Source organism: Nicotiana tabacum, chromosome 19, assembly GCF_000715075.1.
Source record: "Nicotiana tabacum cultivar K326 chromosome 19, ASM71507v2, whole genome shotgun sequence".
Taxonomy (NCBI): Eukaryota; Viridiplantae; Streptophyta; class Magnoliopsida; order Solanales; family Solanaceae; genus Nicotiana; species Nicotiana tabacum.
The window spans coordinates 134,947,790-135,019,878 of NC_134098.1; the positions used below are offsets into that span (position 1 = coordinate 134,947,790).

General features: G+C 37.0%; 2 protein-coding genes across 4 annotated transcripts; both read right to left on the reverse strand.

Moving 5' to 3' along the window:
* Positions 1 to 876: 876 nt before the first annotated feature.
* On the reverse strand, positions 877 to 8,302 carry LOC107798652 (potassium channel AKT2/3-like). Of its 2 annotated transcripts, NM_001325653.1 has the most exon segments (12): positions 1,043 to 1,063; positions 1,066 to 1,194; positions 1,321 to 1,884; positions 1,989 to 2,064; positions 2,197 to 2,385; positions 2,476 to 2,793; positions 2,864 to 3,103; positions 3,294 to 3,611; positions 3,986 to 4,043; positions 4,163 to 4,321; positions 6,494 to 6,712; positions 7,880 to 8,085. In NM_001325653.1, coding segments are annotated over 12 exon segments (2,490 nt in total). In that variant the 3' UTR covers positions 1,043 to 1,049.
* Positions 8,303 to 29,552: 21,250 nt separating this feature from the next.
* Positions 29,553 to 51,669, reverse strand: LOC107805400 (UDP-glucose:glycoprotein glucosyltransferase). Of its 2 annotated transcripts, none has more exons than XM_016629442.2 (37): positions 51,310 to 51,669; positions 50,023 to 50,472; positions 49,750 to 49,900; positions 49,405 to 49,576; positions 48,646 to 48,719; positions 48,335 to 48,431; positions 48,106 to 48,218; positions 47,878 to 47,993; positions 46,276 to 46,333; positions 45,456 to 45,608; positions 45,266 to 45,364; positions 44,974 to 45,138; positions 43,460 to 43,528; positions 42,296 to 42,378; positions 41,974 to 42,136; positions 41,244 to 41,378; positions 41,044 to 41,149; positions 40,863 to 40,957; positions 40,625 to 40,737; positions 40,300 to 40,510; positions 39,261 to 39,329; positions 38,909 to 39,054; positions 37,962 to 38,063; positions 34,897 to 35,044; positions 33,993 to 34,049; positions 33,776 to 33,906; positions 33,598 to 33,686; positions 33,121 to 33,473; positions 32,910 to 33,005; positions 32,743 to 32,801; positions 32,207 to 32,309; positions 31,949 to 32,107; positions 31,683 to 31,823; positions 31,529 to 31,572; positions 31,331 to 31,445; positions 30,463 to 30,615; positions 29,553 to 30,351 (listed from the first exon to the last, which is right to left on the reverse strand). In XM_016629442.2, exons 1-37 carry the CDS (start codon positions 51,468 to 51,470, stop codon positions 30,175 to 30,177), a joined length of 4,926 nt encoding a protein of 1,641 aa, XP_016484928.2. In that variant the 5' UTR covers positions 51,471 to 51,669; the 3' UTR covers positions 29,553 to 30,174. The 2 variants fall into 2 exon arrangements, with proteins under 2 accessions (XP_016484928.2, XP_016484922.2); XM_016629436.2 differs by having other exon boundaries at positions 32,743 to 32,807.
* Positions 51,670 to 72,089: the final 20,420 nt, after the last annotated feature.

A 72,089-nucleotide genomic window follows, 5' to 3' on the forward strand; every position in this document is an offset into this window, starting at 1 on the left:
ACAACTTAATTAGTTGTTTGTTATTAACCTTACTTTACGTCTGGTGTTTGTAAAGAGTCCCTTAATCTGTAAATGTCAATATAAGAATAAGAATAAGTATGGAATTTAGAAAATCTCCATCATTAGTGAACCCTTAATTTTTCTTAGAAGACAATTCTGTTTTGTGTTAGAACTAAATTAGCTCAAATAGAGATTAGAGGATACATGTTGGTTCCGAAGGTCTTAATCCTGTAAAAAAGAAAGTAAACAAATAAGATCAATTTTGCCAATTTAAGTAATTCTAGAGTATGGTTGGCTTACAATATTTTATATGCATATTGATGAAATTTATCAGTTGTGTTGTAGGAGTATTCATTAATGGTACTTTATCCGTACACGTTAGTAGGTTTGTTTAAAGGAGAATTTCAGAATCTTCACAGTCAATTAGTTTATGTTAATTATAGTTTATTCTATCTTAATTCAGTTCAGTAGTTTATTTTTCAGTGTTCTGCTCCTTGAGAAGTGTTTCAAATGTGATGACATCTTTCAGAAAACTTTGTTGAGATCACTATTGAGTCATAACTCATAACCAATTTGCAAGAAGGGGCCCCAAGAACTTTAAGATTTATAAGTTGCTATCATTAGTTTTATTAATTTAACTTTGTCTAGATTAAGACATAGTTCTCTTGTTAACTGATACATAGCACTGGCAAGGATAGGAAGTGCGTTGACACAAAATCTAAAAGATTTTCAGAATCCAGTGATTGACATTTGAATAGAAGGAAGTAGTAGTACTAAGTTTCCTTATCATCCTTAACTTTTAGTATGTGGATTGTGGGGTTATATCAGGTCAAGGTTGGCACTCAGATCCATCAAATCCACTAAGGTATTTTTCAGTTTGTCACCAACCAAAGTATTTCATTTCATGGCCCAACACACATAATATCAACCTTTTGATCCCATCTGTACATTGGATCTTTTAATAACTTAGTGGCTCAACATGCCAGACAAATGGGGAAGCAGTTGAATATTTCTGAACAAGACACCTTTAAGTGTCACAATAGGTATTGCTACAAGCAATTTGGATCTTCAACTATATACGATCTTCAACTATATACAGCTTATCATTATCTCTTATCACTTCAATAGAGTCAATTTCTGATCCTTCTTGATCTGTCACCAATGCTTTTGTTGCATCAAATCCAAATTTCTGACCTGTACATCACATAGATCACCACAAATAATCTGTTTAGCATTTTATCACATGTATGATGATGTACTTAGGTTTAAATGATCGAAAAACTGCATAGTAGTAAGTAGTATAGTTCATTGCAGAAGTACCTGCAATGATCTTGAGCTCTGCAAGTGAATTTGGAAGAATAATTAATTTCCCAGGTTCACTGCAATGAGTTCTTTTTCTGATCACAGGATGGCCTTTGTATATGCTAACTCTAAAAGATGATTGATCCCTAGTACTTCCCGAGTTGTACTTCTGCTCTTGTTCGCGCCACTTTTGAGCAACTTCATCCATTGTGTCGGAGACTATAACCCTGTGCCCTACTTCTCGTTTTTGCAGCATCTCGCTTAGGTTCATCGAAGAAAGCTTGTGCTTAAATTTATCATTAATCTCGGCTCCATTCATTAGAAGTAGCTTTACCATGTCTTCATGATTTTCTTCCAATGCAACATGGATAGCAGTTGATCCGTGGCGATCTTTTGAGTCAACTATTAATCCATGTTTTAGGAGTTCTTTCATCACTGTTAAGTCATTTCTCTTAGCTGCTGTGCATAAGAGTTCACCAGCAACATAGGGATCGGAGACAGAAGCCCAATGGTATAATATCCGAAATGTTGGATGTTGTTTTTCTGCTATAGCTTCCCACAACGCGGTGTTACCATTTACATCTGCATTTTATGGTATTTTCAAGACATTACTTAGCCAACAACTAGCCTTGTCAAACATTCTAGCTTGTTGAAGTTTACAATAGTATATATCGAGGATGACTTACCTCGGAGGTGTATGTTACATCCATGTCTAAGAAGAACCATTACACACTCTTCGTGCCCTTTCGATGCTGCTATGTGCTAATGCATCAGAAAGAGAAATACAAAGTCATAAACTGTGAAGGAGAAACTAATGTTATTGGCAGCAAAAAACAGGTAAACTGAACACAAAATCTTCTTTTTCGAGTACATGTAGGCCATGAGGGAACATACCAGTGGAGTTCTTCCTTGGGCGTCTCCGATATCAGGATCTAATCTTGCCTTGAGAAGTTCCTCAAGAAAAGTAGCATTACCTGTACTAGCAACAGTTAGCAAATTAACAGACATGTTTGGATCACCATTTTCTGCCCCAACTTCATGAAATAAATCTCCAAGCTTTAAATCCCTGAGCTTCTTGTGATGCTGCAATTACCATACCATAGGTACAATATTAGGATTCAGCTCTAAATCGGCCGTTGGGAAGATCACAGGGTATTTAGTATTTACACTAACCTGAAGGAAGTTCTTGATCATTATGATATTATCTTCTTGTCTAGTTTTCATTGCTTCAATCAAAGAAGTTGTTCTTATCTTCAAGAGTTGTGAAAGTGTCTTGGTTCGATACGTGTAGCTCTGAGGCCTACAACAAAATGCCCCAACTTCTCCTAACATATCTCCAGATTTGAATGTCCAAACAACCTGCTCATTTTCCATCTCACACTCAATCATTTCCACCTCCCCTGACACTATGATGTATACCTCATCTGGCGATTCGTTTTGCATTATTACATCCTCTCTTGGGGGTATGTACTCAGCCTTCATATCTGCAACCTGCATATTCAACAGTTAGGCCACAAAAAAAGTATATAACAATTTTTCAAAAACAAAAGTTATATCTTACCAAAAGTAACAGAATTTCCCTTGAGACACCCTTGAAAAGATAAACCTTCTCCACTGTTGGCAAAAACAAATGGTGCCTAATGCTTTTGCAGATTGTCTTGGGAAGTTGTTCAATCAATTGCTGCTGGTTTAGGCTCTCTGCCCTGAATCTTAAACACATATAAGCCAATATTTGCTCTTTCAATCTTGGAGGCAACCTATTTCGACACACGAAATTTGATGCAGCTTCGATGCTATTTCTCTGCAACATACCATAAGAAATCACTCACATCTCATTTATTTAGTGATGATTCTGATAGAGGCAGATCCAGAATTTGAAAAACATTGGATACACGGTCTAATATATGCATAAATATAAAGTACTGGATCCACCTCTAATGATGAAACATATGTATATACACTGACAATGCAAAGAAAAACTGAGAGCTTACGAATTCCATGGTACGACGAGTTCCTTCAACGACTAAATTGGTCATATTACCAATAATATAAGCAGTGAGGCCAAGATTGAAGAGCATGTAGAAAATGATGAAAACCATTTCCAAAGTGTTGACAGCATGGAGATCACCATAGCCAACTGTTGTCATGGTAGTAATAGACCAATATAAAGCTGCAATGTACCTAATAAGAAGACTTGTCTCCTTGTAATTTGGATTCATAGCTCCTAACCAAGTATCTCCTTGGTGTGGATATCTGTCAGCTAGCAAATAGTAGAGGCAACCAGCACAGTGCACTGTCAATAGTGTAACCTGTTACATGCAAGTGACAATTGCGAAATTCAGGTCACTTAAAAGATAACTAAAGACAATGTCAGTAATAAGTGTGATTAGAGATCTTAAGGCAGTAACTTGCTATAACATGTTTAACATACTGATAGCAAAAAAAAATAAAAAAAAGGCAGCCCGGTGCACAAAGCATCTCGCATTCACGCATGGCCCGGGAAGGACCACACCCCAAGGAGTGTGGTGTAGATAGTCTACCCTAATGCAAGCATCAGTGGCTGTTTCCACAGCTCGAGTCCCTGACTTATAGGTCACACACAAATAACCATACTAATAGTGTTAAAAAAAGAATTTACATTGTCACTTTATATAAGTTAAATCCTTTTTCTTTTAGTACTTACAAATAGAAGCCTGGCACATCTGACCCAAAAATAGCTGAATCTCATGTCCTTTTCAAGTCTGTCAGCAATAAATAAAAGAGAGTTTAATTGTTTTAAAATAGTTATATGAGTCTTAATATGTCAAGTGCCATCTAAATAATACATTATAATAACAATGAGAAATGAAAGAAAACAGACCTGGTAAAAAACTGTTTAACCCTGCGAAGACGCCAAAACCTGAGCATTCCTAGAACTGAGTAAGAAATACCAATTTGGTGTTTGCCAGTGAAAATCAAGGCAAGAAGGTCGAATGGTATGGTTGAGGCAACATCCATCATAAACCATGTAGATATATATCTGTATTATTATCATCATTATCAATCATATAATTGACAATCCACTTGCTTGTAAAAGAAAAACTCTAACTACATGCTATAATGCAAAACTTATAGCAATACTACTTTACACTTCTTTTTTTAACATAGGAGGACCATGAAAAGAGAAAATGAAAAGGGATAGTATTAAAATTCGAACCACACGTAGTCACTCCGTAAAATGGTAAATATTTACCTGTACGAATATATAACATCAATCCAATTATCCAATAAATAGATAACGTATATCGGGACAAGTGCACAGATAGTCATTCTGAGGGATGCTATTTAGAGATTAGTCAATACTTATTTTGTCCTGAAATTTTAAATTAAAAATCTTAACTTCAAGACAATTCGGAATATTTTTGTCCTGAAAATTTGAACTAGAAAACTAAAATGCAGGACGCACTGGCTAATTCCTAAATACAGCTCTATAAAGTGCTACCGGGTGTCATTTCTACACGTATGTCTTACAAAAATGGTTATCACTAAACCGTAGATTTTAATATCACCAACAATATATGCTCTATTGTTTTATCATTATTCTTAGATAAGGCAATTCAAGTAAAAGGAAGAATACTTCCTTCATAATTGAGTGATTAAACGAATTGTTCGATTACATTTGAGTAAAACTAAAAGTAGTGCGAAGTTAAAGTTTTTATTTTTTTTGTAAAACAATAAACTGCGTGTTTTTTCCCTTCTTTTACATTTTTTCTTTAAATTATTATGTCACTTTATGGCAAAATAACTTATGAATTTAAAATGGGGAACTTTAATATCAAGATCTTTCGACTCTTCAACTCTGTTCTTCAATCTAAACTGAATATATATATATATAAAGTGAAATTTAAAAATCGTAAAATGCTCTAAAGCGTTATTAGTGGACTATTTGTAAGGTCAAACTTTGGCCAAAAAGTAGAGGCTTTGGCAATTGGCATATGCCATATGGCTCATATTGGTGCTTGCTATATTGCTGGAAGATTATTTTTGAAATTATTTCATACCACCTTTCTTCTTGTATAGCCACAAGATTATTCTAAATTTTCAAAGTGGAAACAAAAGTGGGTTGTGAATTGTTTATTGTTAACTCTTTTTGTATATTTAGTCTGTGTTGGGGTGGGCGTGTGGTGGGGGAGGATCTAACTAAATTAAAATATCGAGTCAAATTGTTAGAGAACAAAGGAATATATATATATATATATATATATATATATATATATATATATATATAGATTTTTATTTTTTTTGATGATTGAACAACCAAATGTTGGCAAATGAAGAAAAAAGGTAAGGGGACCAAATCTGCTTGCCATCTCAAGTTTCATTTGTGTGATAAGGAATAATATCTATCTTTGTAGAATTAAAAATTCACGTTGCTTTATACGTTTTTTTTTACCTTAAAAAAAAGAAAGAAAAAGAAGACGGGTCAATTAATTATTTAAATTGTGCAAGACAAAATAACCTTTCTTTCTGTTCTTGAATATATTCGAATAATCTAGTTTTCTGATTCTATAGAGTTAACCCAAAGGAGAAAATAAAACCTGAGGATAAGAGGATTCTCTGTGTGCATCATTTGAGTACACGACAATGATAGATATGTGTGATCATAATATATAGCAACGAATCTGTATATGATTGGTCATTTTAATCCCACGAAGTTAAAAATGCATTCTAGAGGTATACTTGGACCCACAAAGCCTTTAGATTTGCTTAATGCGGTTAATATAAAAAAAGCAATTATTTTCCTAATGATTGAGTTATCCTTAATTAAGTGCTTTTTCTTTGTGGGTGATACTCGGTAGCTAGCTAGGTTAAGACTTTTGTTATGTAGCCAACCGACGTTTTGCCGTTTGACAAACAAAATGGCATGAAAAATGCTTAACAAACAACTTTATAAAAAAGTTGTTATCAGTATAACTTAATCCCATGTTACGTTAATACTGTATTCTTCAGGTTACTATATCAAATTTGCTAAAAGAAGTTGTCTGATATCGCATGTCAACTTTATCTGATGGCATAAAAAGTCTATGCACTGTCACCTTAAGAAATTTAAACTTTTATTCTGCTATCACATGTTACATTATGTTGTTGATAGTATAAAAAAATATTTATATTTTGTAAGTATATATCACTTAAATCGTGTAAGAATACATACCTTGTAGCAATTCTTCTCCTGTCACGTACGAGAAGCTGAGTAGTAGTATCAATATAGGCAACAAAGAATGTCAAGATGATATCAACAGCAAAGAAGAGATCAACAACGTTGTCTGCGAAGTAGAGCGCTCTGTTTGGGTTGGAGTGCATGAATGCTATCTCAAATGGACATACCCATGCAGAATACGCCACCATTACTACCATTAGCGTCTCCCAACACCTGCATATATACAAAAACAATATAAATTTTAATAGTATAATCATTGTCCTTACGGAATTTATATCTCCACTATATTGTTGGATGCACGGTAAAATTAATTTACCTTAGGATCACGGTCATTTTAATCAATGTAACTAATGATGTCTGACATGATATTTAACATCAATAGCCTGTTTGACCATGTTTTTAGAAAAAAAAAGTATTTTTGAGGAGAAGCATAAGCAGATTTTGAAAAGCAGAAAAATGAAACTTCTCTCCCACTTTTCTAAGAAGTACTTTTGAGAAAAATACACTTAGAAGCAGTTTTCAAAAGCTTGGCCAGACATTATTTACTGCTCAAAAGTATTTTTCAAATTAATTAGCCAAACACAAACCGATTCTCACCAAAAGTACTTTTTTGAAAAGCACTTTTAAAAAAAACGTTTCTCAAAATAAGCAGATTTTAGAAGTTTTGCCAAACAGGCTATAAGTACCTTTGAATCTTGTAACGAGATTCTTGAAATAATTAGTAGCACCTAAATTTAAAAAGTCGCCAAGTTGATTCAAGTAATAAATCTCAATGAAAAGATTCTCAATTGATTCATTCTTCACCATAGTAGTGTTGCATAAAAAGCGACTTGCCCAATCTTAATTAATAAAGCGGCTTGGGAATAGAGGCTTTTCCAGAGGGGGAAATAAGAAGTTTTTATTAGGATTAAATTAAGTTATTGCTCTAGAAAAGTTAAATTTTAATATAGTTGGTACGTGCTATTTTTGCAAGAAGTGAGACTAGACGTTTAATACATCTATACAACTTCAATTCCCTTCTCTTTTCTTTCTTCTTAGCTTGCCACTCCCTTTTTTAAAAAAATATATCGGTCTACAATGGGTAGAAATGAGTTTTGTCCACTTGGTAGGGAGGGGCGAAGTTATGTGTGGTCAAAGATGGTCAACTGAATACCCTTCCCGAAAAATTATACTATATATAGGATAAAATAATATTTGTCATTGATAAAAAAAAAATAGACTTTGAACGCCCTTACATAGCCCACTAGCAAAGGGTCTTCAAAATTTGAATACCCTTTTTAAATTTTCTAGCTGCACCATTGTTGGTAGGTGATCTGAAAGAGTAAATATTTTATTCACTATACTCGATGTATAGAAGTTAAACTCGTTACTTGTACTAACCTGTATCTTGAATCCATAGGGGTGATGATCTTGCCTTTCTGCTGAGTTTGATTCTGGTTGTAATCATTGGAACCAAGAGGAGGTAGAATGAGCTTTGACAGGTTTCGAAAACTGAGTTCATCTGAATTCGTACCTGAACTATTGTTACTCCCATGGTTATTATCTTGCACATGTTGGTCTTTAATTTGGCTATCTTCAATTATCATGTTTTTTGTGGAGCTATTGTATACACCTTAAGATGAATGACTCATTATATTTGCATAATTGCAAAGAGATATATGAGCAAAAGAAAGCTAAAAACGTACTTGTGGGGTTGATAAAGTTAGATGAATAATTGCAAAGGAAGAGTAGGAAGAGAAGTACTATTTTGGTTGGTGTAAATGGTGTAGGTGATCATTTAAACTGATAAAATTGAGGTGTGTTGAGGAAAAAATGGAATGTGGACCTGTTGTTTGTGGTCCTATAATATTCATGTCAGAAGTGACCTTTGAAAGATGATTTTTGAAAAAAATAATTTTTTGAGTTAAGTTTGAAAAAAAGTATTTGAAATTTGAAATTATGTTTGGACATGTATTTTACTTATAAAAATGTTGTAGTTTTGTGAGTGGGGAAAAAAGTTCTTCTAAAAAATTTTGAAAAAAATGTTTTTCCAAAAACTTACAAAATTTCATGGACAAACACGTTATTAAAAAAAATCGAAAAAAAAAAAAAATTATCTATGAACAAATTGGTCCTAAATTGCCTTAGTGTGAAATTGGACCCTTTGAAAGATGATGATACAGAAAATTGCCTTAGTGAGAAATTAATTAACTGCACCTGCTAGGTAGTGTTATTTGATTGATTTTTACTTATGATAATTTTACCAATATAATCAGATGGTTGGAGAGATGTGATATTATGTCCTATACGTAAATTAGTGCAATGAGGGCCCTGTCCTCTTCAACACGCACCCCACACACATATTGTACTGAAATGTTTTTAACATTATTTTATGTACGCAAATGCATTTCATGTTGACATGTAAGGACTTTGTCTTTGTACAAGACAAATATTGGTATATGTTTTAGGATGAGATGAATTTATAGGTATAATAATGCTTATACTCAATCCTATGTCCATGATTCCTTAAGGTGGCACTTATGAATACCATCCAATTTAAATTGAGTTTAATTTTTATATTTGTACTAATAATCAGGTCACTAAGTATTAATCATTAACATGAAACAATAATAACTGATCTGTTATTTATAACAAGTTAAATTATAACTTGACGGTAATAGCCATTAATTAGATCAATTAAATGACATTTCACTGCGAGCTTAACATTTTCTTTTGCTTTAACCAGGTATATTGATTGGATTTAATAGATCTCTTCGTTGGCTACTATAAAACAATGAAGTTTCCGGAAATGGTAGTCTTAATATGTTAATAAGATGATTTAAACAGATGCTCTAGACTTAATTTTAAAAATAGCTCCCTCATGTGAGGAAATAGACCCTTTTTTTCTTATTTTGTGGTAGGGGGATGGTCGGCCATAGAGTAGGCGTTTTATTAACTATTTGGCGAAAAAGATTAGATTTATAATTTTGGCTTTATATTTACTTCTAAAACGCACATAGTGGTCTTCCAATTTCGATATGTTGTTATCAACAATATATTGCATGGTATCTTTAGTATGCAAATTGGCTTTTATACGATTGTCTTCCACGTTCTAGACAAACAAGAAATTTGCTGTTTATTTAACTTTGTTGTTGTTGCTCCAGAGGCTTATGTCCGATTGTCAAGTGACTTACATATAACCACAACCAAACATTCAGTTTAACGATATTAATGAGTCTACTACACACGAATCACGATGTATGAATTTGAGTAAGACTCTTTTTTCTAGACTTCTTTTTGGAAAAATGATTAGATGTACTTGTTTATCCGAAAAATGGATAGAGTTGAATTTATACATAGTTCCGAGGATATGTGGCATAACTTAACACAAAATGCAAGGATAAATAAAAAGTGTAAATATAGACGGGGGAGAATGCTATAATAGATAAGGTTATCAGGAACAATGAATCTTAGGATTCAATAAATAGAATCAATCTAAGAAATCTGAAAGAACGGTTCTTTTCTGTAGAAGAATATAACCATTTTATCACAATGTAAGCCTTGGAAAAACTTGTCTTCCAGAAATAGTAACCAAGCCCTTTTATAGTGGAGGGATTTAGCTCTAAGCATAATAAAATAAACATTCAGTGGGAGACCCATGATAAGTCAGTTTTTCCATAATTTCTACCAAGATTCTCTCTAGTGGGATTGCAACGGCTTTTGTCTGTGAGCTCGATCTTGCTTAGAACCCTCGATTTTGGTTTGAGCTTGATTTCGGCTCGAACTCATGATCTTGGTTCGAGTCCGATCCTGGCTCGAGCCCTCGAATTGATTCGAGGTCAATGTTGGTTGGTCTCTGGATTGTCAACATGGTAGATTTTTATTCGAGCTTGGTAATGATATCGAATTTGACCCGGATCACCCTCCCCAGGGTCGAGGATAGTTTGCTCCACCTTCGGGATCTCACTTTGATAAATCATCGTTTGAACTCGATAGGACGTGCTAAGGCCGAAACCTATTTCGACCGTATACAGATAGTCCCCTCGTTTCTCAGAAAGAATGTGGCGAGAAACGATATGATTTTTTAACAGCTCGATCGGATTGTATCTTGTCGTTTCCATCGGGTTCGACCATGATGCATCTGGTAGTTGTCCCGTCGGTTTAGTCTTTCAAGGCATTTAACGCATGTCAGGCGGTGGTCGGCCACTGTTGATATTGAACCGCCATCGCTTGGACCTATAAATAACCCTTTCTTTTATCTTTTACCATTTTTACATCTTCTATCTTCCAAATTTCCCAAGTTCTTCTTCGTACTCTCCATCTTACCAGTAAATCTATGATTTCTTTCCGCAAAAAATCCCTCTTCAATTCTACCAGATATTTGTCCCTTTCTTCTACTCCCCACCTTTGAATTCTAAAATGGCGAAAACATCGCAAACCATTCCTCAGAAAGAGAAAGCTTCATCTTCACAATGTGCCGCCGATGAGACACCGGCAGAACCACGGCCTGAGGAGTGTGTTCCCGGGGCGTGTGTCCTTACTTCATATTTTAAGGTCGATAAAGGTTCATCGGTCCCTGGCCGGTGTGAGCATGTATCGAGGTACATGTGTTCGATAACCGAAAAGTACCTCGAACAGCTAAAGAAAGATTACAATTGGGGTGAGAAAGAAATAATAATTCCTACGCCCGATGAAGATATCACTTCTTACGTGAAAAGGTTTTTGAAGGTGTATACTTACCCTTTCACTTTGGGTCCCTTTGATTCTGTTATTATTGACTTCTATCGACAATACCAAGTAACCCTAGGCCAGGTCCATCCTTCTTTGTGGCGGATCGTTATCCTAATCCGATATTTTGTGAGCAAGATCGAGGGGATGTCGTTCACCCTCGATCATCTTTTCCGATTGTACCGTCCTTGACTTTTTCGAGGGGGGTTAATAAAACTCTAGCGTCGGGCTACCAAGGCTCTGTTCTCGAGTATTGACGAGGACAGGGACCGGGGTTGGATGGGCAGGTTGGTTCGAGTAAGGACTTAGGACCTGATCCCAACTGAAAATATGCCCTTTCCCGAGGAGTGGAATATGAAACGTAAGTGTGATCTTGCTGTTACTTCTATTTTCTTCTTTCATTTATTCTCTCATCGACACTCCCCCTTCTTCTTGATGTAGCGGTTCCCTGGATGCCCGGAGCAATCCCCGATCTTAAGAACTGGTATGAGCCCTTGTTTCGACCTCCACATACGTCAAGCGCTCATGGCGTGATTTGTTAAAGGGTCGGTAAGAGGCCAAAAATCACGGTAAGCCCATTTCTCGGACTCTTTGATGATCCGAACGAGGTGGTTTTTAAAATATTTTATTAAGGCTTCCCATATGCAGGTTTGGGTAAAGATGTGGTTTTGAGGCCCTTGCCCAATGATGAGGGAATTTCGGCCTCTGTCCCCAAGCCGGTGAAGGAAAATAAAAGGAAGAGAGCCTCGGTTCCCGAATATCCAAAACCGAAGAAGTGGACGGCTCGTAAGCCAAACAAGAATGTCATTCATTTGACCGTGGAATCTGTTCTGCGTCTAAGGGATAAAGATGATGAAGAAGAAGAAGAGAACGATGAGTACGCTCTCGCGGTCCGAACGAAGAGAACCATTGATTCCTCATCGCCGGGTAAAGTCCCCGAACTATCGGATATCGAAGACGCATCTCACCGGAGTCAACCGGAAGGGGATATGATCGAAGAGCCCCTCGAACCCCTTCGAACCGAGGGGAACGCTCCAGACGAGCCATTTGGGGCAGCAGCAGTCGAGGATTCGCCTACCTTTCCCGTTTTTTCCACAGGGGTGATTCGGGAAGCTCAAGCTCTGGGAGCCCTTGATCTAGACAGGCCTCACGATGAAGAAGATCCCTTTCATGACCTATTTACCGACATTGAGGACGTTGCCGGTGCTAGTGATGAATCGGATCTTTTTCACGGAGTGCGGCAGGCTTTGAATCAGGTGAGCTTTTAAAACTATTTTGTTAGTACTATCTTCATGTTCGTTTTTCGTTAACTTCGCTTCTTGTTTCTTTGTAGGCAGTGGCAGTTCATCGAGAACAATGTTCTCGGTCCCAGAATGAGCTGCATCGATACGCGGCCGACCTACAACGGGCTACTGACAAGAGGAACTCCCTTGGACTTTCCTTAGGGCAGAGAGATGAGGAAATAAAAGACCTTCGTGCTGAGCTGGCTAAGGCTTATCGAGATCAGACCGATTTGTCTGAGCAGGTAATGATGCTTTTGAAAGCCTATGGGCTTGATACCGGAACGATAGCTAACATTTCGGTCTCACAGCTCCAGCAAAAAATCGAGAAGATCAGGAAGCTTCGTGAGGAGGTCGACGTGATAAGAACGGAGTCTTTGCGGTGGAAAGAAGGTATGGACCGCTTTGCTACCGAAAAAGAGGCTGCTCGAGCCCAGTTATTATCGTCTGATACCCAACTTCAGAAGATGAAGGAAAAATGCATGGTTCAAGCAAGGAGAATTGAGGAGCTTGAGGCTCGGTTGGCCTCTGTACTTGCCAAGGCCGAATCCGATGCCGAAAAGGCAAAGGCCAATGCGGATGCGCTCGTGGCCATCTATCGGGCCGATGCTGAAGCTGCCCAAGTCCAGGCAAGAGAGGCAGCCGAGTCCACCGATATTCGAGCGCATTGGGTCGCCGAACTTTCTAAGTGCCGGTCCAGATAGGAAACTCTCGAGGAGATCCATGCCCGTGGCTTTGATCTTGCTAAAGAGATAAAAAGGGCCAAAGAACTCGAAGTCGATGTTGAAGCTCTAGTTTCAAATGGCGATGACGATGATGATGAGAGCAAGAGTGGATCCGAAAATGGGGGGAGCCTGATAAAGAAGAGACCGCTCCTGGTCGAGAAGTTTAGTTCTTAGTTTTTACGTTTTAATCTCCGAGGCAGATAAATTTGTATATAGACATATCTCCCTTTTTGCCGACTTGCTTCTGTTTTTGTTTCCCATCTGGCGAGGACTATATTCACACCTTATGAATGTTTTCACAATGATTTAAACAATTTAATCAAGTTTGGACTTCGTAGCTTCTGTTATCGAGCGAGCGCTTACTCAAAACTTGGGGCAATGTAGACCTTTAGGCTTATTAGTTGTCAAGGATTTGATCTTGAAGAAATATAGCTCGTAGGCACAATGGTCGAGTGAGTGTTAGCTCGAACTCGAAGTAATGTAGCCCGTAGGCTTAATGGTCGAGTGAGTATTTGCTCGAACTCAAAATAAAAATAGCCCGTAGGCTTAGTCGAGTGAATGATCCGAACTCGAAGTAATGTAGCCCATAGGCTTTAATGGTCGAGTGAGTATTTGTTCGAACTCGAAATAAAAATAGCCCGTAGGCTTAATCGAGTGAATGATTCGAACTTGAAGTAATGTAGCCCGTAGGCTTAATGGTCGAGTGAGTGTTTGCTCGAACTCAAAAAAAAATAGCCCGTAGGCTTAATCGAGTGAATGATTCGAACTCGAAGTAATGTAGCTCGTAGGCTTAATGGTCGAGTAAGTGTTTGCTCGAACTCGAAATAAAAATAGCCCGTAGGCTTAATCGAGTGAATGATTCGAACTCGAAGTAATGTACTCCGTAGGCTTAGTCGAGTGAATGATCCGAACTCGAAGTAATGTAGCCCGTAGGCTTTAATGGTCGAGTGAGTGTTTGCTCGAACTCGAAATAAAAATAGCCCGTAGGCTTAATCGAGTGAATGATTCGAACTCGAAGTAATGTAGCCCGTAGGCTTAATGGTCGAGTGAGTGTTTGCTCGAACTCGAAATAAAAATAGCCCGTAGGCTTAATCGAGTGAATGATTCGAACTCGAAGTAATGTAGCCCGTAGGCTTAATGGTCGAGTGAGTGTTTGCTCGAACTCGAAATAAAAATAGCCCGTAGGCTTAGTCGAGTGAATGATTCGAACTCGAAGTAATGTAGCCCGTAGGCTTAATGGTCGAGTGAGTGTTTGCTCGAACTCGAAATAAAAATAGCCTGTAGGCTTAGTCGTCGAGTTTATCTTAATTATGATTGCATAATAAATCTCAAGTGAGTGTTTGCTCGAACTCGAAATAAAAATAGCCCGTAGGCTTAGTCGAGTGAATGATTCGAACTCGAAGTAATGTAGCCCATAGGCTTAATGGTCGAGTGAGTGTTTGCTCGAACTCGAAATAAAAATAGCCCGTAAGCTTAGTCGAGTGAATGATTCGAACTCGAAGTAATGCAGCCCGTAGGTTTAATGGTCGAGTGAGTGTTTAGTCGAACTCGAAATAAACATAGCCCATAGGATTAATCGAGTGAATGATTCGAACTCGAAGTAATGTAGCCCTTAGGCTTAATGGTCGAGTGAGTGTTTGCTCGAACTCGAAATAAAAATAGCCCGTATCCACCCAATAATACCCTGATCTGATTATTTTTCGAACTAATGTATCGGCTCCAGAGTGATTCCCGCAAGTACACTCATGCACTTCCCGTAGGATATAATCGGTATCTCCCGGACCCAAGCACATTGCCAAGGGTCCATTGAACGTTCTTCAGTACAGTGTTTCGTCCGGAGCCAATGTGAATCGAGCAGCTTTAGTCCATAGGGTTCTGGAATCCTTAGGGTCCGACGGGAGTTTTCCGCTCTCCAAGTATTCAATATACTTGTTTCTCCAATCCCAGGTTAAGTTTGTAGAATTTATTTCGGCGTGACCTTCTTCGATTACCGATCTCGAAAGTTGAACAATATTCCCCGAATCATCTACCTCGACCGACGACCCCAAATTCGCAAGCACATCGGCCTCATTATTCCGTTCCCGTGGTACATGCCGTAAAGTCCATTGTTTGAAATGGTGCAAAGTGACAAGCAGTTTATCTAAATACCTTTGCATCCTACCTTCTCGAACTTCGAAGGTTTTGTTTACTTGACTTACCACCAGCAAGGAGTCGCAATTGGCTTCAATGACTTCTGCTCCCAAGTTTCTAGCTAGCTCGAGACCTGCAATCATGGCTTCATACTCGGCCTCGTTGTTAGTCAACCTGACAGTTTTAATAGATTGCCTAATAGTGCTACCCATGGGTGGTTTCAAAACTATGCCTAGCCCGGACCCTTTTACGTTCGAAGCCCCGTCCGTAAAAAGGATCCATACCCCCGATGATGTATCTGATTTCAACAATTCTTTTTCGACTTTGGGTACGAGTGTTGGCGTGAAATCGGTCACAAAGTCTGCTAAAATTTGAGACTTGATGGCCGTGCGGGGTTGATATTCGATATCGTACCCGCTGAGTTCGATGGCCCATTTGGCCAGTCAGCCTGATAACTCGGGTTTGTGAAAAATATTACGAAGCGGGTAAGTGGTTAACACACATATGGGATGACATTGAAAGTACGGCCTTAACTTTCTTGAGGCGCTTATCAATGCAAGCGATAATTTTTCTAAGAGCGGATATCTAGTTTCCGCTTCTCCTAAGGTTCGACTCGTATAATAAACGGGGAATTGCGTACCTTGCTCTTCCCGAACTAGGACACCGCTTACGGCGACTCCTGATACCGCCAAGTACAAAAAAGGTTTTTCGTCTGTTTTTGGAGTGTGAAGTACTGGTGGGCTTGATAGATATCGCTTTAGTTCCTCTAATGCTTGTTGGCACTCCGGAGTCCAAGCAAAATCGTTCTTCTTTTTTAGTAGAGAGAAAAATTTGTGAATTTGGTCAGATGATCTTGAGATGAAACGGCTTAAGGCTGCAATCCGACCTGTTAGCCTTTGTACGGCCTTCACGCTGTCCACAACGATGATGTCTTCGATGGCCTTGATTTTATCGGGGTTAATCTCTATTTCCCGATGTGATACCATAAAGCCGAGGAACTTGTCTGAACCGACCCCGAAAGCACATTTCTCGAGGTTGAGCTTCATGTTGTATTTCCTTAAAATCTCGAACGTTTCCTACAAATGGGTCAAATGGTCCTCTGCGCGTAGGGATTTAACTAACATGTCATCAATATAAACTTTCATTGATTTTCCTATTTGTTCTTCGAACATTTTATTTACTAGGCATTGGTAAGTAGCCCCTGCGTTTTTTAGCCCGAAGGGCATCACATTATAACAATACGTTCCATATTTGTTGACAAACGAAGTCTTTTCCTGGTCCTCCGGGTTCATCTGGATTTGATTATACCCGGAATAGGCATCGAGAAAAGTGAGGGTCTCGTGGCCGGCTGTAGCATCAATCATGCGATCGATGTTAGATAGCGGAAAGGAATCTTTGGGGAATGCTTTGTTCAAATCCTTATAGTCCACACACATTCTAAGTTTGTTCCCTTTTTTAGGGACTACAACTACGTTGGCTAGCCATTCAGGATATTTCACCTCCCGAATGGACCCTATTTTGAGAAGCTTGGTTACCTCTTCCTTTATGAATGTGTGCTTTCTCTCTGACTGGGGTCTTCTCTTTTGCTTCACCGGTCTGAAACTGGGGTCCAAACTTAGCCGATGCGTCGTTATGTTCGGCGGGATCCCTGTTATATCTAAATGGGACCATGCAAAACAATCGATGTTATCGATAAGAAATTGAATGAGTTTCTTCCTGAGTTCGGGGCTCAATCACGTTCCCAAGTATACCTTTTGCTCGGGCCAGTGCTCGATCAATATGACTTGCTCTAGCCCCTCGATTGTTGATTTGGTGGCGTCAGAGTCATCGGGCATCACGAAAGATCGAGGGACCCTTTGGTCATCATCCTCTTCAATTTTCTGGTTATCTGGCTGGGTCGAAGCCGATGTCTGTGATTGTTATTTGGTGTCTCGTTCTCCTTCCGGGATCGATCCTTTTATCGGCGAAAGTGAGGACATTGGTTTAGCTTTGTCGACGACGAACATTTCCTTTGCGGCTGGCTGTTCTCCGTACACCGTTTTGACACCTCCCGATGTCGGGAATTTGAGGGCATGGTGTAGGGTCGAAGGCACAGCTCTCATGTTGTGGATCCATGGCCTTCCGAAAAGGGCGTTATATCTCATATCTCCTTCGATCACGTGAAACTTTGTTTCCTGGATGGTCCCGGCCATGTTTATTGGTAGGATTATCTCACCCTTGGTGGTTTCACATGCCATGTTGAACCCGTTCAGGACTAGAGTTGCGGGTACGATCTGATCCTGTAGGGCGAGCTGCTCTACTACCTTTAATCAGTTGATGTTGGCCGAGCTACCTGGATCGATTAACACACGCTTAATTTTAGTTTTATTCATGAGTACGGATATTACCAGTGCGTCGTTATGAGGTTGGATGACCCCCTCTTCATCTTCATCGTCAAAGGACAAAGTCCCCATGGGTGCGTAATCTTGAGTCCGAGATCGTTTTTCCCTCACCGTCGATGTTTTAGTGCGTTTAAGTACTCGTCCCTGAGGGGTATCGATGCCTCCGATGATCATGTGGATGACGTGTTGCGGTTCTTCTTGCTCGTTTTGCTTGCTGAAATCCCTTCTTTTAAAATGGTTCTTCGCCCTATCACTTAGAAATTCCCAAAGGTGCCCTTTGTTAAACAAGCGAGTTATTTCCTCCCTTAGTTGCTTACAATCTTCCGTTCTGTGGCCATGGGTACCATGATATTCACACGTTTGATTGGGATTTCTTCGGGCAGGATCGGTCTGCATGGGTCGAGGCCATTTAGTGTCTTTGATGCATCCGATGGCTGACACGAGAGCGGATGCACTAACGCTGAAGTTATATTCCGATAATCGAGGTGCTTCTATAGGATCGACATATTTATCGAAGCCACTCTTACTCATAAGCCCCCGAGAACTTTGTCCTCGATCAATCCTTCGATTGTTACGAACTGCATTACGTGCTGAACCGTTGTTCACCCGATCCGCGATGTATGGTCGATATCGGTCTTTGTTCGACCTTCGTTCTCTGTCGATCTCCTTTTGGTTTTTAGTAACTGTTCTGTTCTGATGAACGGCTCCGTACGAAGCTCCCAACTGATCATCCTCGACCCTAATTTTTGATTGATATCGGTTGTGTATGTCTGCCCAAGTTATCGCTGGATACTCGATCAAATTTTGTTTCAGCCGATGTGATGCTGTCGAACTTAGCTCGTTCAACCCTTGGGGGAAAGCTTGTACGGCCCAATCATCCGCGACCGGAGGTAATTCCATGCGTTCCATTTGAAATCGGGATACGAATTCCCTCAGCATTTCATCCTGCCTTTGCTTTACTTTGAAGAGGTCTGATTTCCTTGTTGCAACCTTTATGGCACCAGCATGTGCTTTTACGAACGAATCTACTAACATGGCAAAAGAATCAATGGAATTCGGCGGTAAGTTATGGTACCAGATCATCACTCCCTTCGAGAGGGTCTCCCCGAATTTTTTCAACAACACGGATTCGATCTCATCGTCCTCCAAATCGTTTCCTTTTATAGCACATGTGTAAGGGGTGACATGTTCGTTAGGATTGGTCGTACCGTTATATTTGGGATTATGAATTTTTTCGAATCAAGCCCCTTTATCATTGGCGGAGCCCCCGAGATTTGATCGACCCTGGCATTGTACGTTTCCACCCTCTTGTCGTTGGCTTCGACTCATTTTGTGAGTTCCTCGAGCAATTTAGTAATTTCGGGAGTAGTCCCCGATTCTTGCTCATTAGATTTCACTATGGCGGGCTCTGTTCTGGGGGTGACTTCTCGAAGTGGATTGGAATCCGTCCTGCTTTGTGCGCGAGTTTGGCTCTGTAGCTGAGCTATCGCTACTTGTTGGGCTTGTAGTATCTCGAAGATCATACGTAAGCTGGCCCCGATTTCTCCCGCATTTTGGGTGTCTCGGGCTACGGATCGAGTACCGCCTTGAATACTTCTTTCCGGTTCAGAACACTGATTCGCCTCCAAAGCTATTTGTGAATTGGCATCCAATGGTATTCCGGCTCGAATTTCGGGTACTTCGATTCGAGCCTCGGGTGCCAAGCTATCGTTAATTGGCCTTCCGGCCCCGGGTGCCAAGTTGTTGGTTTCATCTTGAAGGCCGGCTTCGTAATCGATCGGTGAAGCCATTTGACTAGTGGTTATTCGTAGCTGATCCGAAATTCAAGATGTTTTCGGAAATAAGTGCAAAGCACAATGGCGTGTTATTTCAGATTTGTATCAAATGACCACTGTTATCCTCGGCCCCACGGTGGGCGTCAAACTGTTTACCCAAAAAATAGATAGAGTTGAATTTATACGTAGTTCCGAGGATATGTGGCATAACTTAACACAAAATGCAAGGATAAATAAAAACTGTAAATATAGACTGGGGAGAATGCTATAATAGATAAGGTTATCAAGAACAATGAATCTCAGGATTCAATAAATATAATCAATCTAAGAAATCTGAAAGAACGGTTCTTTTCTGTAGAAGAATGTAGCCCTTTTTATTACAATGTAAGCCTTGGAAAAACTTGTCTTCCAGAAATAGTAGCCAATCCCTTTTATAGTTGAGGGATTTGGCTCTAAGCATAATAAAATAAACATTCAGTGGGAGACCCATGATAAGTCAGCTTTTTCATAATTTCTGCCAAGATTCTCTCTAGTGGGATTGCAACGGCTTTTGTCTGTGAGCTCGATCTTGCTTAAAACCCTCGATTTTGGTTTGAGCTTGATTTCGGCTCGAACTCATGATCTTGGTTCGAGCCCGATCCTGGCTCGAGCCCGATCCTGGCTCGAGCCCTCGAATTGATTCAAGGTCAATGTCGGTTGGTCTTTGGATTATCAGCATGGTAGATTTTTATTCGAGCTTGGTAATGATATCGAACTTGACACGGATCGGCCTCCCCAGGTTCGAGGATAGTTTGCTCCACCTTCGGGATCTCACTTTGATAAATCATCGTTTGAACTCGATCGGACGTGCTAAGGCCGAAACCTATTTCGACCGTATACAATTCTATAAACCATACAATCCAAATCCAGAATGGAATACAATAGCAGACCATATTCTCCAATCAAGGCACGACATTCTCATTAGCTCCAATTTGTATTCACCAGACAACGTAACATTTTATTTCCAGAACTCTTATGATTAGTTCTTTTTACTAAGAGGACGATGTTACGTTGAGAATAAGCATTTGGCTAATATATGTCAAACCTAATATTCTATTAGCCAAAAAAAACAATAAATAGAGATAAATTTCTCAAGCATCCCTAAAAGAAAAAGAGTGGCCCATCTTATCCACACCTGGCAAACAGATATTGATCTAGGGCGAGAGTTTTTGCAGGTTTAAATGAACTTATTATTTTGGGTCAAATTATTGGCGGAGTCAGAATTTTGGTTAAGGGGTATCAAAATATATAAAAGTAAACATATCAAAAAATTAAGGGGAGTCAATACATACATATAATTTATTTTTTTACATACCTACACAGTATATTTTTTCCACAAAAGTGTGTCATTTGACACCCCTTCTTATAAGGTGGCTCCGCCACTGGGTCAAACTATGCATACATATAAAAAAGTTAAATATTGGATACTACGATCATACTCATTTTAAAAAATTTAGATGCGCCTTTTTCTTCTCGCTTGAAATTTTTTTTTAAAAGGAGTTAAATTAAGGTTATGGATAATTTGAAGAATATTAAGTGCAAAGTATAGGAAGAAGTGGAAATTGTGATCCCTGCACAAAAAGATTCTAATCAAGTCCATAGATGTTAAATCTACATCTCTGACGCTTTACTTTTATCTCTTTGGACATACAAATCAAAGGCCATATGTATAACGAGAAAGTGTTGCATTAGATGCAATCTCAAAATCCTAAGGCCCCATTAACCGTCATTTTAGAAATTGTTGCATTAATTATGGTCTATTCTGATGAACAGTCTCAATCCACAACTCCTATTTACCTCTCCCCTCTTCCTCCCCCCAGCTCCCTCTCTCTCCGCACTTTCACCTAACTCACTAATGTGAATGATCGAAATGTATCAAATAACAATAAAAAAAATGATTCCAACAGTTAGACTTTTGTTTGTGTTATGAATACATTGAATTTGTGAATGTCCAACAACTCATTCATGAACCATTTTAGATATACATGAATATGTTTATTACATTCATTTAATATCTTGTAACTCTTAAGTAAATTGTACACTATATATATGGTATTTCTAATTTTACAAAACATATTAATAAGATAGACTTGAATACAACTTGATAGAAGAAAAGTTTTATTTATATTTCTTGGCTTATATTACTATAATTTTATAATACGTTATCAGCACGAGTCTCTAACCAGTTGAAGTTATCTGCTTCGTCCGGGTTTTATCTTCTTCCTAAAGAGTAAGCTTTAATTTTACATTGTCATGCCGGTATGTCTAGTTCTAAGTTTACTTTTATGAAATAGAACAGTATGCTATCAATTCTTTGCCATGATATTAAAAGAACCTTGTGATATTATGCTTTTGAACGAGTTCCATTTAATATGGTAGATAATTATATAGAGTAAGGAATATTTTCTGTCTATGTTAGAGCTATTATTTGGTTAGAAATATGAACTTTGAAAACTATCAATTAGATATTGACGTGTCTTTTGCTGGAAATTAGAAATAGTGATATCATTAAGATTTATGCCTAACTACACTATTGAGAGATATAATAAGTGTCGGAACATGATATACTTACTTTAATTTTATAACTCTCTGATTATTGTCTATTGAGTAAACGTATTTGGCTTCTCATGTATACATAGGGTAATGATTGTGCGATAATTTACAGTCAGGCATGATATAGTAACATTGCATTGCATGTAATTACTTTTTATTTTTACAAGCTTGTATACACGATATTAGTACACGATTATGTACTGCACTGAATTGATAATAATTCTTGTCATTCTAATTCACTTATTTCTGTGATAGTTTTCACTATGTCGAATTTGTCAAAGCTTGAATTTATGGCACTTGACATCTTTGGGAATAACTATTTGCCATGGGTACTTGATGCTGAATTTCACCTTGACGCTAAAGGTCTTGGTGACACTATTAAAGAAGGAAATGAAGCATCAAGTCAGGATAGGGCGAAAGCCGTAATTTTCCTTCGCCATCATATCGATGAAGGGTTAAAAAGTGAAGATTTAACCTTGAAAGATCCATTTCAATTATGGACTAGTTTGAAGGAACGATATGACCACCTAAAGGCCACAGTATTGCCAAGAGCTCGTCGTGGGTGGATGCACTTACGGCTACAAGATTATAAGACCATAAGTGAATATAATTCTATTGTATATAGAATAATATCCCAACTAAAATTATGTGGGGAACCTATGAATGATGAGGACATGCTGGAAAAGACTCTTTCCACTTTTCATGCCTCAATATGGTTTTACAGCAGCAATACCGTGAAAAGGGCTTTAAGAAATATTCTGAGTTAATTTCATGCCTTTTGGTGGTTGAACAACATAATGCCCTTTTAATGAAAAATTATGAAGTCCGCCCCACTGGATCAGCTCCATTTCCAGAAGCGAATCTGGGAACGATAGATCCAAAGTCTAAAAAAAAATAAAATAATTATCGTGGCCGTATAAATATACGTGGGCGTGGCAATGGGCGAAATAATAATCGCCATGGTGGTGGTCGTTATAAACAAGAGAACAATAAGGGTTCTCAGAATAATCCTTCAAAAGGCAAAGGTAATGTTTGCTACTGATGTAGTATGAAAAATTATTGGGCACGAATTTGTCAGACACCTGAATATTTTGTCAAACTTTATCAAGAATCTATAAAAGGGAAACAAAATAAAGTTGAGACTCACTTGACTTTTCAAAATGATGTTGAGGCGGGCCCTATGAATAATCATGATAAAGTTGAAGCAAACCTTGCCTATAAAGATGATATTTTTGAAGGTCTTGCAGATATTACTCATTTAGAAGCTGGAGACTTCTTTGAGCATCATAACTGAAGACTTATTATTGGGAAAACTTATAAGAATAAATGTATTTATTTTTATGAAGTTCATATTTTGAATAAAACTTTTTATGTTGTCAGTATTTAATTTCATAAATGTAGTTTCTTTTATTCTTAACTTTTTCAATATTACTTATGATGTATTTTTTATTCTTCTTGAAGAATATGAAAACTTCCCAGTCTTCAATTGTCCGTATGAATAATAAATAAGAAATATGTCTTCTGGATAGTGCTACGATGCACACCATATTAAAAGATAAGAGATATTTCTCTTATTTAATTATGAAAGAAGCCAATATCATAACAATATCTGGTAGTACAAAATTAATTGAGGGCTCTGGAAGAGCGACTGTATTGCTACCATGAGGAACTATATTAGTTGTTAATGATGCATTATATTCTAGTAGGTCTCAAAGAAACTTATTGAGTTTCAAAGATATTCGCCAAAATGGCTATCATATTGAGACCACCAATGAAGAAAAAGTTGAATATCTTTATATTACTACAATAAAAGCGGAAAAGAAGTATATGCTTGAAAAGTTTCCCGCATTTTCCTCCGAATTATACTACACTAATATTAGTGTAGTTGAATCACATGCTATAGTAAACAAGGAGTTTACTAATGATTTTATTATTTGGCATGACCGGTTAGGCCATCCCGGTTATAATATGATGTGAAAAATAATTGAGAATTCACATGGTCATTCATTGAAGAACCAGAAGATTCATCAAACTAAAGAATTCTCTTGTGCTGTATATTCTCAAGGAAAATTGATTATTAAACCATCTGTAATTAAAGTTTGAGTTGAATCTTCTGCATTTTTGGAACGTATACAGGATAATATATGTGGGCACATACACCCTCCATGTGGACCATTTAGATATTATATAGTTTTGATAGATGCATCTACAAGATGGTCACATGTGTGCTTGTTATCAACCCGCAATTTGGCCTTTGTGAGGTTACTAGCTTAATTGATAAGATTAAGAATACAGTTTCCAGATTATGAAATTAAGACACTTCGTCTTGATAATGCTGGTGAATTTACGTCACATGCCTTTAATGATTATTGCATATCAACTGGATAACAATTGAGCATTCAGTTGCTCATGTTCATACTCAAAATGGTCTAGCGGAATCATTGATCAAACGCCTCCAATTAATTGCTAGACCAATGCTTATGAGAACAAAACTTCCCATTTCGGCATGGGGCCATGTTATTTTGCATGCAGCAGCTCTTGTGCGGATCAGACCCACAAGTTATTATAAAGTTTTCCCAATACAATTGGCTTTTGGTCAGGAGCCAAATATTTTTCATCTTAGAATATTTGGATGTGCAGTATATGTTCCAATTACTCCACCACAACGCACAAAGATAGGACCCCAAAGAAGATTGGGGATATATGTTGAGTATGAATCTCCTTCTATTATAAAATATTTGGAACCTATAACTGGAGATTTATTTACGGCAAGATTTGTTTATTATTATTTTGATGAATCAGTATAACCAATATTAGGAAGAGAAAATAAGCAGCTGCAAAAGGAGATAGATCGGAATGCATTATCACTATCTCATTTAGATCCTCGAACAAATCAATGTGAACACGAGGTTCAAAAGATAATTTATTTGTAAAATATTACAAATCAACTACTTTATGCATTCACTAACCTACCAAGGGTGACTAAGTCACATATCCCAGCTGCTAATGCTCCTATTCGAATTGATGTCCCGGTTGGACAACCTATAAATGCAAATGAGTCTAAGCCACGCTTAAAATGTGGTAGACCAATTGGTTCCAAAGATAAAAATCCTCGAAAGTAAAAAGGAACAAATGATCTAGGAGATCATAATATGGAGGTAATTGCTCAAAAAGAGCCTTGTGACATAACAAATGATAAGACATCAGAGGAGGTCCATGTACCTGAAAATAATAAGAATGAAGAGATCTCAATAAGTTATGTCTCTACGGCAAAAAGGTGGAACCGAAATAATATTATTGTCGACAATATTTTTGCTTATAATGTTGCTGTTGAAATAATGCAACAAGATGAGAATCTTGAACCAAGATTTGTCGATGAATGTAAACAGAGAAATGATTGGCAAAAATAGAAAGACGCTATCGAGGCAGAATTAGCATCACTTGAAAAATATGAAGTATTCGGATGTATAGTTCGAACACCTGAAGGAATAAAGCCAGTGGGATACAAATGGGTTTTTTTGCGAAAACGAAATGATAAAAATGAAGTCGTTAAATATAAAGCACGACTTATGGTACAAGGATTTTCGCAAAGACATGGCATTGATTATATGGAGACATATTCTCCTGTGGTGGATGCAATCACTTTCAGATATCTTATAAATTTGGCAGTCCATGAAAAACTTGATATGCGTCTAATGGATGTTATCACAACCTATTTGTATGGCACATTAGACAACAAAATTTATATAAAAATCCCTGAAAGGCTCAAAGTTCCTGAAACTAATAAAAGTTTTCGGGAAACTTGTTCAATAAAGCTTCAAAAATCCTTATATTGATATAAACAATCAGGGCGTGTATAATCACCTGAGTGAGTATTTGCTGAAAGAAGGGTATAAGAATAATCCAATTTGTGCTTGTGTATTTATAAGAAAGTCTGGATCTGAATTTGTTATAATCATTGTGTATGTTGATGATCTAAATATTATTGGAACTCCTGGGGAACTTCCAAAAGCAATAGACTATTTGAAGAAAGAGTTTTAAATGAAAGATCTTGGAAAGACAAAATTTTGTCCTGGTCTACAAATTGAGCATATGAAAGATAGAATTTTTGTCCATCAATCAACTTATACCGAAAAGATCCTAAAGCGTTTTTATGTGGATAAAGCACATCCATTGAGTACCCCGATGGTTGTGAGATCACTTGATATAAATAAAGATCCATTTTGATCTCATGAAAATGATGGAGAGCTTCTTGGTGATGAAACTCCATATCTTAGTGCAATTGGGGAACTAATATATCTTGCAAATAATACTCGACCAGATATAACTTTTGTAGTAAGTTTATTAGCAAGATTTAGTTCCTTTCCAACAACAAGACACTGGAATGGTGTTAAGCATATTTTTAGATACCTCCGAGGGACTATTGATATGGGATTATTTTATTCTTATGAATCTGATTCACAGTTGATTGGTTATGCAGATGCAGGTTATTTGTCTGACCCACATAAAGTCCGATCTCAAATAGGCTATCTATTTACTTGTGGGGGTATAGCTATTTCATGGCGTTCAACAAAACAAATTTTAGTTGCTACATCTTCCAATCATGCAGAGATAATAGCTATTCATGAAGCTAGACGAGAATGTGTATGGTTGAGATCAATGACTCAACATATTCAACAATTGTGTAGTCTTTCTTTAAAAACGAAGATTCCAACGATATTGTATGAAGACAATGCTGCTTGCATAGCTCAACTTAAAGGAGGATATATCAAAGGAGACAGAACAAAGCACATTTCACCAAAGTTCTTTTTCACACACGATCTTCAGCAAAATGATGAGATAGATGTTCAACAAATCTGTTCAAGTGACAATCTAGTAGATTTATTCACTAAGGTATTGCCAACATCAACATTTTAGAAGCTGAGACATAAGATTGGAATGCGTCGTCTCCGAGATATCAAATAAAGCTTTCATCGGGGGGAGTATAATACGCGTTGTACTCTTTTTTCCTTAACCAAGGTTTTGTCCCAATTGGGTTTTCCTTGTAAGGTTTTTAATGAGGCAACACTCAATGCGTATTACAAGATATGTGTACTCTTTTTCCTTCACTAGGCTTTTTCCCACTGGGTTTTTCTAGTAAGGTTTTAACGAGGCACATTATCTATGGATATTCAATGGGGAGTGTTATGAATGCATTAAATTTGTGAATGTCTAACAACTCATTCATGAACCATTTTAGATATACATGAATATGTTTATTACATTCATTTAATATCTTGTAACTCTCAAGTAAATTGTACATTATATATACGGTATTTCTAATTCTACAAAAGATATCAATAAGATAGACTTGAATACGACTTGATAGAAGAAAAGTTTTATCTATATTTCTTGGCTTATATTACTATAATTTTATAATACTTTGATATATATACACACCCAAACAATTTTGTGATTCTATTTATCATAATCCAAAGGGCTGTCCTTATGACCAATAGGTTATGATTCTAGTAAATTTTAAGACTGCGCCTTCTAGTTAAATATTTCTTACTCGCCTGTTAACTATGTAAAAGAAAATATGTCACACAGAAATTTCGACTTGTTGCGTCATTTTCAGATGTACTAAATGGTGTGATTTAGTACTAAATTTTACTAATTCCATCGTTGATTTAAAATAAAATAAAAAACGGTAGATGGTAAATATTATGGTGTAAAAGTTATTACAACTATAGCTGCGTGACGTTGGCTTAGTGATTGGAAAATTGGTATGCACTCATCGGCCTTTTAATTTAAGTGGGCATTTCTAAGAAGAAACGCCAAAATCAATTAGCATCTTTACGGAGGAAAGCTCATTTTGATGAAAAATATTTCCATATAATCAAATACCGAAAAATGACTGCCCCGCGAAAAATATTTTCTTAAAAAATGACTTCCAGTCATACCAAATACAACAATATTTAGGAACGGGGCGGTAATAGAAATAATTCAGATTTTTACGCGATAAGACTCTTAAAAAATAGTATTTATATTAATGTTACTATATATGGATTATTCCAATAATAGAAGATTTTATTACAAATGTAGCATATTTAAATGAAATACTAGAATTTAATAGTAACTCATTCATTTTCTAACTGTTCCTGAAAACAAGGGATTATGTCTAAATTCTTGATATCTTATTTCTCTCTCTTATTCATAAATAATAAGTATAACTTTTTTCATTTCAAAACCCCATTGATTCTCCTTCTTCTGTATCGTACCCAAAAGCTTCATAGTCACCTCTCTACCGTGAACCTCCATCTCTGTACAACAATCATCTAACTGTTGCCCTTCAACAACTCCACCACATCCCTAAAAAGAGCACTTCTTAACCAATGTTGTAGTTGTCATGATAACGAAAAATTATATATACCATCAAACTATGAAAGCTATCACATATATACCATTAATATCTTTGTTAGATATACATGATTTATTTTAATGTTATACCATATTATAAATTATATGATTTATATTTGTATGCATATAATTTTTCGTTGAAATAAGCATGGATATATTGGAATATTAATATTCAAAATTAATTTTTATAAGATACGAGTACTTTAAAAAATTTAAGAAGTGAAAATAATGAAATCTTGAATGAATGAACAAGATACATTGAAAATAGAATAAGATTATATAATATACATATATAGTTTTATATGATGTATAAAAGAATAATATACAAGGGATATATATATATAACTTGAATGAATGAACAAGATACATTGAAAATAGAATAAGATTATATAATATACATATACTAGTTTTATATGATGTATAAAATAATAATATACAAGGGATTTTTATTGAAATAAATGAACAACATTGTATAAGTTAAATAACTATTAGTGGGGTATAACTTTAAAATCAATATAAAAAAAATAGAACACGTTGAGTGAATGTATATTTCAATTCAAGAAGAGTAACAATCGCTTTAATATTATAGTAATTCATGAAAGTTGAATAACTTATTTGTGGATTGGTAGGATTTATGTATCATTAATTAGTATGCCTATTTTAGTGAAAATTGGAAGAGCGTTTAGCTTTGGATGGAAGTCCTCATCTTTCCTTTTATTTTTGCTTAAATTTAGGAATTATTAACTAGCATCCCTATTTAAATAGGACTGAGTGATTTTTCTGGTAGGTAATATAATTATTTAATTGCCATGTATGTAAAATACCTATTGCTGCAAGGTCTTTGAAAAAAATTCTTAAATATTGGCTATTTATATTTTTCTAATTTGGTTATTTGCTAGCTATTTCATTCGAACAACTTGTAGCAATACAGTACCTGAATGTTGTTTCGGGTACTGTAATTTTTACATCTTTTGGAACGATAGATTACACAAAGTCGCAGTCAATGAATATGATGCCAATTGCACTCGTTTTGTATTGCATCCATAAAGCAATAATCAGTCTTGTTGTTATCAAGTTTATCAGTCGCCGGCCTTGGAGTAGTTAAATTCAAGAATAATAATAACAAAGATAGTTAAATTCATAGAGAATTACAACCTGATACACTCACACTAGAGCACTTCTCTACAAAAGCCAAAATAACTTTTGTTGGGGCTTATTGATTCCACGGACATTGTGGTTGGGGCTTTCGGGGGAGGGCTCAGAGTTATTTAACTGCTCATGCCTTTCAAGTTACTGCAATGTAGTTTACCTCAATATTATCTATCAAAATTGCAGAATGTTCTGGCTTTTAACAACAAAAGTTGTATGTTTCCCTAACTGCCCTATGGGCCTGTGAAGAGAGAGAAAAAATTTGAGATATTACCAAGTCCTTATAAAGTATCTTCTGTAATGTAACTATCCATATGAGATGTCAAGTACACCTCGCTAATAGTTGGTATTCTTTTGGCATCTCATAATCCATCTAAATCTTGAACTCATTTTTTTCAGAATCACTGCCTCAATAGACGCTCCAAGAAACTCTGTTCTTAGTCTTCTACTTTGAAGCTAAGATGCACCACAACGTGACCAAATAACATCTATCTGATGTGAAGGTGTCAAAGAATCAGGAGAACTTGCCTTGCAAATTCACAGTTCGGACTTTGATTCCTCGTCTTCTAATGGAGTATCACTAATGATTTGTTGTGTTTCAGCAGAAGGTGCTGCCTGTTCTGGGGGATCAAAGTCTTCGCCCAAGATCTTTGCAGTAAAGCGTCTTGCTTCATAATCGAGTTCTGGCCACTCTGCCACTATCCTCTTGGCGCCCTACAAGATAACAAGAAAAAGTGGAGCAAATGACACAAAGGACAAAGTGCAAGAAAAGATATGAGGTTGTCGATAATAAGAAGCCAATGAGACATTCTAGGTGAGGCATACCTGGAGCTTGGGTTCCTTTGTCATGGGATTATTGCAGAGGTCTATTGTTTTTGCCTTGGGCTTTGTCGCATTACCACACCATGACTCACACCAAAGCCATTCTTGTGGGAGTGAAAATATGGGTACAGTATGCTGAGCGTAGTTTGGAAGATCCTGATATACAACAAGGATAATGGTCAGTAATCACACAATAAATAAACAAATAAATAAAGAGCAATATAATTATCTTAAACCTCAGCCTGGTCGGAATGTCTCGACCACTTATATTGAAATATAGAAGCAAAGAAATTTGCCACGAAAGCCTAAAATTTTGAGGAAAAACTCGGGCAGATTCCTAATTTTACACTAACATACTATGATTGGTGTAACTTGCCATTGATATTTTACTTATATTAGGTCTGCTTGGTTGTCCATCTAGCTTACAATATGTCCTGAATATCACCACTGTAATCACCGTGTAAGAGCACGTATAAAAACAGAAGTGTGTGAATTACTAATTTCAAGTTGTTCAACCAAAAAAAAAAGAATCAGGAGGAAAATAGGCATGTTGGGCCTCCGCAGGTCTAACAGGATAATACTGTCAAACTATCTCCGGTAAACTGTATAATGATTTCTATACCTTCTTAAGTTATCCAATCTGAAAAGAAGCACAAATTCAAAATAAAAAGATATCCGATTACATGAGACCATATTACTTTTATTGCATGTACTTGCAGAAAGCACTAGTAGAATGCAAAGAAACCTTGCAGCCTAAGTCAAAACACTATTGGCTTGTTTCAAAAGTAAGTTACAACAAAAAATGAGATAATTTATGATGAGCCAATAGTGTAGAATGATATGATGATTGCACATAAGAGCTTTCACTCACCTGATCCAGATTGGAAAGACTGTTTGGATCCTTGCTCAGGGTCTCATAAAACACTCGTAAATTATCTCCAGCAGCAGTCTCCCGGAATTTGAGCAAATCAACAACATATAAAGCACTGCAGGTTGCATTCATCATGGAAAGCTTGTTTATTTTTCAAAAAATACAAGTATTATTTATGCCAGTTTCATTTAATGGTACCTAATATGATATGGTCTTCCTCGTAAATGTTCCTTCCAGAAGCCCTATTAAATAAATACAAAGAACATTAGCGAATAGTTGAGTCAGTAAATGGACAAAAAAGTGAAAGCAGAAAGTAAAGAAGTGATGAAATATTAGAACGAAATGCCAGTACTTGTTTCCAAAAACGATAGCCATCCATCTCTCTGTTGTTGTCACAGAAAGGTGTGTATGCAAGGGGCCGTCCCTTCAAATCCATGTCATAAAGTTCTCCCATGTCAGTTCTGATAATTTGGTCTGCATCTACAAAGATAACCTGCAAGATAACACATCACAGAACTTCAATCGACTATAACCAGACAACTAAGAAAAACCATGATCTAGTAGCATAATCTATTGAATTCTTTTTTTAAAAAGAAGAGAGAAAAAAAAGTTGAATACCTTCTCCAACGCCAGGGGGAAGATGACATCAAGAAATAGAATTTTATATGCCCAAATGATTCTCTGTTTCTCCTTTTGTTTGTGCAGCCATGTAGGCCATTTGTATGTAATTAATTCATAGTCAAAACCATATTCCCGAGCCATATGCGGAATTACATCCTAAAAGAACAAAATATCTCGTAAGTACAACATCTAAAATTTATACATTAAAACAAGCTGCTAGAAAGAATTAAAGGTGAAAAACACAAGTTAGAGAACCTTGAACTGAGGAGAGAGATAGTTTTTTATAAACCAGAACTTCACTGGCCGTTGAGTATTCTTCAGAACACTTAGTATCATAATTTTTAGGAAGCGTTCATATCTGCAGAGTACATCTTGCTGTTAGCCGAGGAAAAATATGCTACAAAAGAAGCATAGAAGTAGGGCGAGCTTATTCAAGTCTGACCTAAACCTTCATCTTTTTAACAACTAAAAGATAAGTGTGACCAGAACTATATAACTACCCAAATATATTATTAGAAGAATAGACATGTAAGATCCTTATAAAAGAATAGACATATAAGATGACATTAGAAGTAAAAAAAAAATATGAGAATTTATTAACAATGGCAATAAGATTTTGTTTCTTTCTTCGGTTCTTTTTCTTGTTAGAAAAAAAAAAAAGATATAGAAGAGACAAAGGGAAGGGGATGGGGCAGGGAGTGGACATCATACTACACAAAAGAAATTGGGGCCACATACGGACCATATAAATGCAGGGAAGAAAAAAGATGAATCCAAAACAGAAAACTCACAAGTGTCCGGAAGCAACAGAGAATATGTTAATCGTCTTCCCATGACGACCACTGGTTCCCTGCTTCTTGACAAGGAATAGAAAACTGTTTAGCCATCATGGTTCTCTTCCTTTAGATTACCCCATGATATGATTATTATATTTGATGAGTGAAACTTGAGGAATTACCACTGGAGTGCTTTTACTCTTCTTTGACTGATCACCACCACCGATAAATCCAGAAGCCCATTTAAGAATATTAGAATTCCAACTGTTTTGGTTTCCCTGCATACAAGAAAATTAGTATTCCAACGGCATAATGTTTCAGAGTTACAGATACATAATAAAATTTTCTGTAAAGGGAAATGTTTTACAGTATAAAAGAAAGGGAACTTATCACCTTTTTCTTCTCTTGTGAATAGCTATTGTCGTCAGCAGAAACCAAGAGTTTCTCATGTTCCTTGCCCTTTTTTTTCATCACCTCCATGTGAACAAGTTTACCACGCAAATCATCTATAGTGATCCGTTTTGACAAAGTTGTCTCCTGACCACCATCACCATCTTCCTTTAAAGCATAAAGCTCCGAGCTTCTCCCTGGAGCAAGCTGCAGGTACCAAACTCCAGGAAACGCTTTCATTTGCCAATAACCCAAATTGGCCATGACAAGTGTGTCAACCAAGTGCGGTGTACTCTTAGTGCCAAGGATCAGCTGAAGGCCTCGAGGAGGCTCATGATCCTTCTCAGAGCAGTGACCTGGTCAAATTGTTTAGAAACAAGAGAAATTAACTCATTCGCAGCGGAACCATGGCATTATTCTTCTCTAGTCAATATTTCAGGTTACTAAAGCGATCACATCAAATGGAGGAGAATCAAGTACCTGTTAGGACAAGTGCTTCTAGTTCATACACTGCTTGAAGTGTCCTAGTCTCTCCTAGGTTTTCAAGCAATATATTATCTAGGTCATGGCTGCAAGTTTATGCAAATATTAGACATGACTAGGTAGCCTGCCATATATGTCATTGGTAATTAGCTCCACAATTGTTTTAAATACTTACATGGCAACAACAGGCTCAACAAGCCAAGGCTCAGGAACATCAAGATTCATAGTCAGCGTCTTAGAAGGTGGCATATTAGCGAAAAATGCTTTGGGACCATAAATGGTGTAATCTGTACTACTAAAGTCATCCTGCAAAATTAGCAAAATGAGACAGGGAGCATGATATGTCTAAAGGGCTTAATTTATCAACAAAAAAAGAGGAATGACTGGCATACCAATGTTGGTATAACATATCTGTAGTAGTTCTTCAACGGAAGATCAACCAGTGAACTCTGCAAGTAAAAAGATAATGCTAATTTCTTAAGCCTGGGGTTTACTGACAAAGCCTTTATTTTGAGATGTTTCATATGATTAATAAAGAGGCAATATACTATAGGACATGCACACATTGAGGATGTTCCATATTATTAATACTGAGGCAATATACCTTAGGACATCAGATATTTTGGAGACAGAAAATGCAAATTGTATGTTAAAAGCTAAAGTAAGTAGAAATTTGTACAATTTGTTTAGTCTGCTAAATGAACAAGAGCAAGATAGTCAATATTAACATTTCATATCTGGAGCATCCTAATAACAAAAGGGACATGAAAATTTTTGAAACACTATCTTCTAAGTTCAGCCATTTCTGACACTTCAAAATTTAACTGCTTAAGCTTCAGTTGTTTCAAACTAGGTTTCATCTCCTATCACAAGCAAGGGGCATGTATCTGACTTCCTTTCCTTTCAAACCTCTGCTTGAAATATTTACACGGCAAAAGCTTACAATTAATAAATTGCTGAAATGGTTCCTAAATTGTTTGTTCATTTTGAATCCTATCATTCGTTCTTATCTTGCGCCAATCACATGACTATAAAACCTCGCACTGATGTTGGCTAATTTTCCTTCTTCACCGAGGCCATGCATCTTTCATGTGACAAAGCCCAAGGACAAGCCTGTCTTGAAACCCTAAAAGAACCATTAGGCCTGCCCACGACTCTCACTAAGAGTATCTGCAAATCACCTTTACCACTGCAGAACACAATACAGAGGCAGTTCCCCTGCCAGTCCCCAATCATGGAAAAAAAGTAGTGATCATTTTCATGGTTGTCATATACTACTTAAAGAGATCAACTCACCATTGGGTTAAGTACAAGCCTCATGCTTGGCCGAATGGACTTTGACAAAAGCCGAAGAAGAGAAGACAACTTTTGACCAGATGAGCTCAAGGGATCGATGACAGCATCAACATGTATGCTGGAACTTTCATTTTCTAAAACAACAGCACTGCCACAAACACATTAATTGCTTTCAGTACAATGGAAATTCCGAAATCAAGAAAAGTCAAATCAGCAAATCTAGTTCACAGCATAAAGTTGATGGCTGATTTACATGCAGAACATTGTTGTTTGATAAAGCATCTTCAAGTTATAGATGTATGTTTACAACATGACTGAACTTTGAGCACATTGCACATCAAGAATGTTTTATGTAGACTCTAGCTTCATATCTTATAAAACCCTTAAGCAAGAACCTTATGCAAGACAAAACAATGAGAGCCCAGTCATCTCCTTCTCAAACCCCAAAAAAAACGAGAGAAAACTAAAGAAAGTGGTGTTACATGACAGTTGGTGCAGCATCTTTGGTTAGTGAGACAATAGAATAGCCTAAGGCGTACCTACTTGAGCAGTGCTAGGTATTTCTTCACAGAAGTTTATCAATATATCCAAAGATATGGAGTACATCCTTTTTTTTTAAAATCAAGCAGAAGAGTATCTTTCTGCTTAGAGTTTCCGTTTCTTCCAGTCCCTACTTTAAATCTTTAACCAACCTTCTCGCTTCCTATGATTTCAAATTTCGAGAAACATATAACGTAAACCACCACAATGAAAGGCTGCTATCGAATTCGTATGTCCTTGTAATCTAATGCTTTAAAAGGCAAAGCTGGGACTCATCTCACGGCTTGCCCCAGTGTGAGGAAGACTAAAAGCTCTCGAGTGACCATGAAGAGCAAAAGTCTCAATGGCTTTCTGGCTTTGGTTGTTCGCCCTATGTGCCCTGGAACATTTTATTTCTTACACACTTTCTTTAAGCATTTGGAAATAACTTTCATAAAATGTTTTCTTTGTATATATAATGTTGGTTGTCAAATTTATGAGGCTGTCAATGTACTTGACCAATATAACAATATCACCTACGTGTAGTTAGTTACAATGCGAATAGAGGTCAAAGTGTCGGCGAAAATGCAGTAATTTATTTAAAATTACAATGTAAACCAGTAGATGATCATAGCCATGGAGAGTGCAACTTGAGTCCAATAAAGTCTCCTAAATTTAAGGTAGAATACCGACCATATTGCTTTAATTTCATCGTGAATTGCCTGCAAAGTTTCTGCTATTTAGTAGTGCAATTCTTTTCACGCCGTCAAAGGTGCCGAATAGGGAAATACTGTGTTCTCTTTTTTCTTTGTTTCTTTTTCCTTTTTTTTTCTTTTGGGGGAGGGAGGGGTCTGTGTAGAGAGGTTTGGAAGTTAAAACTGATTAACTTGGATTACTCAAATCTCATGAGAATGGACGCAATTAGTTCCATTCAGTGTGAAGAAAATGAAATGTTAGTGCTGTTTTGAATATTTTGTTTTCCTTTCATCCTTTTTTTTTTAAATGGGATAGACTATCTTGTAAGTTTACAACTTTGCCAAATATACTATCTGCTTATCCACGTTGAAGAAATATATTTTTCGGCTCATTCAATTCAGTATATTTTATGGGATTCTATCCAAAATTTTATTTTCGTTTTAACCACAACCATCACAACATCTTTCTTCGACAATCCTAGAATATATGATACCCACGAGTTGAACCTCTAATATACTGGCTGTGTTATTATCTCTTTTTGGTCTACGTGTATTTAACCTTTAGCGACTCAGAACTTTTATGCACATATGTTATTATGTTTTAAATAGTTTATTTTAATTTTTAAGTTTCTATTTTTTGAATTATATACGATGTTTAATGCATTTTGTTTAATTTTTCATATCATTGTTATTTTAGAATAGCAACGTAAAAAGAGAAAACGTGAGAAAGAAAACTCATATTGAATTGAGAGTCAAGTACATATAAGAAGACTCCTTATATAAGAGTTTTGAGTCACGTGTAACAGAGGAACTTTCTCAATTCTCAATATTCCTAATTATTATGATACTATTCTAAAAAATTCTTAATAACTTTTTCTGACTTTCTACACTCTGGCCCAACTCAAGGTGGGAGAACACATCTTGGTTTTCTTATCCTAAAAATAAGAAATACTAAGCAGACGCCTGGTCCCTTTAAAAAAAAAAGAATACTTAATACTTAAATTGAAAAAATATTTGTGGAAATCATCGAAATAGTAAACATCAGCCGGAATAGTGCACAATTTTTCGAAAGGAAGTGGTGCCATAAATGTGTAGGTTCTCTATTTTTTGTATATTTGTTTATATACGGGATGTCCCTCATTAAAAATATTATTTACGTTATCAAAAAAAGTGCTGTCATAATTCTGCCCTCGAAAATAATTACAAAGCGAGAAGTACTCTATGCAGCACATAGAAAAGGAATTACTCAATCACTTGAATGAGCTAGAATAATCCCCCCCCCCCCCCCCCACACACGCACACAAAAAAAAACAAAAAAGACAAACCCTCGCTTTAAGCAACAAAGCCAATGGCTTTTAATAACATTGATTTGGAATTCTTTATTATTATGACATTATAACTACAAATATTTTAAATAGCATTCATAATGATTGTCTTGACAACCAAGAATCTTTCAACAACTAAACAAAAAACTCATGGGGCTTAAGGCCATGCCTATCCTCTGACAAGTAAACTGACCTAGTGGCCTTGTTCTTTTAGAACATTAGTCCAATCTATGGGATTAAAGAGCTTAGCATTAACTCTTTTTATCTGACCTGTAGTCTCTTCAAGGATACCTTTTTGCTTTCTTCTATGTATTTATCCATACACGCTTTTGGTGTGTTCTGTTTCCTTTATATACATATCCTTATTTACAAAAATTATAAGTAAGTAATAAGTGAGAGCCTAATCTATGACAGCATTGTCAAACACATAAACAATCCCTTATTTATAACTCTTTAAGTGAAAAAGTTGATCCACATCTTCAATCAAATGTGCGTTCACAAAATTATGAGTTTTGAAATGTGTTACCTGTATTTTGCAGACAGAAGTTCAAAGCGAGCACCTTCAGAACTCCGATCCCTCATAGAAATTGAAGATGAGACGGACATGACAATGTCACTGATGAATTTACTACAATGTGAAAAATCACAAATTTTTTTAGCAAAATGAAGAAAAATAGTTTGGAAAACCTGAAATTGAAGAAATAACTAAAGCACCCCATTAGCTTAAATTGTTGAAAGATAGTAACTGGGTTCATAACAGAAGCAGAAAATATAATAAAGAACAGAAATTATTCCAAGAAACCAAAGGTTTGTATTACTTCTTATGCTGGTAGTTGGTCAAGCACTTCGTCAAAACTTAAAAGTAAATTAAGCGGAAGTACCACAATGGTTCATGAAAATTCTCACCCAGTGGAATAATACCAATCTAACAGTCGATGAGAACAAATCTTTAGATGGAAAAACCAATTGTGCTAATATGACCCAAAGGACAAAGTCATTAAGAAGGGTAATGGAGAATAGATACATGGGTAGGTCTCTATAAAAACAGCAATATCCTGTCATGTATAAATCGACAAAGATGGCCCAGTTTCTAGAAAGCAGCAACAGGAATATGTGGTAGCATTAAAAGACAGCAATGCTGGGATAACAGACTGTGATAATTCAATAACAGTGGTTGATTGTGATGCCATCATCTGACTTAGGGGGAACCTGCTTTTAAAGCAGATATTTGCAGAAGTTGAAGATAATATTCATATCTGTTAGCTCCATAGAATAGGATCATATATAGTGTAGATATGTAACAAAAGTAGCTTATTTATGAAGGGAAGAGCAGCTTGGTTCATGGAAGGAAACAGGAGTATCAAACTCGAAAAACCACTTTTCATGCTTTCTAAAAGCAGTAAGCAGGTGTTCACAATCAGCAGCATTTGAGAAGCGAGAGGAGAACACATTGAAGAGCGAAAGAGCACAAACCTTGTTAGCATATCAGGGTCGATCTCCGCCCACTTTACTTCTTCTATGATTTCCACTATATGCTTTATTCTTTGCTTAAATTCCAGAGACTCCAAAAGTTGCAAATCATGGCTCAAGAATGTTGTGCCGTCAACCAGGCCAATCACCTATCAAATAGGTCAAAGAACATTATGTAACCAAAGAATAATATAACGCTCATCAAAAACGGATTAAACAATGCCTCTTCAAAGCACCCCAGTACTCAGAAAAACATGAGGATGGGATCTCAAAATCAAAATAGTATTGGAGGACAATAATTTCAATAAGAAATCAGCATTTCAAATTAAATGCAATTGACAGAAGTCAAACTTACTCTCCCATTTGTAATAACTGCATTGGCACCATATTCCAGGCCAACTTGTCCAAACAAAAATGTTCCCACCTGCAAACGTATTCAAAATAAAAGATAAGTGGAGAACCTACCCGGCAAGCATGCATCTCATCAATACCTTAGCCTCATAGCACCTTTCCAAAACAAAGAGTTCATATTGGCAAATTGGAGTCCCTCTGAACACTTTTTTTTTTTTTTGGATGAAGTAAGTGGAATATATCATTAAAGGCATCAAGAAGATTCAAAAGTTACAAAAGAAGTGAGTTTGACAGCTCATTTACAATTAAGCGCTACAAAACTAGAGAGCTGACAAAGTCCAAGAAAACATCAGAGGTTTTTATAGTAGTAAGGTTAGCCCAGTGAAACAAATTAACCAAACATCTAGCCTTTAAGCAACCTATTGAAGTTGATAATCCATCAAAATATCTACTATTCCTTTCCACCCAAATACACCAAAAAATGCTTGCAGGTACCATATTCCAGACTTTTTTGATGGTTCTGTCAACTTCCCTTGAGGTCCAGCTCACATATGCATCTCTGGTAGAGAATGGCATAGTCCAGTGTAGACCAAAAATACTAAGAAAAATAATGGAGTCTCTCTGAACACTTTGACCATAGAGTTCACCAATTCAGTAGGTAATTTTGTAATTTTGTTCTTTCATCTGAGAAACTGGGTTCTAATGATAAATGTTCGTTTCACTGGTAAACTTAAGCACTCTAATTGATAGAAGGGTTTAGCTATTGACACAGCTAAGCCATGAAGTGGGACAAAGCAGAACTCTGCTATGTTGTCTACAAAATTACTATCAAATGTTCCAAGAACTTCACTAAGCATAGCTAAGGTACTATCAGAAATAGGAGATACAAATGACATCCTAAGCATTTGCAACTTCTATCTCATGGAATTTGCTCCCATATATTTTGGACAGTCCCACATATTGGACACCTGATTAAAATATAAAACTCAAGGCCTTGGATGCATTGATGAACAGACTAGCTAAAGGCAGGAACAGTCAGGTACCTTATTCAAGTGCATCCTCAACTTCTCGTCAGAAAGTCCAGAAAGAGCAGACTTGAGTCCTTTTGAGGACAATCCATTTGAATTAGCCAGTTCAAAGACCTTATCCAAAAATGCCTCGCTGCTTTCAGTACCAGCAGAAGATGCATGCATATGATTATGTTCGTAAAACGAGCAAATTTGGTCCAGGAACTGCAGAACGCCTTTCTTGTGACTGCAAGTCATCATTATAAAGCAAGATAAAAAAAGAGAAGAAATGCAGTTTAATGAAGCAATTTAGAAAAGAAACAGTGCCGAAAGAAATCATGTCAAAAGAATCAGTAGAGACCTATATGATGAGGCTGTGATTTGAAAAACTTTCATGAAAAGAAAACTCGGGGAATGAGGATCTAGAATGGAGTTAAACAGCACTCCCAAGCGTCCAGTTGTTGTGCCTGCCATCTGCAGAAGAAACCAAGCACTTAAGTCCCATAACAGAAAAGTATTTATAAGCGATAAATGATGACGAATGAAATACTAATGCCACAAAATCTTTATTAAGAAAAAGAGAAGAGAAGGAGAACTACCAGATAATGTATTCCTTCACGAAGCAATCTCATCCCTTTCTTTGAAGCCATATTGACAGCAAGAAGATGAGTCACTGGCTTCAAATCATCTATTGCTGGAAGAAATTACGGAAACACAAATCACAGACATACTCAAACATGTTCCATAAAAAATAATAGTGTTAGGCCGAGTATAGCTTACTTTCTGTAGAATGCAAGTAGCTGACATCATTAAGAAATGAGTCCTCTGCTAGAATTATAGCAGAAAGCGATATGAATCTTGGTTTGACTTTCCCTTCAGCTATAATCTAAGTCGACAAAGGGACAGCAATGTAATCAATTATTTCAAGCACTAAGCACTAAAGTCAATACAACATATTTAGAGAAGATAAAGAACTGTACCTGTGGGTTATAGCGCTGCACGCCACTCTCTGATAGGAACTTTTCCAGGATGTCTGTGTGAGAGTTTATGTGCCCAAAATAAACTTGTTCCTGTATTCTAGGAAGCTCATCGTTCATTGCATTCATAAGAGCGTCCTGCCAGTAGCAGTTCCAGGCATATTATATCATGCTATACGATGATTTCATCCTCCAAGAAATAAATTTCAATGACAGATAACAAACGCCATAGGAATGAATATTTCTACCTGATATAGTTAACATAGCTTTGAAGTCCAGTAACAAGAAAAATTAGATACAAAATTACATGAGCTGCCAATTACGTATATCAGGTCTCCAAAGAAAAAACTCTCATTCCCTAAACCTTTTTCCAAAAGCAAATTCCATATTATAGGAAACATGTCTTTCTTAGAGCAACCAAAGCAGATGGAAAAGAGGCCAGTTCGTGAGACAATGACATTACTCAGAAAATCAGAATATAGGACAATTTAACAACCCAACATAATCAATTTCCTAGAATTATATGTCATACTTCTGCAGGATATTTTTCCTTCCCCCTTCTCAATCAACCAAACTTCAGCAAAGAGTAAAAGCGCCAATTATTGAGACCAATTATGTACTTGGCAAATTGGTTGCACAACTACTAGTAGAGATGCTAACTTAAAGTTAAAATCTCAGATGCCAAGCTTTTCTTTGCAATATTTTGAATCTGTGATCATAAATAGGGTAATACCTCAGTAGGGTCATGGACAAGCCCATTGAATAAGAGGCAACAACGCCTCTTAGCCAACCCTAGCTTAAATACAAACAGAGAGCTTTCCTCGGAGAGTTCTTTGAAAGTATGTTCTTTCTCCAGTTTCAGTAAAGTATCTTGAGGTGGAGTTTTGGCCTGAGGTCTACAAAAAGACACTAGCTGTAAATGTTTTGGAACACAAATCAAGAAAGAGACAATCCATCAGCTCCAACAAAGAAGAATGAAAAGCCCTTGTAATGCATGTAGCTCTCATGAACAAGCAGAAACATATAACTGGATGTTTGGAAAATAGTAGACTTACAGCAGTGTTTCCACAAATGCCGCTTCAACATGGTGTACTTCAAGAGGATCGTCAGTAGCTGACTCGACTCGCAATTTGTTTACCTACATTTCAAGGTAAAAACTATTATTAACTGTGCATATTTGTAATGAACCACAACACTACCACAGTGACAGGGAAAATTATTAACTGTGTATATTTGTAATGACCCGCCACCATTTTTCAGAAGAACAAAGCATCAACAGGAAAAATAAAAAGAGCTAGCCACCATTACTCTTCGAATTTACACCCCATCAGAGATACCCTATACATAATTGTCCTCAAATTTACACTAGCAAAGGCAGTTTTCTAGGGGAGCGATGTTGTGGGGAAAGCTCCATATACGAGAAGTATAACAGAAAGTAGAGAACACGCACAAAATATGGGTCTCTACAAAAGACAACCAATCATCTACACGCAAACGAATGGTGAAAAGAAAAAAAGATTAATATGACTGACTAGAATAAAACACCTATGAGGCGCGAGAAGCAGTGGAACTGATTAGGTTCACAGCTCAACAGGACCCGAAGCTATGGCAGGTCATGTTAAAGTAAAATTTAATCACTTTGATAAGTAAATACATTTTTTTCCTTTAAAAACGAGGGCACCAGCAACAGATTTCACAGAACACTAAATATTAGATCTGGAAACACAAACAGATCAGGAACATGCAGAATTACATAGCAGATTAGAAATAGTACTCCCTCCGTCTCATTTTATGTGGCACTATATTGTTATTAGTCCTTCCCAAAAAGAATGGCAGATTTCTATACTTGATAACAATTTGACTTTAAACTTCCCATTTCACCCTTAATGGTATCCTTTTATAACCACAGAAATCCCATGGCATGTTTAAGATTAGAAGTTCCAAAAGTTTCTTAACTCTGTGTCCATTCAAATTATGCCTCATGGATTTTGAAACAGAGGGAGTACTTGGAAATTCTAGGCAAGACAATATGGCTCCTCTCAGAGGGCAAACAATTTTTCTTTTTGGGGCTTTTTAAACGGACTCCTTTATGCATCAAGTTTTTAACCTTCAGGCGCAGCTATCCACACACTAACATGGTAATCACACATTTGGCATCCCTGCAAGCTAACATATTCTTTAACGGGCATTGTAAACAGCTGAAAGTGTTCAAATCATACATTGCTCAAGAACTGGAAAGCTGTTGCAATTCCTTGGTTTTCCTTGATGTAGATGAAAAGACGAATAATCTGCAAAGAAACATTACAGTTTTCAACAGTTCACGTGCATCATGAACAAAAATTGGAACTTCACTGGAAATAAAATGTTAACTTAATGACCAAAATAGGGTCGGTTACAAGAGTTCTTTTAATAAATTATGTTCTAAAAGAACAATATCATCAAAGGCTAATGTTACAGTGTAGTTGCCTCCACAGCAACACACCAAGCATGAATACTCAAGAATAACAGATTGTGGATATGAAACAGCAAAAATTTTGATTCGTTATCTATATCAAAGTAGAGAGAGATGTTTAAATAAAAGTTGGAACAAGCAGAAGTAAGATAATTTGCATTTACAGTTATTACGTCACATCAATGGCTCAAGGAAAAGCAACATGATAATCAATTTGAGTTTTCAATAATGGAAGAATTTGCCATCTCAGAAACAGGGTCAAATCCTCATAGGTAAGTGCTACAAGATCAGGTACATCTGAATACATGGTTATGGATCCGAATCACTTGGTATCAAACATTTCCTATTCCGACTGAAATCCTCAAATATGTGAATGAGTGTAAAAGTGTTTCTCCTGCTTGTAATAAGAAGTTTCAACATCTTGATGCATGCATTGCTATTTACCTACCAAAAAAGAAAAACTAGATGCATGCATGTAATTTTATCTAAGCTATAAGAGTAAGATCCAAATAGGGTCCAATTAAATACTTCTATAAGTGGCTAGCCGGTTGTGCTTTTAATTGCATGATACCAATAACATAGCATGTTGTAGAATATAATAAGTTCATATGACATCTCTTTATTCTTAGATTGCTATTACTACTCACTGTTTGATTGCTATCTTTCGCTTCGGTTTTCGTAATATCTTGTTGTTGTTACTGCTTGTTGCAACTACTTCTTTTCATTTTTTCTTTAGCCGAGGGTCTATCGGAAACGGCCTATCTACCCTCCCAGGGTAGGGGTAGGGGTAGGGGGTAAGGTCTGCATACACTACCCTCCCCAAACCCCACTTGTGAGAATTCACTGGGTTTGTTGTAGTTGTTGCATATGACAAGCGCCTTATAGAAGTATGTTGAAGACAAAAAAAATTTGCAATAACCGGCTTATCAACTAATTTACGTAAAAAAAAGGAGTGATGGAAAAGGCACAGAAAGCATGTTTGTTTTACATGGCTATATACACTAATAAGTAATTGATCAAAATAAACATTCTCCTGGTACTTCTGCGCTATATGTAGGGCAAAATTAGGCATAGAAATCTAGTAATTGTAACCTGACTATACGCATGTTAATCTGAAAGCATTTTCTTTCCACTCTACCATACGTCATGCAAAAGAAACAAGTAATTACTTGTAAACATTGAGTTACCCAGCTTATACCAAGAACAAAAAAATGTGTTACAAAGTACAAATCATCTTATGCAATCATTTACTATTTATTAGGAAAAGATTCGGGTAGTTACCAAACTGGAGAGGTCTTCCTGACTTGGACTATCCTTCTCCCTATAAGAAAGGGGAAGTTCACCACCACTCGACTCGATCTCCTCAATTAACTTTGCAGAGTACAATATCACACCAAATCTCATTGGAATATGATTCTCAAACAATGAAACAATTGAGTCAATTGTCTGCAAATTTTAGAAAAACTTTTAACCCACAAATCGCCTTTGATTGGGTGAAAACAACACAAAACCAATTCAAACACAAATGAGCACAAAAACAATCTGTTTCAGTTCACAAGATGATAGAGCTTGCCTCAAGCCCACAAATGGAAGCGGGGTCCAAAACATAAACTGCATGGAAGAGGTTCTTCCGGATGTAACGCAATTGTCCAGGGAAGACTGGCATCAAGATCTAAAGCAGAAAGATGCAAACAGTTAGAAAATGAAAAGCTAATGAAGATGATCCCAAAAAGCACAGCCCAAAGATCAGAGGAACACGGTACCTCATTCAAATTGCTCCGCCAACGTTTATACATCACATCCACCTCCAAGTTATTGAGATAATGAACATGATCTGAGCGAAAATCGACACGGAAATTACTGGACTCAGAAGGGGGCAGTGCTGAAAGGAGCTTCCTCACGGTGCTAACAGGAATCTGAAATTCTCAAGCAACAGGTTACTGCATCAGCATATTGCTTAACAGAATGCTCATGAAAAAAATTAACACCCAAGACGTTTGGGATAAAAATAAAAATGGTAGAAACATAATATCGATATGGATGAATGCACAGACAAAAGAGAAGTGTAAAATTTTGAGGTATGAAGAAACTTCATCTCCCATGTTCAGTCTCATGTTTAAATGATCTATTTCCTAAAACTTGCAATCATAGTATTTTTTATGCACAATTGATGAAAAAGTTCCAATCGACGTTCTAAGTCCTGAACTTACTCTCCATGAGTAGAAGCTGAGGCAACTGTCATAATGGCCATCTTAGTAGCTAGCTTTGGTAATCAAAATAATGAGCTAAATCATAGTTAAGGTTCAAGCACTATAGACTTCATTTTTTAATGATGGAAAATACAGTATATTGTATGCTGTATAAATACATGAAGCATTTTTAGTCTCTGCAGCAAGATGTTTCTGCAGCATATCCTTGGATAACACCCCAGTAAATTAGGTAATTGTTCGCCGGAAGCATCAGAAGAAAATCTCAGATAAGTAAAAAAGATGTTAAAACCCAGGGAAGTTGTATTAGACATGCTCACATGCTAGCCCAAAGAGAGTTAGTCAGCTTTCTTGAGAAGGTTCTAGAGCTTCGCACCTTCATTTTAGAGTATTGATCAGCTAATGATAACTCCTTATGGACCATATCAACCAGCCTGGAAAACAAAGTTCAGAATTAAAACAGTAAATAGGACGATCTCCAGTTCTCCCAGTGAAACACCTTGGTGATGATAAGACACATCCTAAAAGTAAAACCAGGTGAAACCAATATATTGAACCACCGACAAGCAATACTCTTTATTGAAGTTATCAGTCTTAGGAATGGTATAACCAAACACTCGGAGACCTTCATCGAAGCACATATACTAGTAACAAAGGATGGCCATTATTAAGAGTTGACGGATGTTTCACAGTGCTGCATTGAAGGCATGCAAAGTGTAGGGATGGTCTGCGCAATACAGCAGAGACATAAATTGTCTTAAAACAGTACACAGAGTGAGTTATATTGTCAGGCAATCTGATATGCCATTATCACTTCTTTCCAGCTAGCTCGAATCAAACTACGGCTGTATATTGACATTGTAGAGCACAAAATTCCACTACTGTTGAATTCAAGTACGAGAACCACAATACACCAAGAAATAAGAATACATTAGCCTTGAAGAAAACAGTAAAACAAAAAATCCAGTAAGCCTGAGGGAGAAGAAAAAATAAAAATGATGAATAAGGAAAAAAAATGCCATCATTTCCGTTGTCAGTTTATTTTGCCTCTCAAGGGTCAAATTATGAAAAACAGCTGTGGTTATGCATCTAGGGAAGTTGAAGCTTGTGCGAATTCAGAATTCTAGGATTAAAAAGAGGGAATACAATAACGGTAAAGGGGTGGCTGATCCATCTCTTATTACTCAATATTGCAATTTCCATTCCCTATCTCTAAATGTTCTCAATTCTAAAAAGAATGCAATATTTTGAGATAGTATTGCTGAACTGCACTTGCTTGCGTTTTGTTCAAGAACTCCCACATCTTCGTTAGTTTTGCAAGAATATATTCAGGTATGATAAGAACAGTTAGAGCATAAGTCCTCCAATCACATAGGATTCTGGTGAAATGTGGATATAAGTTTACAGGAGATGTAAACAGTGCAATATGGCAATGCTACCCATGCAATCCTTCATCTAGCCAACCAAAGTTGTATTAAATAGTGATGTCCAAAGTAACCAAGGCAAGGATTATATATGATAACCATTCTACACAAAAACACTATCAAATTGCCAGCTGCAGTGTTTTAGATTCTAATCAGAATGCATTGCTATATTGACTTCCTAAGCACAACGCAGGTCTATCTGAAATTGTCCCTACAGGAATCATTTTTTCTAGAGCTTATTTTCCTATCTCTCATGAGGGATCAACATAACAAACGAAGTCAAAAGACACAAAACCATCGGAAGGATGAGACAATATCTGTTGCTCACTTCCTAAGGGCAATTTTGACAGTTTTAGTTCCAGTATTCACTTCCTTGTTTCTATAGAATCATCTCTCTGAAATTCATTTCTATTTTTCTTCATCACATATCTTGACAGTTTAACAATAGCACATATTAACAGATATTATAATAAATGAATTACACAGATGGAAAATAAATGGTGGGAGGCGAAGGAATTAGAGGAAGATAGCCTAGCAGCAAGTGGAAGTATTACAGATAAAGGTCAATATCTTCAATATTGACTAAGGCACCATTCAAGGCCATTAACGACTTTCCAGGTGGGATCATTCGCTGATTTTCAACAATTTCCTCTTTGATAGATTCATTGAGCTGCATAAAATTAAATACATATCAAACAATCAGATTCATAATAAATGTCACATTATTTGGAAAAAAGTTTTACAGGTGGAACACCAAATATGGTAACCGCAAAATATTTTACCTTCATCCGAGATAAAGAAGAGACAACACTAGGGAAGTTTTGATTAATATCTTGCATTAACTGCAAAGGATCAGCAGCATGAACAATCCTCTGCGCAGTTTGATGCCCTAAATCTGTTTATAAATATTTGGCACCACCAATGGAGTGACATAAGGTTAGCTTAATCAAAAAGAAGCTCTCATTTCTAATAATGATAAGTACTGGCTCATAACAGTAAAGTTATCATCACCTTTTAATTCCCAGACATCAAGTGTATCAGATACTGCCGACGATAGAAGATAATCCCTGAAAGCCATGATTTCAGATGTCAACTCCGGTTTGCGCTCCTACAGATATGGGAAGACGGAATCAGTTCTCCAATCTACAGCTTTGGCAAGGTGGATTGCATGCAACTGTCAGTAAAGTTTGTCGACATCGTTATCTTCACCATCCTTGGCAATATCCTTTTTCTCTTTCTTTTTTTTTTCTTTTTTTGGCTGAACAGTACGTCCAAAATTCATCAACATGTACATGGGACTATAAAAAGTTGATAATACAAACCAGAATCCTAGAGAATATAAATCCTCTGACTTCTTGACTAAGGTCTTCAGTGTGAGGATCTTCGAGAGTGACCCCTGCAACAATGATAAAATTAGATACTTTTTGCTAAACAAAAGATAATGAACTAAGGACTTGGGTCATTAAAAAACTTGATATATGATGCAAATAAAGCAGTAATTTTAAATGTTAGATCAATACCACTATTAAGTAAAATCCGGATTTCTTCAAGAAGTAAAGTGGGTGGATCTTATTAAACCTAAAGTTTTGCTCAACTGATAAAGAGTATGTTTGAACTCCTAAATTTCAGCTTTTCAAAAAACATTTTAACAGGATTTGGAAAACAAATACACAAACAGCTTTTTAACATAAGTATATACACTATCAGCAGGAAAAAAAAGTAAACAGAAAATTGAGTCTCCGAAATTCATACAAGTTTAGCCTTAACATCATAAAAATAAAGGAAGTTTCTTTATGTTGAAGTTCTATTGAGAAAATCATGAGATCTGAAGATGCAATCACTATTATCATTGATCCAAGCAATTTCAGCTTAACCATGAAAAATGGTAATGAAAAAGCGAAAAAAATCCTGAAACAAGATAGTGTCAAGCTTCTCATCTTAGAAAAGTCAATATTATCCCATATCAAGCAGTAAAACATCCTAAGCCGACAAAATTACTGAGACACTGTCAGAAATTATCGCATCAATGCCACTGTTTGCATCAAGTAGCACAATGCAGATGAGTGCATAACAGGACTTACCTTTTTTCACAGTGCTGTCATCCATGGCCTTGTATTCCATGTTTTTCAGTGCTAGTTCCACACCATAACCACCCAAATTCAAGGAGTCTCTGGTACCAAGAGCTCCACAGGGACCACTTTTTGATTCACACCCAGAAGGTAACACAGGCCGAACCACATAATAGATTTTCCCCTGTGCTAGTTATTGGATAGTCAGTAATAGAATAAATTCTGAAACTATTTTTGGTTCTGGTAATAGGAAAGACAGTACAAAAATAGAGATAGGGGTTATTTCCACTGTTTAGTTAAGAAGCAACATAAATAGAAAGTAAAGAGGAGCATAGACATAGAATCATGGTAGCTGACCTCTCTGGCAGCATTCGCCAAGGTACGATGAAATTGTTCAAAGCAATAGGTCCCCAGAGCACCATATAAAATAGCTACTGGACTTCCTACATTTGAATCTGGATGGATATGATCAAATTCAAAAAGCTCGGGGTGAAATGTGTCGAGAGATCTGCATACAAAATTATATACACGTCAGTTATTAAAGATCAGCAGAGCTCAAACGTTTTTGGGCATAAATCAACAATATCTACTTATGTTCCATAGAGAGAAAAGAAAGCCAGACAGACTTACACTTCTTTGGCGTTCTGCAGCCACACTAGCAACTCGGCAACATCAAAAAATAGTCTTCCGCCAGTGTCTATCCAACAACAGTTTCCTTCATGACTTCTTGGATTCTCACCAACAAGCAGAGGATTAATCTTTTTGTTCTTTGCATTATCATTTTGCTGAAATACTTCTCCTTCAGGAGAGCTTGAGCTGTTATCGTCGGCAAGTGGAAAAGAAGAAAGAGATTCCTCTGCCAATTGACGATACAGCACTATTCTAGGAGACGCTGATCGAAGAGTGAGAGAAAATTCAAAAATTGATGCCAAAGATTCACTTAATTGAGACCTCCCATATTTTACAATTCTCTTTAAGCAATCTTTGGCAGTACGGCAATCAGAATTTTCATCTGCAGATTGAAGCCAGAACTCAGTAAAATCCCAGTAGAGGTCCTTAGATTCCTTTGATAGCAATTCCCTGTCCATCATGAGCAGAACATCACAAAATATAAAAGGATAAGGCACGGTTTGCTCCTACTACAAGGAAACCTATTAGAAGACTGTTTTGAGGACGTTTTGGCACTAGAAAGAATCTTCAGTGTGGTTTATATCTTCGTTATATCATTCCAATTTTATTAGATGTCCCCAAAGGGATATCCTTAATGTGTAAATAAATTTCCTTCATGTGACTGAAAGCACTTGAGCATGCATGATATAAGTAACCATGATATTTTGACTTCTCTGCATCTCTTAATTTTGCTGTCAAATTCCTCCTTTATTTATTACTACCTGATCTTCTAGACATGCTTCTTTACGATATGTTAATTGTTGCAAGTATCCTTATTTAAACTTACCTACAACTGCTTAGCTTTCCTTCTGCAATTTTATCACCCAAATTTGTTTACTACTTTTCTTTAAACACATGACGTTGATTTGGCATTACTTTCATGGGACCTTGTTCTTAAACCCTATAATGACTCAGGTTTCCCAATGGCAGAACAATGTAAATATCAAATATCTCTCATTACACACACTCGTGTGGCCTACCACTCCATAAGAAAAACGAATATTACATAACTCTACTTTTCCACACACCAAACTAGACGACAAGGAGTACCCATAAAAGCAGTGAAGTAAGCAGAACACTGTCTTCTACTGAAATTTAAGAATCCTAAACTCTAGCAAGAAATATTATGTCACCATAGTTTGTGATGATTAAACTAGTCTTAATTTATCAAGTCTAAAAAAGAATTAGAATGATATACATCCAAAGATGCTATGTAAAAATCAGTTATAATGGTAAAGAAAAACATACCCAGCTTCCAAGAGTACGGGGGTACCAGACCACTTAGCCCTGAGAGCAACTTGAACGTTCTTGGGTTTATTATTTACAGCAGAAATTGAATGCCCAGAAAGGCAAATACAGAAAGCTACTGCGATCACAACCGAAAACCCAAATCTGAAACGGGTCTCCATTCCTGAATCTTGATGAAGAATATCAGGCTTTTTCGGATTCTTTAGAAGAATTAAGCCATTCAGTAAAATCCAACAATCAAGATTGAAACATTAGTTGGACTGCAGATCAAGACTTTTGTGCTAAGTACAGTGTGAGAGGAGTATGTTAGGGCTCAGTGAAGTCCTCCTACGTTGCTCAAATCTGTACCTGCGATTGGAAAGGGACAGCTTTATAGTGCATGGACTTTCCGGGTCTTGACCGAACGAAACAAGGGTAGTTTAGTCAATTCATAATATTTCCACGTTCATTTTCTGATATGGCAGGTGTTCATTGGTGAGGCGCTAAGTAAATAAATTACTTTCCCGTGGGTCGGGTAATAACCGCTTTTGACCCGATTCGTTTCTTTCAAATTTGGATCATAAAATTTCTGTACTATTTTTTCGTGGAAAATTTACACCCCATAACTAACTCATACACTATATTTATCATAAATAAATACACTTTAAAATAATTATAATACATAGCTACATTTTGAGTTTTATAGGAAATACCTACTTTCAAACTCTATCTCAATTACAACGCCTCTTTGCACCACACCAAATCACAAGCGCTACTTTTTTCATTACCTGCATCATCGTTGCTCTGTCACTGTTGCTCCGTCGTCACCGCTACTCTGCCAGCAAAGCTTTCTTCCTCTTCAGCGAACGGCCATTACTGCCAATATTTAGCTACAATGAAGGATCTCTTAGATTTGGCCGGATTTTTGAAGGAAAATTTAGTTTTCTAAAAGTTTCCCTACAATAGTGTGTTCTCATATTTGACTGAATTTTTGTTCTTCTCCGTTTTTAATTTAATACAATTTGACAAGAGTGGGTTACTCTAGTGGTGAGCACCCTTTTCTTCCAACCAAAAGGTTGTGAGTTCGAGTCACCTCAAGAGCAAAGTGGGGAGTTATTAGAGGGAGGGAGGGAGCCGAGGGTCTATCGGAAACAACCTCTCTACCCCAAGGTAGGGGTAAAGTCTGCGTACACACTACCCTCCTCAAACTCCACTAGTGAGATTATATTGGGTTGTTGTTATATATAGTATTTTATTTTCGGACCTTACTTATTAGTTATTGTTATTGCTTTTCATCTATTTTATGGTTCTTATGATGTTTGTTTACCCTCAAAATAGGATAACAATTGAATTTATACGCGGTTTTAAGAATACGTGGTTTAACTTGATACAAAAATGAAAAATTCGATTAAAATTAAAATTAATGGTAAAAGGTAAATGCAAACCACACAAGTTAAGCAGTTTTGGCCTTAAAGGTTGATCGCCCTTAAGCCAAAAAATATTGCAATCGGTGCCGGAACAGAGTAATGAGCTAATAATAACTAGAAAGAATAGTATATTGCCTTTGAATGTCAGTTACCATGTGCTTTACAAATAAGCAGACCTCTTTTATATAGCAGAGGAGTTCTACTTTAGGTACAATTTTATATAAGATAAAAAATCTCATGATTCGCTAATTAATCGGTTTCATTTATACGTGCCGAGATTTTCGCCGTGATGTCTGACCGATTACGGATATTTCGGCCTTTCGTTATTTTGGTTCGATGATGTTCTCTCGAGCTAATTCAGAGCCAGAGTTAGTTCCGGGGTCACATGCTCGATAATCTTGAAGGCGCATATTCTAACCTCGTACCTAAGCTCGATGAAACCCATGGTCGATCTTCAATCCATTAAACTATATGAGCCCTCGATCCTTATCCCAATACCTTACGCCAGAAATGACAAAATGAGAAAAATGTCTCGTCAGTCACATCTTAATGGCGTTAAATGTTCGTCAATTGCTGGTCGGCCACTGCGGGTTTTGAACCGCCATTTGCAAACTATAAATACTTTCTCCTTCCATTCATTAGAACTTTTACATTCAAACTTTTGCTCTTGTGCTTTAAGAAAACTTCATCACTTTCATCTTCTAGTTTTCTAGCTTAGGTTTAAAACCTCTTCCCTTCTGGTTTTCTGAAAGCTTTCATAAGTTATCCGCCAATTACACCTCCTCTTTCATCGGCGCCTTCTTTTTTCCTCTATTTAGAAGCAATAGCACACTTCAAAATCCATTCCTCAAAAAGAAAACTATTCTTCCTCGGGACCGTCTGAGAACGTTTTGCATGTTGCCACTGAGGAGCCAACACCAGAACCCCCTCTAAATGTGTTCGTCCCTGCGGGGTGTCCAACCGGAGCCGATTTCAAGGTTGAGAAAACCTCCTCGGTACCGGGTCGGTGCGAGTCGGTCTCGAGATACATATGTTCGATCTCCAACGATATCCTCGAGAAGGTCAAGGATGACTGCAACTGGGCCGATAAGCTCGTAATGGTCCCTACCCCAGAGGAATCGATCACCACCCACGTGGAGAGTTTTTTAAGTGTTTACACTTACCCTTTCACGATGGGTCCTCTAGATCCAGTTATTATAGCCTTTTGCAAAAGGTACGAGGTAACTCTCGGGCAGATTCATCCTTCATTTTGGAGGATTGTAATTCTTCTTCGCTTCTTTGTGAGCAAATTCGAGGGGTGTCCCTTTACCATCGACCACCTTATATGCCTGTATAGTCCCCGACTCTATCGAGGCGAGCTAATAAAACTTGCCCGTCAGGCCAGCAAGGCCCCATTCTTGAGCATCGACGAGGATAAGGACCGAGGTTGGTTGGGCCGATTCGTTCGAGTGAAGACGTCGGACTTAATCCCAGCCGAGGACATGCCATTTCCCGAGAAATAGAACATGAAGCGTAAGTACAACTTTGCCTTTAATGTTCTGTTCATTATTTTTCTTTTGCCCTTCTTCTTATCGCCTCATTGTGATGCAGCTATTGCTCAGATGTCGGATGCAGTACCTTGACTCAAGGAGTAGGTCGAGGGCATCGTGTCGCAAAAGCCCTACTCCGAGCGTGCGTGGCGCGAACTTTCGAAGGGCCAGTGGGAGGCCCGTTCTCATGGTGATATTTTTTCTTTAAGTTGCATTCGACCTTATTTTTACGCCATTGATTTCTAACTTGTTTTACTTTCCCTTTGTAGGTTTATCAAAAGATGTTGAGATGAGGCCTTCGTCTGGTGATGATGACACATTCACCGAGCCCCCTGCTCCGAAGAAGGATAAAGAGAAGAAAAGAAGAAAAGCTCCGAGTTTTTCGGACCCCGAAAAGAAGAAACCGAGGAGGCGACTGGTGCGAAAATTTAAAGAAAATACCAGCGCCCGAGAACTCCCGTCGCACTCGCTCCATCAGCTAAGGGATGAGTCTGAAGAAGAAGAAGAAGACTCTGAATTGATGACCCGCATGAGGAGCGGTACCGAGGTGCCTTAAACTAGGGAGGTCGATGGAGAGGCAGTGGCCGAGGCCTCCTAACTTGGGAGGGTCAAGCCCGTTTTGCCCCGAGCTAAGGAGGTCAACAGAAAGACCGTGGCCGGTGCTTCTCAGGCAGAAGATAATGTACTGAAGGACGTCCTTGGGGTGATAGATCTCTCCGGATCGCCTTCGTTTACTGATTCTATGATAAACGAGGCTCAGACGCTGAAATGACGACTAAGTGAGGGGCCTCAAGGGGTGGCAGATTCCTTCAACAACTTCTTCGACGGTATGGATTCTACCGATTCGGAAGATGTTACCGGGTTAGGTGACTTACCGGTACCAAAGAAGATGCCATCTTCGGGAACCAACGGATATTCTTTGAGTCCGAGATTGATTGACCAGTTCCCAACCCCGAGTGCAGATCCTGGCCGGAAGCGATCAATCATCATATCCGTACCGGAGGATGCCCGACTTCTCTCTGCCCCCGTGGGGGTTGCCAGCTATCTTCGATGCCTGGTGACCAAAGAGTATCAGGCCAAAATAGACGTGGTGGAGGCCCCCTGTCTTTTCAACGAAGCTTAACAGTGTTACATCCCGTAATTTAATATTAGAATTAGTCGTAGTAATCTATATGAGCTAGAAGGGATTAAGACCATTCATGAGATTATAGAGGATTTGCGACTATGTTATTGTAAGACTCTGTAAGTTTAACAACATTGATACCGTTAGATATTATGTTAATGTGGTATTTTCTTTTAAGTGGAGTATTTTAGTAAAAGTTTTATAAGTATAATTTTGGATAGTTACCATTATTACTGTTTTCGAATATGGTAAATTATTATACTCATAATATAAGAAAGTTTATGAGATTTTCTTTATTGTAAAAATATAAATTATTTTCTCACAAGAAAAGAAGATTATCTTTTTACCATTTTAAGAATTAAGCGTACGAAATTTTTTACTCTTTATATGATATTAGAAAAATTATAAGTTGAGAAAATATATGTATTTTTAGATGGATGTTTTAATAAAAATAATAGTGTATGTATTTATTTTATATGGTAACATATGACCATGATAGTATGATGTATAAAGTATATCAAAAATAAGTAGAATTTTAAGTAATTTGAGATAATTCTTAATTATGCGGGTAATTGGTTAATTATCGGGTAACGGGACACTACATAATTATTTAATAAGTCGATAAAGATAAACATTTTCCACCCCACCCCCACGTGGCAGCAAGCAAATTCTTGGACAATGACTCTTACTCATTTTGGTTAGGTGGCAAAATGACTACAAAACACTTCATTTTCTATACATCTTGAATACAAGACACTATAACCAAAATTCCTACAATTTCTTATACACCCCACAATCAGAAGCGAGAAGTTAGCAATTCTCATAAGTTTGTGATTAGGTGAGAACGTGATTTGTGATTCTTATAAGTCTTATAGGTCATTTGTGATTAGATCAGAACGTTAGCAATTTATCACTTCCTACAAATTTTCAACAAAACTCCTTGCAATCAAATAATTCCAACGAGAATTATTAGCACATTAGCAACGTGAGATTTTGCGATTCTAAAGGAGTACGGTGCAACCTTTTCCAAGAATATCATACGTATTTCTCCCTACTCTAGATATGTTAAGTCTATCACTCCTTTTCTTTTTGGCATGATCCAAGAAACGATATGTAAACGTAATGATATTTCATAAGCGGTTCTACTCTTAGCAGTTAAGGATGTCTATGTTATTCATTCCCGTAAAGTGATATTCAAGCATGTCTAAATATATATCTAGTTCCCTATTGAGGTATTTGATAAAGATGTTAATGTTTTTAATATAGCGATACATGCATCTTCATGCACTTACCACCGTGCTAAGGTCAGTCGGGCAGTTACCACCGGTTGGGCAGTTATGTATCATTATTTACCACCGGTAGGGCAGACATGCATATTCATTTACCACCGAGCTACGGCCGATCGGGCTGTTACATATTTACTACCGAGCTACGGCTGGTCGGGCAGTCATGCATTTACTACCGAGCTACGACCGATTAGGCAGTTACACATTTACCATCGAGCTACGGCCGGTCAGGCAGTCATGCATTTACCACCGCGCTACGACCGGTCGGACAGTTACCACTGATTAGTTAGGCAGTCATGTATCATACGATATGGATAATAGTCTCAAAGAGAAGCATTGTATATATGTAAGTATAATAAGTATGCATATACGGTGGCACTTCAGAGATTCAGGTTGATTCTTATATGTCTTTAATTAATGTTGACTTACTGTTATGTTTCAGTTCTGCCTTACATACTCAGTACATTATTCCTACTGACGTCCTTTCGTTGGGGACGCTGCATTCATGCCTACAGATATAGATAATCAGTTTGACGAGCCCTCATAGTAGACGAGATTGGCATTCAACAAAGGATCGGTAAGACTCCACCTCATTCGGAGTGCAGCCGAGTCTATGAGTCATCGTGTCAGAGTTTTTCTACAGACTTATGGGTAGGCCGGTACCCTGTCTCATTTGATGTCAAATAATCTTAGAGGCTTTGTAGACAGAGGTTCATTTTGTACAGTATGTCAGAGGCCTTGACGGCCCATATGTATTCATATTTTATGAAAGATGGTTCATTGATACAGTGTTTGCCCACTTATAGTTATACATTATGAGTTGTGGTCATGTTGGCCCTTGATAGTTACAGAAGAAAAAAAACAAATGAGTTACAGAGTGGTTTGCTCGGGCCAGCACGGCACCGGGTGCCAGTCACGCCTCCCTAGGTTTAGGGCGTGACAAAGTGGTATCAGAGCAGGTCATGTCCTAGGGAGTCTACAAAGTCGTGCCTAGTAGAATCTCACTTATGGGTGTGTTGCGTGCCACATTTATAATTGAAAGGCTATAGAGCATTTAGGAAATGTTACCCTTCTTTTGTTTTCATATCGTGCCATAGAGCTAAGCCGTAAGAAGTCAGTATAAAGATTTCACCGAATTTGGCATGCACCAGAGGTGCTATAACAATAGAGCTTTAATGCGTAGATGTAATTTCTACTTATGTGGAAGGGAAGTTATGAAAGAAACAGAAGATACGATGCGAGATTGAAAGGTAAGTAAGGTAAAGGTGAAGAAGATAGAGATATTCAAGTACAAGAGATTGTGAATAGTCGAGACTTCAGATAGAGGTTGGAGTTTAGTTTAGTTTACAGAGGAGACCCTAGATTTTTTTTTTTGTAAATCTCTAAGAGTTAACATTCGAGGACGAATGTTTTAAAGGGGGAAGGATGTTACATCCCGTAATTTAATATTAGAATTAGTCATAGTAATCCATATGAGCTAGAAGGGATTAAGACCATTCATGAGATTATAGAGGATTTGCGACTATGTTATTATAAGACTCCGTAAGTTTAACTACATTGATACCGTTAGATATTATGTTAATGTGGTATTTTATTTTAAGTGGAGTATTTTAGTAAAAGTTTTATAAGTATAATTTTGGATAGTTACCATTATTACTGTTTTCGAATATGGTAAATTATTATACTCATAATATAAGAAAGTTTATGAGATTTTCTTTATTGTAAAAATATAAATTATTTTCTCACAAGAAAAGAAGATTATCTTTTTACCATTTTAAGAATTAAGCGTACGAGAATTTTTACTCTTTATATGATATTAGGAAAATTATAAGTTGAGAAAATATATATATTTTTACATGGATATTTTAATAAAAATAATAGTGTATGTATTAATTTTATATGGTAACATATGACCATGATAGTATGATGTATAAAGTATATAAAAAATAAGTAGAATTTTAAGTAATTTGAGATAATTTTTAATTATGCGGGTAATTGGTTAATTATTGGGTAACATGACACTACCTAATTACCTAATAAGTGGATAAAGATTAATATTTCCTGTAACACCCCAAATTTTTACTAATATTTGCATTTTCGATTGAGCATCTTTATAAAGAGGAAATATTTTACTTTGCACTTCCTAAACGTGAAATTTACAATACATGAAAATTCCTTACTTTAGGTTGTGTTAATACTGACAAAGAAGTTCCATGGTGTTGCTATGCGTAACACTTAATATTATTTAAATGAATTGTTGTTAAATACATTATAATTAAGTTTTTGGGCTGTCACTCTTTTGTATTTATCTAAGGATATTTAGTATTTGGGCAGCCATTTGTATTTCATATTTATCCAAAATTCTTAAAGACAACTTTGATTGACTTAGTCTTCCATAAACTCCCCATTTTCATTCTTTCAAGAAAAAGAAAAAACACGCCTACCCTCTCTCCTTCTTATCACCTGAAAACTTTACTAAACCAACCAGCAAAATTCGTTCTTGGTGAAGCTCAAGTTGCTCCTCTCTTTTGTGGTAAGTTACTAAACTCATTTTTACACTAGACAACTATTAGTATTTTCTTCATATCCTTTTGTATAAAGCTCTGTTTTAAGTGATCTAAGACTTTCTGAAAATCTATTTCATATATCTATAACTCTTATGAAGGAACCAAAACCTGATTTTTCTTTTATTTACCCGAAAATAGGTGATGAAGTACAGGACGGGTGCTGCCCAGATTTTCTATTTTACAAACCCTTCATGTACTACTGTTAGTAAGTTTAGCATAACCTTTTGTACAAAATTGATATGGGGTGATTCAAAATGTTTTGCAACGCGAAGACACATATCTACAACTGTAACGAACACCACACAGTCTAGTTTGTCCTTTTTCATCTTCAAATCTAAGTCACAACACGAGGCAGTGATACTATCCAGAATTTCTGTTTCAAATATTTTGGGTAATTTTTACCAATATCATGTTTAGTTTGACATGTTAAATCACTGAACTTTTATATATATATATATATATATATATATATATATATATATATATATATATATATATATATATATATATATATATATATATATATATATATTTTATTATGTATTTAAGGTATATATATCCTTGTAAAAGCTAAGGGGGAGTGTTTGAGGAAGTGGACGGATTTGGTTTGTCTAGGGCGTAGACGATTCGAACGTCCTCAAGTTGTGGTTGAATTATTTTGTGGTAAAACACCAAGATTTGTGTATAAACTTTGTACTCTTTTTACTTTCTGGAATATTTTCAAATAACCTGATATTTTATTTTTTTCTCTTCAATTAATAGCATTGTATTCGTGTTATATCAAGTATTGCAAGATATTTGCTAAATCTCCCACTCGTACGGATTGTTTGATCATTTTGCATTCTTGTTGGGACTTTGTCCTTCTTGTGGCAGTGACTTTGTCACTCATCTTGGCATGCCTCTTGATTTGGATCTTTTGCCATATTGACTTTGGATTTATAGTTCGTCTTAAATTATGGAACTTGTCCGTGTTAAGTACGAACTAGGAAGCCATTTTTAATATGGTTCTTCATTCTCTTGACTATTGGGTTTTGACCCTACTTGATTTTGGGCTTCAGTCCATCTTGATATCTGATTTTGCTTAGTGTGATGGCATGACGTACATATTGGGCGAAAAATAGATATTTGACAAGTTTTCTTGGATTGATAGTATACGCTTTCTCAACTCTTGAATCTTGAACATAGTTATTGATAATTGAAAACACTTCAAAGGTTGATATTTGATACTTTTGATATATTTGTGCACTTGTTTTAAATTATATTTCATTTGATCTACCTATGACTAAAAATGAGAATTGGAGAATTTAATGGCTCCAAGCCCCCAAAGTTTATACGCCACTAAGCTTTATGCTTAGCGATAGTTGTTTTCTATCGTAGGTAATGTACGAGATGAAATTTGAAGACGACCTTATGAAGTAGTCTTTTTGGGAGCACTTATGGAGATTACATTTGCATATGCACCATGGGTTTGTATAATTTTGGGATTTGTACATGATATATATGTCACACTTATGTATGTTATTAGGAGGCTTGGATATTAAGACCAAAATCTTGTAACTTGAATTTGATAACTTATTTTGCTGTTTTAAGGTGTGTTAATAACTCAAATTTTGTAATATGTTAAATTTACACTTTGTCTTATATATATGTACAAAGGAGAAAACTAGTTTTTCTTTTTATACTTGATAGTTTGAAATTTATGTACAATACAAACTTGAAGTGATGTCGAATGAAAGTATAATTTTGTTAGGAAGTTGCTTTAACGTGTTGATTATTCAAGAAGGGTTATATCACCTTATGTTGAAATTTTGACATTGTATTTCATTTTAAAAAAATAAAATAAAAATTATGAAGAGTATTTTCGAAAATAAAAATATTGCACTTTCCGTTACTAAATTATTCTGAATATTTTTTTAATTAATATCTTCTTAATGTTGTAAGTAGTAAATTAGATTTGTTTTGTAAGTAGCACCCTCCCAAAGGGGTTGCTACACGTTTTGGTATCAGCGACTAGGTTTGTGATTCTAGGATTTTTGTTGTGATCGTACCTAATATTTTTGTTATTTTTCTTTTTTTAAAATGACTTGGAGATTATAAATTTTTGCATACTTATTTAATGTAATTTGATGTATTACTTGTGCATATGCATCATGTACATGTCCCTAATGTAGTGTGATCTTATCTTTTATAGGAATTTAATATGGCCTCTTCTTCGAATAGAGCTATTGAATCTGTTGATGAAAGTCAGGCCCATTATACTGCTCCACCTCACCTCCAAGAAGGATATGAGTTACCCCTGCCTAACCTAAATCATCATCGTGTTAGTGAAAATAAAGTGGATAATAATCCAAGAGCAATGGGTCATAATACTCCTATTATGACTCTTCCATTTCAGCAGATGGCCGAGTTCTTTCGTCACTTGGCTAGGACAATGTCAGAACCTAGTAAAATGAATTTTGAGAAGATGAGAAAAATTGGTGGAGTTGAATTTGAAGGCAATATTGATCCCACGGTAGCTGAACAATGGCTCAAGCGCATGGAGAGAGTCTTTGAACAACTAGAGTGTACTAATGCTGCCAAATTTAATATGATATCTCTCTTTTACAAAAAGATGCCTATGATTGGTGGGTAAGTGTGCCAAATGCAAAAGAAAAACCTCCGGTGCTGACTTGGGATGACTTTGTGAAAGAATTTCGTGCGAAATATGTCCCTCCTGTCTACTGTGATGCAAAGAAAAAAAAGTTTCTGAATTTAAGACAAGGGAGTATATCTATTGCAGAGTATCAACAAAAAAATTTGAGGCTTTCTCGCTATGCTGAAGGTATTATTGATGGTGAAAGAGACAAGTGCAAAATGTTTGAATGGTTACATTCGAAAATCTGTGGCAATCTTGCAACTTGAGGATTTTTCCAAGCTAATTTCAGCTGCTCTTACTTGGGAAAGAATTGACAAGGAAGAAGCTAGTAAGAGAGAAAACAAGTTTAGGAAGGGTAATTCAGATTATGACGGTCCATCCAAGAAGGGAAAGTTTGACTATTCCAAGACTGAAAGTGCACATAAGTCATCATATCATAAGCAAAATAAGCCAAATTTCTCTACTGCTAGTACTCCATGTTATGGCCAAGGCAAAACTTATACACCTACTTGTGCACAGTGCGGAAAGAATCACTATGGTGACTGCAAAAGAGCTTCTGGTGCTTGTTTTAATTGTGGAAGTATGGATCATAAAGTGAAGGATTGTCCTAATCCTAATCCTCTTTCTTATACGCATACAGAGGGCTCAGTTCAAAAGCCTATCACTACTCATTCTCAAGCTAATAGCGGTGCAAGACCTAGAAATATACAAGCGGGGGGTTCGGGTGGAGCTAATCAGGCTAGTGGGTCGAGATCTACTGCACGAGTCTATGCTATGAGACAGAAGAATGACCAAGATGGCCCGGACGTGGTTGTTTGTAAATTTCACTTATTTGGCATATTTGTTGTTACATTATTTGATCCTGGATCTTCGCACTCTTATGTTTGCTCATCACTTGCATTTCCTGATACTGTTAAATTTGTAAGACTTGACTTTGATGTGCTGGTCACGAGTCCATTAGGTTATCAGGCTGTTGTTAACAGGATTTACCGAGATTGTCCATTCATGATTCAAAATCTGGTCTTCCCTGCAGACTTGCTTAAAATGCCCTTCCAAGACTATGATGTTATTGTTGGTATGGATTGGCTCCATAGGCACCATGCATTGGTTGACTGTAGGTTGAATCAAGTGACTTTTAGAACTCCTGCATACTCACACATAGTAGTTCAAGGAGAAAGATCATTGATAACTAATATTATTTCTGCGGTCTTGGCAAGGAAGATGATTTGTCAAGGTTGTGATGCCTATCTTGCTCATATAGTCGATACACGATTGGGGAGTCCAAGTCTTAAGGACATACCAACCGTGTGCGACTTTCCTGTTGTATTTTCTGATGATCTTCCTTGGTTGCCTCCAGAAAGGGAGATTGAATTTCCTATAGAGCTTGTCCCTGGAACTACTCCTATTTCTATCGCTCCTTATAGAATGGTTCCAGCTGAATTAAAAGAGTTGAAGGATCAATTGCAAGAGCTTCTTGAGAAAGGTTTTATCCGTCCCAGTATTTTGCCTTGGGGAGCTCCTGTTTTATTTGTGAAAAAGAAACATGGCACTCTTAGGATTTGCATTGATTACCGGCAACTGAACAAAGTAACAATCAAGAACAAATATCCGCTGCCTAGAATCGATGACTTGTTTGACCAACTTAAGGGTGCCAGCTTGTTCTTAAAAATTGACTTGAGGTATGGATATTATCAATTGCGTGTGAGGGAGCAAGATGTTCCTAAAACTGCTTTTAGGACCAGGTATGGACATTATGAATTTTTGGAAATGCCATTTGGTTTGACAAATGCTCCTGCTGCATTTATGGATCTAATGAACCGTGTATTCAAGCCTTATCTCGATCAAATTGTGGTGGTGTTTATTGATGACATTTTAGTCTATTCCAGGAATAGAGAAGATTATGATAAGCATCTCCGGATTGTCATGCAAATTCTAAAAGAGAGGCAACTCTATGCGAAGCTTTCCAAATGTGAATTTTGGCTGAGTGAAGTGGCATTTTTGGGGCATATTGTATTAGCTGAAGGTGTGAAGGTTGATCCTAGTAAGATTCAAGCTATTGTTGATTGGAAACCTCCTAAAACTCCAACTGAGATCAGAAGTTTCTTGGGTTTAGTGTGATATTATAGGAGGTTCATGAAGGGCTTCTCTATTATAGATTCTCATTTGACCAAACTTTTAGGGAAAGACGCCAAGTTTGTGTGGGATGATAAGAGTCAAGAGAGCTTTGAAAAGCTCAAATCCCACTGGAACGTTTGGCAGAATTATACATTAATTATGTGAGGCTGCATGGAATCCCTACTTCTATTGGGTCTGATAGAGATCCAAGGTTTACATCCAGATTTTGGACTAGCTTGCAAGAAACTTTGGGTTCTAGGTTGAATTTTAGTACCGCTTTCCATCCACAAACAGATGGCCAGTCTGAGAGGGTAATACAAATCTTGGAGGATATGCTTCGAGCCTACATTATTGAGTTTGAGGGTAGTTGGGACAAACACTTAGCCCTGATAGAATTTGCTTACAATAATAGCTATCAATCAAGTATAGGCATGCCTCCTTATGAAGCTTTGTATGGGAGAAAATGCAGAACGCCTCTTTGTTAGAACGAGGTTGGTGAAAGAAAATTGGTGGGTCCTGAGATTGTTCAACAAACTGAAGATAAGGTAAAAATCATCAAGGATCGATTAAAAATTGCCTCAGACAGACAAAAGTCTTATGCTGACCTTAAGAGGCGTGAAATTGAGTATAAAGCGGGTGATAAGGTATTTTTAAAGGTTTCTCCATGGAAGAAGATTATGAGATTTGGACAAAAAGGTAAACTTAGTCCACGATTTATTGGACCTTATGAAGTGCTTGAGAGAGTTGGTCCAGTTGCTTATAAACTTGCTCTTCCACCAGAGTTAGACAAGATCCACAACATCTTTCATATTTCTATGCTCAGAAGATACCGCTCAGATCCATCTCATGTTCTTCCTATTGAATCTATAGAGGTCAATCCTGATTTGACATATGGAGAAGAACCAATCCAAATCTTAGCGCGTGAGTTAAAGAAGCTTAGAAACAAGAGCATCCCCTTAGTGAAAGTTCTTTGGAAAAATCATTGGGCGAAGAAGCTACCCGGGAGATAGAAGAGGATATGCGAATTCAATAGCCACATTTGTTTAGGGACTAGTACCAGGTAAATTTCGGGACGAAATTTATTTAAGGGGGAGAGAGTTGTAACACTCCAAAATTTTACTAATATTTGCATTTTCGATTGAGCATCTTTATAATGAGGAAATATTTTTACTTCGCACTTCCTAAACGTGAAATTTACAATACATGAAAATTCCTTACTCTAGGTTGTGTTAATACTGACAAAGAAGTTCCATGGTGTTGCTATGCGTAACACTTAATATTATTTTGATGAATTGTTGTTAAATACATTATAATTAAGTTTTTGGGCTGTCACTCTTTTGTATTTATCTAAGAATATTTAATAGTTGGGCAGCCATTTGCATTTCATATCTATCCAAAATTCTTAAAGACAACTTTGATTGACTTAGTCTTCCATAAACTCTCCATTTCCATTCTTTCAAGCAAAAGAAAAAAACACCCCTACCCTCTCTCCTTATTATCACCTGAAAACTTCATGAAAACCACCATAAATTTTCACTAAACCAACCAACAAAATTTGTTCTTGGTGAAACTCAAGTTGCTCCTCTCTTTTGTGGTAAGTTACTAAACCCGTTTTTACACTAGACAACTATTAGTGTTTTCTTCATATCGTTCTTGTATAAAGCTCTGTTTTGAGTGATCTAAGGCTTTCTGGAAATCTATTTCATATATCTATAACTCTTATGAAGGAACCAAAACCTAATTTGTCTTTTATTTACCCGAAAATAGGTGATGAAGTACAGGGCGGGTGCTGTCCAGATTTTCCGTTTTACAAACCCTCCTTGTACTACTGTTAGTACGTTTAGCATAACTTTTTGTATAAAATTGATATGGGGTGATTCAAAATGTTCTGCAACGCTAAGACACATATCTACAACTGTAAAGAAGACCACACAGTTTAGTTTGTTCTTTTTCATCTTCAAATCTGAGTCACAACACGAGGCAGTGATACTGTCTAGAATTTCTGTTTCAAACATTTTGGGTAATTTTCACCAATATCATGTTTAGTTTGACATGTTAAATTACTGAACTTATATAGATATTTTATTATGTATTTAAGGTATATATATCTTTGAAAAAGCTAAGGGGGAGTTTTTGAGGAAGTGGACGGATTTGATTTGTCTAGGGCGTAGACGATTCGAACGTCTTCAAGTTGTGGTTGAACTATTTTGTGGTAAAACATCAAGATTTATGTATAAACTTTGTACTCTTTTTACTTGCTGGAATATTTTCAAATAACCTGATATTTTATTTTTCTTCTCTTCAATTAATAGCATTGTATTCGTGTTATATCAAGTATTGCAAGATATTTGCTAAATCTCCCACTAGTACGGATTGCTTGATCACTTTGCATTCTTGTTGGGACTTTGTCTTTCTTGTGGCAGTGACTTTGTCACTCATCTTGGCATGCCTCTTGATTTGGATCTTTTGCCATCTTGACTTTGGATTTGTAGTTCATCTTAAATTATGGAACTTGTCCGTGTTAAGTACGAACTAGGAAGCGATTTTTAATATGGTTCTTAATTCTCTTGACTATTGGGTTTTGACCCTACTTGATTTTGGGCTTCGGTCCATCTTGATATCTGATTTTGCTTAGTGTGATGGCATGACATACATATTGGGCGAAAAATAGATATTTGACAAGCTTTCTTGGATTGATAGTATACGCTTTCTCAACTCTTGAATCTTGAACATAGTTATTGATAATTGAAAATACTTCAAGGGTTGATATTTGATACTTTTGATATATTTGTGCACTTGTTTTAAATTATATTTCATTTGAGCTACCTATGACTAAAAATGAGAATTGGAGAATTTAATGGCTCCAAGCCCCCAAAGTTTATACGCCACTAAGCTTTATGCTTAGCGATAATTGTTTTCTATCGTAGGTAATGTACGGGATGGAATTTGAAGACGGCCTTATGAAGTAGTCTTTTTGGGAGCACTTATGGAGATCACATTTGCATATGCGCCATGGTTTTGTATAATTATGGGACTTGTACATGATATATATGTCACACTTATGTATGTTATTAGGAGGCTTGGATATTAAGACTAAAATCTTGTAACTTTAATTTGGTAACTTATTTTGCTGTTTTAAGGTGTGTTAATAACTCAAGTCTTGTAATATGTTAAATTTTACACTTTGTCTTATATCTATGTACAAAGGAGAAAACTAATTTTCCTTTTTATCTCTGATAGTTTGAAATTTATGTACAATACAAACTTGAAGTAATGTCGAATGAAAGTATAATTTTTTTAGGAAGTTGCTTTAACGTTTTGATTATTCAAGAAGGGTTATATCACCTTATGTTGAAATTTTGATATTATATTTCATTTTTAAAAATAAAAATAAAAATTATGAAGAGTATTTTCGAAAATAAAAATATTGCACTTTGGACCTCATCGCATGGGCCTATTTCCACTACTAAATTATTCTGAATATTTTTTTAATTAATATCTTCTTAATGTTGTAAGTAGTAAATTAGATTTGTTTCGTAAGTAGCACCCTCCCAAAGGGGTTGCTACATTTTCCACCACCACTCCCACGTGGCAGCAAGCAAATTCTTAGACAATAACTCTTAGTCATTTTGGTTAGGTGGCAAAATGACTACAAAACACTTCATTTTCTATATATCTTGAATACAAGACACTATAACCAAAACTCCTACAATTTCTTATACACCCTACAATCAGAAGCGAGAAGTTAGAAATTCTCATAAGTTTGTGATTAGGTGAGAACGTGATTTGTGATTCTTATAAGTCTTATAGGTCATTTGTGATTAGATCAGAACGTTAGCAATTTATCACTTCCTATAAATTTTCAACAAAACTCCTTGCAACCAAATAATTCCAACGAGAATTATTAGCACATTAGCAACGTGAGATTTTGCGATTATAAAGGAGTACGGTGCAACCTTTTCCAAGAATATCATATGGATTTCTCCCTACTTTAGGTATGTTAAGGCTATCACTCATTTCCTTTTTGGCATGATCAAAGAAACGATACGTAAACGTAATGATATTCCATAAGTGGTTCTACTCTTAGCAGTTAAGGATGTCTATGTTATTCATTCCCGTAAAGTAATATTCAAGCATGTCTAAATATGTATCTAGTTCCCTATTGAGGTATTTGATAAAGATGTTAATATTTTTAATATAGTGATACATGTATCTCCATGCACTTACCGCCGTGCTAAGGCCGGTCGAGCAGTTACCACTGGTTGGGCAGTTATGTATCATTATTTACCACTGGTTGGGCAGATATGCATATTCATTTAGCACCGAGCTACGGCCGGTCGGGCAGTTACATATTTACCACAGAGCTATGGCCGGTCGGGCAGTCATGCATTACCCTAGAGCTACGGCCGGTTGGGCAGTTACACATTTACCACCGAGCTACGATCGGTCGGGCAGTCATGCATTTACTACCGTGTTACAGCCGGTCGGACAGTTACCACTGATCAGTTGGGCAGTCATTTATCATACGATATGGATAATGATCTCAAAGAGAAGCATTGTATATATGTTAGTATAATAAGTATGTATATATGGTGGCACTTCATAGATTCAGGTTGATTCTTATATGTCTTTAATTAATGTTGACTTACTGTTATGTTTCAGTTCTGTATTACATACTCAGTACATTATTCGTACTGACATCCTTTTGTTGGGGACGCTGCATTCATGCATGCAGGTATATATAATCAGTTTGACGAGCCCTCATAGTAGACGAGATTGGTATTCAGCAAAGGATCAGTAAGACTCCACCTCATTCGGAGTGCAGCCGAGTTTATGAGTCATCGTGTTAGAGTTTTTCTACAGACTTATGGGTAGGCTGGTACCCTGTCACATTTGATATCAAATAATCTTAGAGGCTTTGTAGACAGAGGTTCATTTTGTACAGTATGTCAGAGGCCTTGACGACCCATATGTATTCATATTTTATGAAAGATGGTTTATTGATACAGCGTTTGCCCACTTATAGTTATACATTATGAGTTGTGGCCATGTTGGCCCTTGATAGTTACAGAAGAAAAAAAATAAATGAGTTATAGAGTGGTTCGCTCAGGCCAGCACGGCACCGGGTGCCAGCCACGCCTCCCCAGGTTTGGGGCGTGACAAACATGCATAGAATCGGGTAACTTCAAAAGCCTTTCTATTATGTATTTAAATTTAGTTGCGAACAATCATAACATTCTTCTTTGTGTTTGCAGGCCTCGGTTCTTCATCATGAAACTTTTCTCCGATAGTTAAACCAACACGAGGCCGAGGCTCGGGGTCTCGCTGGGAAAAAAGGATGTTTACAAGCTCCTTAGTGAGAAGCTTTAGGCCGAGTTAGAAGCAGCTCGGAAGGAGCATGCCGACCTGGTTGAGCAGGTAAGACGATTATTTGAACTTAGTGACGAAGATTCAGACACAGTGGCTAACGACCCGAACCTGCAGGTTCAAAAGAGACTTGACCAGATCGAGCAGCTCCATGCCGAAATGGACACGGTGAAAGCTGAGGCCGAAGAATGGAAGAAAAATATGGACCGCCTGGCCTCGGAAAATGAGACTGCCTAAGAACAACTAGCTTCGACTGAGGTCCAGCTCTGGGCTGCAAAAGAAAAGGCCTTGGTACATGCCAAAAAGATCGAGGAGCTCCAGTCTCAATAGCTCGGCGGTGTTCAGCCAAGAAAATCTAGCCAAGGAACTTGAGGTGGCCAAGTCGGAGGTTGATGTGGTTAAGGACGAGGCTGATGAGTGGGTGGACCAGCATAAGGACGATGTCAAGGCGACTCATGACCAAGTTAGAAATCGGGTAGAGCATATGAAGTGGCAATCCCGAAGGGAGGCCCTCAATGGAGTTCGAGCTGAGGGTTTTGACCTGCTGGCTGAGATCGAGAAAGCCAAGGTATACGAAGCCCGGGCCAGGAAGCTGGCTTACCCCGATAAGGAGGATTCCGAGGAGTCTGAAGATTCGGGTGAGCTCAAAGATAGCGGAGACCCCGAAGGTGATGACACGGCCCCCGACGGAGACTAGGCTACTTAGGCTTTTTTAGATGTCTTTGTTTTTTTTTTTTTTGTTGAGGTCATTTTTGGCCCTTGTTAAAAGTTTCATTGGGCAGTTCGGCCCTTGTAAAAGAAATTTTTGATTATGAATATAAGGCTTTTCCCTTCAACAACTTTCAAATTTCCTCTTTGCCTTGTTTATTTTTACTTGCAAATATCTACATGCCTTGGCATAAAACAATTGGTTTTTGTTTAGAGACTCGAAGAAACCTTGCCTTCAACTATTTCGTTTTAAGGCATCGTGGGGGTTCAGTGTGACCGAAAGTTTTATTTCCCCAAAGTACTTAGACTTTTAGTCACAATCTTTCGAGGATAGCCTTTGGAATCGGTTAAGGAAATTTTAAGGCCTTGTTGTTTTTATGACAAGTTTCGGACGTCTCCGAGCTGAGTTTATATGGTCGTAGACTTTATAGCTCGGGTGTTGTCCCGCGTTAATATCATTATCCTGAGTTATCCAGGTTTGCCTAAGATGGCAGTCCCCGAGTGGGGGTGGCCTTAGCCTATAAAATTTGTGGGTTGCCTAATAGGTCTTATACCCTCGATGTCTAATAGCTTGGACCGTTCGAGTTTGTTTCCGGATGTCAGTACCCAAGTAAGAGAGTGATTATTCGAACTCAGGTTAAGGTGGCCCTTGGGCTAGTTTCCTTTAGGGGGTCGGAAGCAGGGAATTCCTTAAGAAATATAAAGCAACATTTTTTAAAAGACAAGATGTTTGCAAGGAAGAGACTTCTCTTTATTCTTGTGCATAATAGTAACGTATGTGTATGTGCTTTGTGTCAGGGTTCGAGCAGTCTATGCGGGCACGGTTCATTTGATCGTTTGGCCTTTACATTGAATCCTATCGATCAAGACCCTTCAATCCTGAAGTCTTTTTCCACGCTAAAGTCGATATTTGAGGGTAATGCCCCCTAGTGTTCGAGGTTGATCGAAGAGAGACCTCGAATACTGTTTTGATCACCGTCACCGGTTTGCTTCCGGCCTTCGATTCTAAGTTAGAATGATTTACTTGTTGCCTCATTAAAAACCTAGCCGAAAAAACCATTTGGGACAAAACCGGTTCAAGGAAAAAAGAGTGCAACGCGTGCTTTCAAACCTTAAATCTCGTACTTTTCCTTGTCGATCACCTGCAAGAGTTAGTCTAAAATATAAGTAAAAGGAAATGGATGGGGTCGTACCTTAGCAGTAATATCATTTCAGGTGAGCTATATTCCAGTTATTCGGTAGTTGCTTGCCGTTCATTGTTCCGAGCTTGTAGGATCCTTTTCCGGTGATCTAGATAATTTGGTACGGTTCTTCCCAATTCAGCCCTAATTTCCCTTCATTCGGGTTTTGTGTGCTTAGCGTGACCTTTCTTAATACCAAGTCCCCGGTATTGAAGTGTCGAAGGTTGGCCCTTCGATTATAATATCTTTCGATCTGCTGTTCTTGGGCGGCCAACCGGACAAGGGCGGCCCCACGCCTTTCATCTAATAGCTCCAAGTTCGTATTCATAGGTTCGTCATTCGATTCCTTTTTCACATATCGGAATTTGATACTCAGTTCCCCGACCTCGACCGGTATTAAAGTTTCGGCGCCATAAACTAAAGAAAGTGGGGTAGCCCCTGTACTAGACTTCGAGGTTGTATGGTACGCCCACGTGACTTCGGGTAATATTTTTTTCTATCTTCCTTTGGCATCGGTTAACCTCTTTTTAAGGTTTTGGAGTATGGTTTTGTTGGTAGATTCAGCTTGTCCATTCCCACTAGGGTGATAGGGTGTCGATAGGATCCTTTTGATCTTTTGATCTTCGAGAAATTTGGTTACTTTGCTTCCGATGAATTGTTTCCCTTTATCGCATAGGATCTCGGCTGGTATTCCAAATCGGCATATGATGTGATCCCAAATAAAATTGATGACCTCCTTTTCCCTTGACCTTCTAATATGCTCGGGCTTTCATCCACTTTGAAAAATAATCAGTCATAAACAATATAAATTGAGCCTTACCTGGTACCCACGGAAGGGGGGCCAACGATGTCCATTCCCCACT

Bases quoted from the DNA above. Each gene is read 5' to 3' on its own strand.
- LOC107798652 (XM_075237633.1), bottom strand. From the start codon at position 8,085: ATGATAATTGAAGATAGCCAAATTAAAGACCAACATGTGCAAGATAAT. The intron at 6,713-7,879 runs GTTAGTACAAGT...GTATATATGCAG, and splicing joins CCTATGGATTCAAGATACAG to GTGTTGGGAGACGCTAATGG. The intron at 2,794-2,863 runs GTAAGATATAAC...TTGAATATGCAG, and splicing joins GGGAAATTCTGTTACTTTTG to GTTGCAGATATGAAGGCTGA.
- LOC107805400 (XM_016629436.2), bottom strand. From the start codon at position 51,470: ATGGAGACCCGTTTCAGATTTGGGTTTTCGGTTGTGATCGCAGTAGCT. The intron at 48,432-48,645 runs GTTTGTATTATC...CCATATCTGTAG, and splicing joins TTATATTCTCTAGGATTCTG to GAGCGCAAACCGGAGTTGAC. The intron at 33,907-33,992 runs GTATGCCAGTCA...CTAATTTTGCAG, and splicing joins GATATGTTATACCAACATTG to GATGACTTTAGTAGTACAGA.